Source organism: Carassius carassius, chromosome 31, assembly GCF_963082965.1.
Source record: "Carassius carassius chromosome 31, fCarCar2.1, whole genome shotgun sequence".
NCBI lineage: Eukaryota > Metazoa > Chordata > Actinopteri > Cypriniformes > Cyprinidae > Carassius > Carassius carassius.
Genome location: NC_081785.1, coordinates 192,237 through 264,325, shown reverse-complemented (window position 1 = coordinate 264,325; position 72,089 = coordinate 192,237). Strand labels below are relative to the sequence as shown.

Sequence of the window (72,089 nt, the reverse complement as noted above, 5' to 3'; positions counted from 1 at the left end):
GGCGTACTTTGCTTATAAAATATTTCATAAATCAGAATCTAAATTTGGATTGGCCCCGTTCAAAACTGCTGTGAAATACTCCTGTTTTGATACTGACGTGTCGATGTTTCCTGACAGATGCTGGACGTCCCGACTGTTCTGAACTTGCTGCGGCAGCAACGCATGATGATGGTACAGACACTTTCACAGTACTCCTTCATTTACAAAAAATAGCGGACACAGTGTTTACTGAGATGAGAACTTCAGTCAATGGATGAATCTCATGAAAAGCCCAGATTTTGTGTCAAAATTTGCTTAATATTTGCCACTGTGGTCAATATTTTGCTGAAATGCAAAAAAGGTTTGCTTTTCTGTATGCAACATGTTTGAATGCTCATGAGATTCACTCATTTGCATCATGGGATGGATATAACAGGGAGTTTGAAGTATCATGTCCAGTGTTACGCGGCATGTTCAAGCAATATTTTACAGTTTAACCCTACGAACGGGGTTTCACCCGGCTAACGCATCTCAAGTTTGAATGCTGCCAAAGACGGGAGGGTTTCTTTTTTCTGATCGCAGACACAACCTATGGTTAATTTACAATATGTATTAAAATTGTATATGAAAACTGTATTCTAAATATAATAATCAGAAAGGCTTTCTCATTGCATTAGGGATGATTTTGTATTTTTGCAGCTCTTGTCACATTTCCACCTGCATTCGACAACCAGACACACCAAAGAGCATCACAGACTCGACTTTTGCATTGGAGTAAACAATAGTGTGGGTTTATTGTGAACGGTTAGTGACCTCATTATCTTAGAGAGAGATTTCAGCATATCGAGTTCTTTAAGTCTTAAAACACTGTGAAACTGCATAACCCATTCTGTTTGCAGAGGAACAGAAGGAGCAGAATGTGTCGAAGCAAATCATTAGGGCCTTTGTGTTTTAATTTGAATTGCATGCTGGTTATTTACAATAAAGCAGTACAGACAGATGCTACATTCCACCATAATGGTGCTGTTGCATGTTCTGAAAGAAAGAGTTTGGCCAAAAATTTACATTCACTGAAAATGTACCGAATTTGGAGAAAACCATCACTTGCTCAGCAGTGGAACCAAAAGCTGTTTAGACTCTCATTCTGACGGCACCCATTCACTGGGTGTGCAAGTGACGCAATGCTACATTGCTCTAAATCTGATGAAGAAACAAACTCCTCAATATCTTGGATGACCTGAGGGTGAGCACATTCCGGCTAATTTTCATTTTTAGTAAACTATTGCTTTAAACCCAAACATATATGCAGCGTCCTGCCAAAATTTTCCATGGGCAAGTCAAAAATCAAAAGAAAAAAGCAGTGCAATTTAAATAAAAAAAATAATAAATACATTAGAAAAGTGGAACTGAAAGTATTTGTTGTACTGAATTTTATTTATTGTGTGCAGAAAGGACGATGTATTACTGAATGTTAGTAATGAGGATGAGATTTCTTTCACCTGACCATTGTGAGAATTTGAGGCAAAATGCTTAATTGTTCTGAAAAAAGGCAGAAAGGTTTAATTGTCTCAGAATCGGCTAAAATATAAAATTATATTATTATTATTACTTTTTTTTCTGTTGATTTCGGGCTGAAATATGGTAAAAAAAATGTTCTTGTTAAGAGTCACTCCCTCTACTCAGTTCTGACTTGTGCCTAAAACAATAGCAGTGTGTTCTTGTTGGGTTTTGGCTAAACTGTAAATTAAAATATTTTTTTGTTGCGAAGGGCAATCACTTTTTCACATGATACTGTGCATCTGAATATCATGAAACATTCATTTAAAAAACTGAACATATCCACAGGTTGAGCTCCTTCAACACAATGGTTTAATCAGCATTTATCCGTCATTACTATGAGGTAAAAGTCATTTAAGTGTTTAGGAGTAAACGGTTGTAAAAGCACAATGTCGGTCTTAAACCTTTTCATAATTCATGTTGAGTTTTGTTGGGTTAGCTTTAGACGAACTGCTGCAGTGTTTGAGGTTTGCTGATGTGAGTGGACAATGATCAGTGTTCATCTGAACTGGAAAAACAAACTTAAAGACAATTAATGAACAAAGCTGAAAACTGGACTGTAAAAGCCCTTCTCAGAGCTGCTTTTTGGAAAACATGTATATTAATTAGCAGATACTGTTTATATTGATGATTTTAAATGTTAGTAACTTTTTTAACCAGATTACATTTGAAGCTAATAAAACTTCTGTTCACCCCGGATTCTCATCTGTTTTGGTTGTGTAGAGTGAGATCTCAGCCTCCGCCGTTGCCATCATCATCATGAGTGATTTACAGCTGTCAGAAGAGCTAAATTATATCCCATTGTAAACAACTATATTTTTCATTCAGAAAATAAATGTTCTAAATTGTTAAAGTAATGATTTGTGACTATACTTTTGAAAGTTTTAAAGTTTTACACAGTACAGATATGCATTGACAAACTTACAGTAAAAATGTTTTTGTAGTATTATGCTATTATATTTACATTTACATTTAATCATTTAGCAGACGCTTTTATCCAAAGCGACTTACAAATGAGAACAATAGAAGCAGTCAGGTCAACAAGAGAACAACTACAGTATACAAGTGCCATGACAAGTCTCAATTAGTCTAGTATAGAACACATAGTCAGGTTTTTTTATAAATGAAAAGTTCTAGTGTTAGTTGGTTAAGTGCAGGCAAAAAAGATGAGTCTTTAGATGTTTCTTGAAAATGAGTAAAGACTCAGCTGTTCGAATTGAGATTGGGAGGTCATTCCACCAGCTGGGCAAAGTCGAGGAAAAGGTCCGTGAGAGTGATTTTGAACTTCTTTGGGATGGCACCACAAGGCGTCGTTCACTTGCATTGCACATAAGATTTAACCAGTGAGTTTAGGTAAGTTGGTGCCGTGCCAGTGGTTGTCTTGTAGGCAAGCATCAGTACCTTGAATTTGATGCGAGCGGCTACTGGTAGCCAGTGTAACCTGATGAGGAGAGGAGTAACGTGAGCTTTTTTCGGCTCATTGAAGACAACCCTCGCTGCTGCATTCTGGATCAACTGCAGAGGCTTGACAGTACATGCAGGAAGCCCTGCCAGGAGAGCATTACAAAAGTCCAGTCTGGAGAGAACAAGAGCTTGGACAAGAAGTTGGGTGGCTTGCTCTGACAGGAAGGGTCTAATCTTCCTAATGTTGTATAAGGCAAGCCTGCAGGACCGGGTCGTTGTAGCAATGTGGTCTGTGAAGCTTAACTGATGATCCATCACAACTCCTATGTTTCTGGCTGTCCAAGAAAGGAGTAATGGTTGATGAGCCCAGCTGTATAGAGAAGTTGTGATGAAGCAATGGGTTAGCTGGAATCACCAGGAGTTCTGTCTTCGTAAGGTTAAGCTGAAGGTGATGGTCATTCATCCAGCTAGAAATGTCACTCAGACAGGCTGAAATGCGAGCAGCTACCGTCGGGTCATCTGGCTGGAATGAGAAGTAGAGTTGGGTGTCATCAGCGTAGCAGTGATAAGAAAAGCCATGATTCTGAATGACAGATCCTAATGATGTCATGTAGATGGAGAAGAGAAGTGGTCCAAGTACTGAGCCTTGAGGAACCCCAGTAGCAAGGTGGTGTGACTTTGAAACATCACCCCTCCAAGACACACTGAAGGATCTGTCAGAGAGGTAGGACTCCCACAGGAGTGCAGTTCCAGAGATGCCCATCTTTCTGAGGGTGGACAGGAGAATCTGGTGATTAACAGTGTCAAAAGCAGCAGACAGGTCCAGTAAGATGAGTACCGAGGATTTTGAAGCTGCTCTTGCTAGTCGCAGGGCTTCAGTAACCAAGAGCAGAGCAGTCTCAGTTGAGTGGCCACTTTTGAAGCCAGATTGGTTGCTGTCCAGGAGGTTGTTCTGTACAAGGAACATAGAAAGCTGGTTGAACACAGCTCGCTCAAGTGTCTTTGCAATGAATGGAAGAAGGGATACCGGTCTGTAGTTTTCAAGAAGCGCTGGATTTAGAGATGGTTTCTTGAGCAGTGGGCTTACCCGAGCCTGCTTGAATGTTGAGGGAAATGTTCCAGAGTGAAGAGAGGAGTTGATAATGTGAGTAAGCGAAGGTATGACTGAAGAAGAGATCGCTTGAAGGAGGTGAGTGGGGATGGGATCAAGTGGACAGTAGGATGATTGGACAGGAGAAGTTTTGAGACGTCCATCTCTGAGAGTGGGGAGAAGGAGGAGAAAGAGTGTGCGTCGGTCATTGTGAAGTTGTCCTCAGTCTGCGGTGTGGAGAATTGGTCACTGATGGATCTTGTCTTATTTGTGAAGAAAGCTGCAAAGTCGTCCGCTGTAAGAGTCGATGGAGGAGGTGGTGGCAAAGGATTAAGAAGAGAAGAGAAAGTCTTGAAGAGTGTCCGAGTGTCACAATAGTTGTTAAATTTGTTGTGGTAGTAGGATGTTTTAGCCATGAAGACATTTGCAGAGAAGGAAGAGAGGAGAGACTGATACACACTGAGGTTGGTAGAGTTTCTTGATTTCTGCCATTTCCTCTCTGCAGCCCTGAGTTTAGAGCGATGTTCACGGAGAACCTCGGACAGCCAGGGAGCAGATGGGGCGGTGCGTGCTGGTCTAGACAACAGTGGGCACAAGTTGTCCAAGGAAGATGTTAAAGTGGAGCAAAGAGTGTCCGTAGCGCTGTTCGTGTCCAGAGCAGAAAACTGAGAGAGTGCAGGAAGTGAGGATGAAACCACAGAAGTTAGGCGAGATGGAGAGAGTGAGCGTAGGTTCCGTCTAAAGGTGACCTGCGTTGGAGTGTGAGGAACTTCAGGAGTAAGTGCTAGGTTAGCAGTAATGAGGAAGTGGTCTGAGGTGTGCAGTGGAGCAACTGAAGAGTTGTCCACAGAGCAACAGCGCGTGTAGATGAGGTAAAGTTGGTTGCCTTATTTGTGAGTCGCTGTAGTAGACACTAGCTTGAGATCAAATGAGGCGAGCAGAGTTTTGAAGTCAGCAGCCTGGGGCTTATCTAGGTGGATGTTGAAGTCACCAAGCAGTACCAGAGGAGTACCATCTTCAGGAAAGTTTAATAGCAGGACATCCAACTCCTCCAAGAAGTTTCCCAATTGACCTGGGGGACGATAAATGACCACAAAGTGGATTTTAACAGGGTGGGTTACAGTAATGTCATGTGATTCAAGTGAACCAGTACCTGTAGGTGATGGCTGAAGATCAAATTTCCATTCTTTTGATATAAGGAGACCCGTACCTCCACCCCTCCCAGTGGTACGAGGAGTGTGGGAACAAGTGAAATTAGTGGAGAGGGCCGCAGGGGTGGCAGTATCTTCAGGTTTGATCCAAGTCTCTGTCAGTGCCATGAGGTTGAGACCGGAATGAGTAGCAATAGAAGAAATGAAGTCTGCTTTGTTAACTGCAGACTGGCAGTTCCAGAGACCAACTGGAATAGAGAGCATAGTAGTAGAGGTCAGAGGGACAGGCCATAGGTTTGTCAGACAGGCCTTCCTGCGACATACATAGCGTGCTCTCCGAGTGTTAGTAGTGATAGTAGAGATCTGAAAGCACGTAGTGATTACAAGTGTAAGAGATATTTGAGAACGAGGTATACAAAAAGTAAAGAAAGAGGAGAAAAGCAATACTCAAGTGCCCTGTCGGTGTCCTTGCTCGGTGGAGTCGCGCAGGTAGAGTCGATTGTCTTTACACTCGTCGGTCTTCACACGAGGAGGGCTCATACGAGGAGTGCCGCGGTGAAACCTAACGCTTTTGTATTTGCCTTATTACCTGTGATTGAAGTCAGCTGGCCATGCCTCACTATTTAGCAGATCGGAACAGGCAAACGCAAAACCAAGTGCCACTTTCAGAACGTATATGTAATACTATTATAGTATTAATTTGAAATATTTATTTATAAATATTTAAATTTATAATACTGATTTTTAATTAACTTTAAAATGTATATTTTCAGTTTGTTTTCTTTTCAATTTTAGTATTTTCTATTGCTTTAATTTATTTTCAAGCATTTATTTTTAGTTTAGTTTTAGTTGTTTTAGTATTAAACAAGTTTTGACAATTGTTTTTAAAAAAAAGTGACTACATGTATCTGTTTATGTTTCTTTAAAGTGTTAACAATTCAACTAATTCTGCAAATCAACCCATTTTATTGTTCTAAATGTATAATTTGTTAGGTAAATAATTCATTTATTTCACTTACATCTCCAATGTATCCCAGCAGTCACAAGAGAGCGACATGTTTCATGTGATTGTTTTGTGGATGCATCAAAATGTATTTCTGGAATAATCTTAAAGATGGATGGATTTTAAGAGAATCACAGTGTTGTCTCAGAACATCTAAAAAGTTTCAGTCACTGTTAGATGTGGGGACTTAATACATCTAAAATATGCATAGTTCCATAATCTTTCTAAAAAAAAAAAAATGAATAAATGTTGGCAATATACTGATGAATATCTTTCACTATGAAATCTCCAAACATTACAAGGATTGACATGCACTGAAGTAAAAATAGAAAAAAAAAAGAATAATTATGTTCCGGACTGCTTAGTCCCTCCCATTTTGCCAATTTACTAATATTTTCCTTTCTACTCATTTATATGAGTATTTAGGTATACATGATGTTACCATTATACATAGTGACTACACTAAAAACTAAACCAAAGATTATTAATTAATATTTATGATTATTAATCAATAATTTATGAATTCTTTAGATGCCATTAACTACCTATAATGGACAAAATGTTGTGTCTCTTATAAAATAATGAGCAAATGAAGATTAAAATCTCAGATTCACATGTAGCTTTCTAATGGTTAGTGATGTTCTTGACTTTTCTCATTTGGGGATGAATAAACTCTACAAGCCCAGAGGAGAATCAAAGTTAATCAATTAAGCTGAAAGGGGAGGAGCCACCTTAATTCAAAGCTCTACTAAATAGCAAAGCCAATAGTGATGTGCATTGGAGCATTGTGACAAGGTTTGTTAGAATGGGCTTCTTGCAAGGTGTGTTAGTGTTGGTTGTGATTGTGGCTTTTGATCTGAAGAGTGCATTGGGAAGTTTGAAACACCGCCAAAGTCCAAGCAGCACAAAGCCGCAATCAGCTCCAGCTTCCAGAGGTCCTGCTCTTTCTTCTCAAGGGTTATTGAATCCTTTCCAAAAGGCTTCTCAGTTTCAGAGTCTTGACTCCAGAAAATTTGCGCAGGACCCTCTTGGTCTTCAGGAGAAGCAGCTGTTGCAGGGTCCAGTCAAGCCTTTGGACTGGAAGTTTCCCATCGTTCCAGAGGTGCAACGTGAGTTGGCGGCAAACTTCCAGTTGAGGCAACCTGTGACTCCCAGAAGTGTGGCTGTGCAATGCAGTGAGAGCCGGGTTCATGTGGAGGTGAAGAAGGATCTGTTCAGTAATGGTCAACTGATCCAGCCATCTGGTTTGTCTATGGGAGGCTGTCCTGTTGTTGGTGAGGACTCTGCCTCTGGGGTGCTCATCTTTGAATATGAACTACAGGACTGCAATAGTGTGCTAATGGTAAGAACCGTTATGTCTTACTGGATTAACCAATAAAAACAATGGCTCTTCATGAGTGTTAGTTGAATGTTAAACATCCACAGAACCTTTCAGTTTCTGAAAGCTGCTTTGGGGAACTGATGTTCTATGGCTGCTAGAAACACCCTTGAATCTTATTTTTAAGTGTAGTTGAACAGAACCCACTTGGTAAATCCCGTCTCTTGCGGATGACTGGGGATGAGCTCGTCTACACCTTTGCTCTTACCTACACCCCTGTGGCATTTGCTGGCACGCCAATTACCCGTACTGAGGGTGCAGTTGTTGGCATTCAATGCCACTATCAAAGGTAAGCGACTGACTGGATGTGTTAAGCAGGGTTCCTTGTGGTGTTGTAACTGGAAGACTGTTTATTTGGTATCTCCTTGAACTACAGGCTCCATAATGTGAGCAGTAATGCTTTGAGGCCAACTTGGGTTCCTTATGCTTCAATGGAGGTTGCAGAGGACGTCTTGGTGTTCTCCATGAACCTCATGATGGGTATGTGTAGTTTCTTTAGATCTTAAGCCTTGTGAAATGAGGCTGTGCCTAAACCGTTCTTTCCTTTTGCAGATGACTGGGTCAATCAGAGGCCTTCAAATGTGTACTACTTGGGTGACATTATTAATATTGAGGCATCTGTGAAGGTGTACAACCACGTCCCCCTGCGTGTGTTTGTGGACCGCTGTGTGGCCACCCAAGTTCCTGATGTGACTTCTGTTCCGAGATATTCCTTCATTGAGAATCATGGGTAAAGTCCTGTCACTTGATTCTCTAGAACGGTTTAAGCTCGTTCAGTGAGCACTCGATCCCTGAGAATTGGGTTGAGTCAAGTGACCATAGGTTCAGCTCTTCTTGGTAAGAGCTTTTGGCTTCGCTGAGAATGACTGATCGTCCCAATGTTCATCCTAAATGGTATGTGAGATTAAAATTTGTCTGATGGGTAGCTTGTTGAAAAGCGTCGGCCAGGGACTCCTGGTTTTTCCATTTTAGGTTGTTTGGACCTGTGCGCACTCTAATGGCGTATGTTGCCCACAATCTTTTGTGCTCTGGATAGAAATTGGTTCGCTCCAGGAACCTCTACTACAGCTTAAACCACAAACATTGACGCGGGCAACTGGCTGTAAACCCATTTTCACCCACTCTTTATCAGGTGCCTTGTGGATGCTACGGCTTCCAGCTCCCACTTCTTGCCTCGAACCCAGGAAGACAAGATCCGGTTCCAGCTGGAGGCTTTCATGTTCCAGGGAGGATCCAGTCCTTCTGTACGTACTATATTGACTGAATCTGAGTCCTCTTCCCATCTGCTCTGGTTTTGTGAACCCTTACCAGTGTCTCTTGCAGATCTACATAACGTGTACTGTGAAGGCCACTCTTGCTTCTGCACCCAGTGACGCTCTCCACAAATCCTGTTCCTTTTCCAATGGGTATGTTCACGCTGCTTAAGAACACTATGAAGCTGCCGTGTCTGATTTTCCTTTCTTGTTGCAGGTGGCTTGCTGCTGATGGGAACCACCAGGTTTGTGCTTGCTGTGACTCAACATGTGGTCCTGATGGGGGTAGTGATGCTCCTATTGGGGGTAGGTAGCTGCTTCAAGATTGCTTCTGACACTTCACGTGCTCTACTTGACTTGGGTATTTGCCTTTTTCAATAGGTGTTCAGTGGGAAGGCAAGGCCTCACTCGGTCCTGTGATGGTTCAAGGGCGACAGAAGACTCTAGCTGGACTTCAATAAATGGGGGGGTGGAAACCCTATTGCTGACTTTCAATAAATGCACAACCTTGTTCTTGCTTCTGCTCTTCTCGTCTAGTTTAAACACTCTGGGTTTGTGCTCTAAAGATGAGATTAATCTCATTGCTAGTTTTACTAGTTTCATCCTGTCTGAGATCATGATAGCTTGTGTGGAACATAATGAGGTACATGTGTCCTGTAATTACAGTGGCATGAACGCATGAGAGATTTAGTGCATTTAACCAGCTTTTCAGGGCAGAATGGTGACGGTTACCAGGGTAAAGGACATACACTGCTTACCACTGGCAGAAGTTTAATTGCTACACTTCTGCTTAAGCTTACAACCACACAGGTGTTAGTCTCTGCAGATGTGACTGACTGGAATGGTTTATACTGCTTTTAGACCTAGTTTACACATTTAATATGGCAACATCACAGCCGAGAGGCATGGAAGGACAGAAATTGGTGCCGTTATGCAACTCTGGCACAACCATTGGTCTTAAAATTGTGAAATGGCATTTTCAGTGTTTCTTAATGTCTAGACACATTAAACCCGACTGTACCTAAATGCCTCATTTACATCAAAATTAAATCTGGTGTATGGGGTTGCTTAATTCGTTTCACTGGAAGTACAATAGAAAAATGTTTTAAAAAGAACGGTTTTAATGTTTGTTTCTTAATCTACTGAAAGAAATTAAACTTACAAATGCAATAAAACATTTATTACATTTAATAATTGATTAATGATTTAATTAAATCTTAATTTGAAACCTGATTAACATGAAGAAAAAAAATTGTAATTTGTATGAATTACTAAAAGATCTGTGTTATGAAACGCTTCAAACCTAACTTCAAACACCTCTTTTTCCATTATTTTAATTTAATACATTTATTTTTTACATTTGTTTCTATTTTATGTACCTTAATACAACTTTTAAATTGTGAATGAATTAGTGTGAAAACAGCTTTACTAAAGACTTGAGCTCAAACTTAAAGATTAAAAATTATTGCATTTTAATCAATCTGATATCAGTGCAATAACAGCTTCATGTTATGGAACACTTGAGTTAAACTTAGACTCAATTAGTGGTCAACCGATATGTGTTTTTTGACAGCCGATGCCAATATCTTGGAAAGCAGGAGAGCCGATATAATTTTTAATTTAAGAAATTTGAAATTTGACAACGGCTTAAAAAAAATGTGTAACATAAACTTACTTTATATGACAGTATTTTTCACAAATATTTAATAAAAAATGTAATTTAAAAAAAGCAAATACTGTCATCAACAGGGCACTCAGTATTCTGGGAAGTCTGTGTGCATTGGGAATCATATTTTTCAAATACAGCCAGGGTAACACGAGAAAGTATTATAATGTTTGCCTCTCTATTACTAATAGGCTTAATATAATACTTTATGTACACTGTTAAAAAAAGTTCAGTTAAAAAACGGAAAAAGTGCTGGTAATTAATTACCAGCACTTTTTCCATTATTGTACGGGCACTTCCGTAAACCTTAAAACGGATATTTCCGTAGATTTACCTGACTTTTTCTTTACCATTTACGGACACTTCCATCAAACTTAAAATGGAATATTCCGTATTATTAAAGTACTCAATCCGTACCATTTGCGGACACTTCAGTCATCCTAAAATGTTTAATTCCGTACAGTTCTCTATACCGTTTATCATCAATAAAGCACAAATGTAGAATCACAAAAATTATTTATTTCCTTTAACAGCTGCGAGTGCTTTAAAGTGATTGCACTTTTTGTGGTGAATGAATTGCAATATTTACATTACAACCATTAAAACATTCAGAACATCACCTTCACATTCAGAGCAATTTTACATACATAAACCAGCTGTTCTCTCAAAGAACTACAGCCATGTCCTTTAACAGGGAGCTGCCAAATCTAGCAACTTGTTAGCACCCACAGGCTGACAGGCATTAATAACAAATGGATTTGTTAAAGACATTGACAAAATAAGACAATAAAACTGCCAGCATTGCTGTTGCCGTCTCACCTGTCAGTGCAAAATGAGGAGCCCCCTCCAGGAGGATGCAGAAACCTACACCTCCAACTCCACATATCACACCGACAGGCAGAGCTCTGCAACCAGTGTCTGACCTTTCTACAAAAAACAAATAGAACATTAGAAGTATTACATTATACAAATTTTCTATAAAACATCAGTGCAGCAATAACAACCATGACCTTAGAAGGATGATTCTGTGCAACATGCCATAAAGAGATTTCTGCAAAAAATAAAACTTAAAACTTACACCTCCAACTCCACATTGACAGGCAAAGCTCTACCTGGAATGACAAATATCGCCCACCTTCCCTCCCCCTTAACATGGGGGATTTGAAACTGCAGCATGTGTGTTGTGGGCATCTAGTTAAAACATCTGAACTCACATAATACTGTAAAAATCTGTATTTCTACTCCCAAGCCCCATGTTTTTGGATTTGCCTGTGTGTGTGTGTACATTCAGTCCAAAAAGGTATTTTCTGAGCTTTGAGAACAGCTCAAATGGCCCACTCAGATTCCTTCTGCTTGCATTCAAATTCCTTCAGCTGAGAAACTAGCTTGCACACCTGTGGAGGAATGAAGTGCCGTTTCTTCCCCTTCTTCTCTGCCTTGGAGCCTCGATCAGGATTGATCCCAAAGAAAACTCTGAGAAAAAAATAATAATAATAGTGAGATGCAGACAAAGTTTGCACATGTAGTGTGGCTTGACAGGAGTGGAGCAGTTCAATAAAATCATACATTTGTTTTCTTCAATATGCCCCTATGTATGAACCTCTCTATCATTCTAGTTGACCATATGTCTAGTACCCAATGTTGTTGTGGTGCTGGTGCCAGTGGCTAAGCTTATCAAGACACATGCATTAAGACTGCGCATATACAGAATTGTTTGCAAGTGCGAGAAGTCTGCTTATCACCAACACATGACAGCATGCATCCTCAACATGTGTGCAGGGATATTATAAATGCACAGAACACAGAAGGGGATAGAAAACACAGTTGACATCGTACTATCAAAAGGTGAAACAGCACATTTAAACATGGACTGTCCTGGGGGTTCCTCAAACATGGAGTGGAGCAACTGTGACATACAGTGCATGTTACACATCAAAGTATTAACATTTGGGCATGAATCCAGCATGTATTATTTTTTAAATTAATATGTTTAGTCTTTGCTTCTGGAGGGGGTCCCTGGAACAACATATTTTGAGGTTGGAGTCTGCAGCCAAATACATTTCAGTTTGTGTGTCTTTGACATGAAAAGGTTTGACCACCACTGACATAATCTGGTCTCAGGTGCTAATGGTTTTAAAGAGATAGTTCAAACGAATTTTGTTTCAAGTAACCATTCTAAGAAAAATATGTTTTTGCTCCATTTCCCAACTAGAATCATGTTATGTTTGTTTTGTTTTTGATTGACTTGGGACACTATGTAAAGCAAAAAGCATGTTACCTGCCATTTTAAAAAATATGACACATTTATTCCAACAATAATCTTCAACAGGGAGCTACGAAATCTGCGAACAAATCCATATTCAGGGGGATCATAAGCCAATAACAGCTGATCTAAAAGCTCACAGCATGTGACGACACATTTTGAGCTTGTACATCTCAGACAAAGGGGTTTGGTGTAGATTGACAAAAAGCAGGTCGGGTGCAGAAAGGCATGGCAAAGTCACATTTACAAAGTATTTCCAAACAATGAGTGCTTACCTTTGCATGAATTCGAGAGTAAAAGCCATCTCCGGTGGGTATTGGATGTTGCAGACATAAAACATGGAGAAGACGTAGCTCAAGGCCACAATGGGAGAGGTGATGTGGTCATTGACAAGTAACCCATCAAGAGCAATCTTGAATTGCTTGTCACCTTAAACACAGATAAAAAAAAAAGATAAAGAAAAAAAAATAATTCTGAGCATCATGTACAAAAAAAAATAATCCTATATTTTAAGGCAAGCAAAACATTTCTTTAATAAGACAAAACAACAGCTTATAAAACAGCTCGCTGAGATACAAAAAATATTTAACTACAAACCTCTGACTAGGATGCATGGGGTCACTGGGAGTTCGACTTCAGGATCTGCAGAGATCTGTTTTGGTGACAGACATGACACATGAATTAATGTTTCCAGTGCACACAAACCTGCTGGCAAATTGACTATCTGCTAGTGTCTTCATCAGACAGAGGTAGCCATTAAGCACAGACATTAATGTAAATAGTTTATAGAGAGAGAGTTTATAGAGAATATCAGCAGCTCAATTAGGGGAATCTATACTTCATACTGTGATTGGTTACTTGGTTCACCACTGGATGGAAATAATTATCATGCACACAGTTTAAAATTTACAACATCTACCTCTTTTTTGTCGAAGAGTTTATAAGAGTCTTCCTTGAAGTATTTTGCAATGCCACAGATGAGCTGTATTGGACCTTCGCCCGTCTTCATCCCTTTGGAGTCAAGGAAGTCATTGATCCCCTTTTCTTTTTTGGAAAGTTCCTGTTCAAGGTTCAAGGTGTTAATTTTGTACAGGTACCTAAGACTAACACTCATTTTCGTTTGGCCTCCAAAAAATGCAGCTATGGAGAGAATTTTGAAAAAAAAAAAATTCTAATCATTTCATTTTCATTTGCAACCTGTTCTGTTTTGATCTCAAATGTTCTGCTTTTTTGGTTGCCACTTCCTGATTTTTGGTCTCAAATCTATTCTATTTGATTGTTCATCCAATTTATTCTATTTGATTGGTTGCCAGTTTATCTTTTTTGGTCTCAACTCTCTTTTTGGTTGCAATTCTTTTTTTGATTGATTAATAAAGACAAAATTCTCTCCATATGGAGCAGCACAGCACAATCATAATAATAACAGTAACAACACACCTGTGCCAGCTTGTTTTGTACAGAGAAGCCAAGGAGTTTAGATGAATGATCAAACAGGTGAGGAACTTCAAACAGGAACGGCCACTTGTCCTTTACAACGCCAATAGCGGTATCAGCATCGTTGAGGATTTCACGCTGAATGGGATATGTTTCAGTCATCAATTTTCGAACAGATGACTCCTAAAGATATGAGGCAGTTAGTCAAACAGTTGAACAGTTAGTCAAACTAACCAATTAAAATAATAAAACAGGGTATCAATTTCAATAGACTATGGGCGTAGTGATGTCAGACGATCTACAATTTCACAATGTGTCCTACAATTTCACGTGTCCTTACAACACAAGAAAATAATGGATGATTGCAGACCCACCTGAAGATCCCTGGTTTGAAAGGCACGTTTCAAGTCATCTCGTTTAGACAGCAGGTCTTCTCTACACACAGTCCCCTCAATGATTGGATCCCACGCCACACATCCATACAGATCTGAATTTCTGGGCCTTTTCTTTGTTGAATTTTCACCCCCTGCTCGCCTCTTCAGTGAGCTTTGTGCCTCTTCATATTTTCAATTCGGTGTTCCAGCTGACGAAAGAGTTTCAGAACCATCTTTTGCAAAAGGTTTGTTTCCAAACGGCTCAGTCAGCTTGAAGGAGGCAGGATATTGTCCTACAATCATACTGGCGAGTTCCCTCAGCTTTTGTCTACCAGGTCTTCCTGGGTGTTTGTGGAGGTAATCTTCAGCGACGATCCGAACCATCTCTCGTCTGTCTTTCCCCATTATGTACTTCTTTTCACGCAACTCATCCATGACTTTTGAGGGAAATTTGTGCCATGGTACAGAATATGTGTCTTGGGATGGGGAGTCGGTTGTCTCAGGTGGTGTTGAGGGCAGCTGAAACCTCTGTGGCTCAGGTGTTGATGAGGGGCCAGGCCTGGTGAACTGGGGTGGAGCTTGTGAATCTATGGATGACATGACACACATCTCCATAAATTAAACACATCACAATTGTTACGAATCAATTAATACATTGGTCCTCAATGTCCAGTTTGGGTCCACCAGGAATACAAATGGACCTAATTACGAAAACCAATTATAGAGTAGTTATTGCCATGTACAGCTGATGGCAACCTTTTTTTTTGCATTTTTTAATCAGCCTTTGTAGTCTCAGAAAACTTGCATTAAAACAGAGGGGAAAAAACTCACCTGCTTCCAATGCTTTGACAGCTCTGACGAATCTTTTGCACTGAATGAATGGCAGAGTGTCTTTAATGTCCTCCGGGTCCACAAGGCTCAGGTCATCTACAGAGAGAACTCCTAATTCCTCCAGTTTAGCCATGAGTGTATCCAATGAGTGGATACACTCAGTATCCAAAAAATTGGCATGAGTGTATCCAAAAAATTGGCTTTTGACGTACTTACGAAGCACAGGCGGCGGGCTAATGCTAGCGCAGCTAGCAGCAAACGTCCACTCACGCTTCAAAATTACGCGAAACGCACACATTCAGATGTCGACATGAAACACACACGACTATCAACTGCCTATCGAGACCAATTTAATGTACGAGGGGGAACAAAAAATGGGCTTTTGACGTACCCAGTACTTAGGAAGCGCAGCCGACATGCTAATGCTAACGCAGCTTGCAGCAAAGGTCCCGTGCTCAGCTGCGAGCCACACTACCCTGTATAGCTCCGGTTGGAATGCTGCTAAAAACCTAGAAACCTTCGAGATAAAATTAACCAACTAATAATTTGTCCTACATTTCATGGGGGAAAGGCGACTGTCTGGCGAGGGGTACCAGAACAGAACGCCCGCCATGCAGACGTAAATGAACAGAAAACGTGCTTATCATGTGTTTAACATGTTTAACTCAATATATTTTGTTTGAGAGGTGGCACTCCATTCCTATTCTCATTACACACAACCAACCTGTTTCCAACTTTCCATGTGTCTCGCAGAACTTCAGGCTGGCACTGACCGCACTGAATGTAATGGCGTCGGAAAATTCTGGCTGGGGGAGAAAATTCTACCCATACTGCCTTGCGCAACAGCAAACTTTCCGTATTTCACAAAACGGAGCGAATCCGTAGCAAATCCACGGTAAAGTGACCCCTAAATTTACGGATTTTTTTAACAGTGTATACATTAATTGTTCAACCGTTCTATTTGATTATTAGACAGACTTCTGTCTGTATTAGACAGAACTATTAGAGACGACAAACAAGAGTAAGATTTTTAAGCATTGTGTGCACTCAGACATTGCCGCTCTCAGCGCTGCCAAAATAAATTCCCGCCTCAAACACACTTGCCAAATAAAAAAACTTATCTGCCAATGCCGATATTTGAAAAATGCGAAATATCGGCCGATATATCGGCCTTGGCTATATATCGGTCGACCACTAGACTCAATTATTTAGTTATATTCTAATAGCCATTTACAATTTTGTAAAACTTTATCTCAAGCTCTTTGCATTATCGCTGTATGTAAAATCTGCTTTACAAATAAACATGGCGTACTTTGCTTATTAAATATTTCATAATTCAGAATCTAAATTTGGATTGGCCCCGTTCAAAACTGCTGTGAAATACTCCTGTTTTAATACTGACGTGTCGATGTTTCCTGACAGATGCTGGACGTCCCGACTGTTCTGAACTTGCTGCGGCAGCAACGCATGATGATGGTACAGACGCTTTCACAGTACTCCTTCATTTACAAAGTCCTCATTCAGTTCCTGAGAAACTCCAGACTGATCTGAGACCAGCACTGGCACAGAGGAGCCTCTCACAACCCCTCGGTCCCAGTCGGAGCTTCCTCACAGTGTTAGTGACGGGGCAGTAATGAAGGACGCTGCGGTGCGCTCTGCTTTACCAGTATTATTCACAGATTTCACTGTGGACTTGTACACGGATGTCAGTCCCAGCACTTTTATTTTGCTGCACATAGACGCAGCTCTGTTATTTAATAGGATACGCTGAACTGCAGTTGTTCTTTTATACCGGGTTCCTCGTGGATTTTATTAGTTTACGCATGAAGTTTTAGCAAGCAAAAATTAAAATAGCGGACACAGTGTTTACTGAGATGTGAACTTCAGTCGATGGATGAATCTCATGAAAAGCCCAGATTTTGTGTCAAAATTTGCTTAATATTTTGCTGAAATGCAAAAAAGGTTTGCTTTTCTGTATGCAACATGTTTGAATGCTCATGAGATTCACTCATTTGCATCATGGGATGGATATAACAGGGAGTTTGAAGTATCATGTCCAGTGATACGCGGCATGTTCAAGCAATATTTTACAGTTTAACCCTACGAACGGGGTTTCACCCGGCTAACGCATCTCAAGTTTAAATGCTGCCAAAGACGGGAGGGTTTCTATTCTGATCGCAGACACAACCTATGGTTAATTTACAATATGTATTAAAATTGTATATGAAAACTGTATTCTAAATATAATAATCAGAAAGGCTTTCTCATTGCATTAGGGATGATTTTGTATTTTTGCAGCTCTGGTCACATTTCCACCTGCATTCAGACACACCAAAGAGCATCACAGACTCGACTTTTGCATTGGAGTGAACAATAATGTGGGTTTATTGTGAACGGTTAGTGACCTCATTATCTTAGACACACCAGCTATGATGGTTTACCAAAGAGATTTCAGCATATCGAGTTCTTTAAGTCTTAAAACACTGTGAAACTGCATAACCCATTCTGTTTGCAGAGGAAGTGAAGGAGCAGAATGTGTCGAAGCAAATCATTAGGCCCTTTGTGTTTTAATTTGAATTGCATGCTGGTTATTTACAATAAAGCAGTACAGACAGATGCTACATTCCACCATAATGGTGCTGTTGCATGTTCTGAAAGAAATAGTTTGGCCAAAAATTTACATTCACTGAAAATGTACCGAATTTGGAGAAAACCATCACTTGCTCAGCAGTGGAACCAAAAGCTGTTTAGACTCTCATTCTGACGGCACCCATTCACTGGGTGTGCAAGTGACGCAATGCTACATTGCTCTAATTCTGATGAAGAAACAAACTCCTCAATATCTTGGATGACCTGAGGGTGAGCACATTCTGGCTAATTTTCATTTTTAGTAAACTATTGCTTTAAACCCAAACATATATGTAGCGTCCTGCCAAAATTTTCCATGGGTGAGTCAAAAATCAAAAGAATAAAGCAGTGCAATTTAAGTTAAAAAAAAAAAATACATTAGTAAAGTGGAACTGAAAGTATTTGTTGTGCTGAATTTTATTTATTGTATGCAGAAAGGACGATGTATTACTGAATGTTAGTAATGAGGATGAGATTTCTTTCACCTGACCATTGTGAGAATTTGAGGCAAAATGCTTAATTGTTATTAAAAAAGGCAAAAAGGTTTAATTGTCCCAGAATCGGCTAAAATATAAAATTATATTATTATTATTACTTTTTCCTTTTTTTCTGTTGATTTTGGGCAGAAATATGATCAAAAATGTTCTTGTTAAGAGTCACTCCCTCTACTCAGTTCTGTCTTGTGCCTAAAACAATAGCAGTGTGTTCTTGTTGGGTTTTGGCTAAACTGGAAAATAAAATATTTTTTTGTTGCGAAGGACAATCACTTTTTCACATGATACTGTGCATCTGAATATCATGAAACATTCATTTAAAAACTGAACATATCCACAGGTTGAGCTCCTTCGACACAATGGTTTAATCAGCATTTATCCGTCATTACTATGAGGTAAAAGTCATTTAAGTGTTTTGGAGTAACTGGTTGTAAAAGCACAATGTCGGTCTTAAACCTTTTCATAATTCATGTTGAGTTTTGTTGGGTTAGCTTTAGACGAACTGCTGCGGTGTTTGAGGTTTGCTGATGTGAGTGGACAATGATCAGTGTTCATCTGAACTGGAAAAACAAACTTAAAGACAATTAAATGAACAAAGCTGAAAACTGGACTATAAAAGCCCTTCTTAGAGCTGCTTTTTGGAAAACATGTATATTAATTAGCAGATACTGTTTATATTGGTGATTTTAAATGTTAGTAACTTTTTTAACCACATTACATTTGAAGCTAATAAAACTTCTGTTCACCCCGGATTCTCATCTGTTTTGGTTGTGTAAAGTGAGATCTCCGCCTCCGCCGTTGCCATCATCATCATGAGTGATTTACAGCTGGCAGAAGAGCCAAATTATATCCCATTGTAAACAACTATATTTTTCATTCAGAAAATAAATGTTCTAAATTGTTAAAGTAATGATTTGTGACTATACTTTTGCAAGTTTTAAAGTTTTAACACAGTACAAATATGCACTGACAAACTTACAGTAAAAATGTTTTTGTAGTATTATGCTAATATATTTACATTTACATTTAATCATTTAGCAGACGCTTTTATCCAAAGCGACTTACAAATGAGAACAATAGAAGCAGTCAGGTCAACAAGAGAACAACTACAGTATACAAGTGCCATGACAAGTCTCAATTAGTCTAGTATAGAACACATAGCCAGGTTTTTTTTTTTTTTTATAAATGAAAAGACAAGAAAAGGAAAAGTGCTAGTGTTAGTTGGTTAAGTGCAGGCAAAAAAGATGAGTCTTTAGATGTTTCTTGAAAATGAGTAAAGACTCAGCTGTTCGAATTGAGATTGGGAGGTCATTCCACCAGCTGGGCACAGTCCAGAAAAAGGTCCGTGAGAGTGATTTTGAACTTCTTTGGGATGGCACCACAAGGCGTCGTTCACTTGCAGAACGCAAACTTCTGGAGGGCACATAAGATTTAACCAGTGAGTTTAGGTAAGTTGGTGCCGTGCCAGTGGTTGTCTTGTAGGCAAGCATCAGTACCTTGAATTTGATGCGAGCGGCTACTGGTAGCCAGTGTAACCTGATGAGGAGAGGAGTAACGTGAGCTTTTTTCGGCTCATTGAAGACAACCCTCGCTGCTGCATTCTGGATCAACTGCAGAGGCTTGACAGTACATGCAGGAAGGCCCGCCAGGAGAGCATTACAATAGTCCAGTCTGGAGAGAACAAGAGCTTGGACAAGAAGTTGGGTGGCTTGCTCTGACAGGAAGGGTCTAATCTTCCTAATGTTGTATAAAGCAAACCTGCAGGACCGGGTCGTTGTAGCAATGTGGTCTGTGAAGCTTAACTGATGATCCATCACAACTCCTAGGTTTCTGGCTGTCCTAGAAGGAGTAATGGTTGATGAGCCCAGCTGTATAGAGAAGTTGTGATGAAGCAATGGGTTAGCTGGAATCACCAGGAGTTCTTTCTTCGTAAGGTTAAGCTGAAGGTGATGGTCATTCATCCAGCTAGAAATGTCACTCAGACAGGCTAAAATGCGAGCAGCTACCATCGGGTCATCTGGCTGGTATGAGAAGTAGAGTTGGGTGTCATCAGCGTAGCAGTGATAAGAAAAGCCATGATTCTGAATGACAGATCCTAATGATGTCATGTAGATGGAGAAGAGAAGTGGTCCAGGTACTGAGCCTTGAGGAACCCCTTTAGCAAGGTGGTGTGACTTTGAAACATCAAGACACACTGAAGGATCTGTCAGAGAGGTCCTACCTCTGTCAGAGAGGTAGGACTTATCCCACAGGAGTGCAGTTCCAGAGATGCCCATCTTTCTGAGGGTGGACAGGAGAATCTGGTGATTAACAGTGTCAAAAGCAGCAGACAGGTCCAGTAAGAGGAGTACCGAGGATTTTGAAGCTGCTCTTGCTAGTCGCAGGGCTTCAGTAACCAAGAGCAGAGCAGTCTCAGTTGAGTGGCCACTTTTGAAGCCAGATTGGTTGCTGTCAAGGAGGTTGTTCTGTACAAGGAACATAGAAAGCTGGTTGAACACAGCTCGCTCAAGTATCTTTGCAATGAATGGAAGAAGGGATACCGGTCTGTAGTTTTCAAGAAGCGCTGGATTTAGAGATGGTTTCTTGAGCAGTGGGCTTACCCGAGCCTGCTTGAATGCTGAGGGAAATGTTCCAGAGTGAAGAGAGAAGTTGATAATGTGAGTAAGCGAAGGTATGACTGAAGAAGAGATCGCTTGAAGGAGGTGAGCGGGGATGGGATCAAGTGTACAGTAGGATGATTGGACAGGAGAAGTTTTGAGACGTCCATCTCTGAGAGTGGGGAGAAGGAGGAGAAAGAGTGTGCGTCGGTCATTGTGAAGTTGTCCTCAGTCTGCGGTGTGGAGAATTGGTCACTGATGGATCTTGTCTTATTTGTGAAGAAAGCTGCAAAGTCGTCCGCTGTAAGAGTCGATGGAGGAGGTGGTGGCGGCGGATTAAGAAGAGAAGAGAAAGTCTTGAAGAGTGTCCGAGTGTCACAATAGTTGTTAATTTTGTTGTGGTAGTAGGATGTTTTAGCCATGAAGACATTTGCAGAGAAGGAAGAGAGGAGAGACTGATACACACTGAGGTCGGTAGAGTTTCTTGATTTCTGCCATTTCCTCTCTGCAGCCCTGAGTTTAGAGCGATGTTCACGGAGAACCTCGGACAGCCAGGGGGCAGATGGGGCGGTGCATGCTGGTCTAGACAACAGTGGGCACAAGTTGTCCGAGGAAGATGTTAAAGTGGAGCAAAGAGTGTCCGTAGCGCTGTTCGTGTCCAGAGCAGAAAACTGAGAGAGTGCAGGAAGTGAGGATGAAACCACAGAAGATAGGCGAGATGGAGAGAGTGAGCATAGGTTCCGTCGAAAGGTGACCTGCGTTGGAGTGTGAGGAACTAAGTAAGTGCTAGGTTAGCAGTAATGAGGAAGTGGTCTGAGGTGTGCAGTGGAGCAACTGAAGTGTTGTCCACAGAGCAACAGCACGTGTAGATGAGGTCCAGTTGGTTGCCTGATTTGGGAGTCGCTGTAGTAGACACTAGCTTGAGATCAAATGAGGTGAGCAGAGTTTTGAAGTCAGCAGCCTGGGGCTTATCTAGGTGGATGTTGAAGTCACCAAGCAGTACCAGAGGAGTACCATCTTCAGGAAAGTTTGATAGCAGCACATCCAACTCCTCCAAGAAGTTTCCCAATTGACCTGGGGGACGATAAATGACCACAAAGTGGATTTTAACAGGGTGGGTTACAGTAATGGCATGTGATTCAAATGGACCAGTACCTGTAGGTGATGGCTGAAGATCAAATTTCCATTCTTTTGATATAAGGAGACCTGTACCTCCACCCCTCCCAGTGGTACGAGGAGTGTGGGAACAAGTGAAATTAGTGGAGAGGGCTGCAGGGGTGGCAGTATCTTCAGGTTTGATCCAAGTCTCTGTCAGTGCCATGAGGTTGAGACCGGAATGAGTAGCAATAGAAGAAATGAAGTCTGCTTTGTTAACTGCAGACTGGCGGATCCAGAGACCAACTGAAATAGAGAGCGTAGTAGTAGAGCTCTCCGAGTGTTAGTAGTGATAGTAGAGATCTGAAAGCATGTAGTGACTACAAGTGTAAGAGATATTTGAGTACAAGGTATACAAAAAGTAAAGAAAGAGGAGAAAAGCAATACTCAAGTTCCCTGTCGGTGTCCTTGCTCAGTGGAGTCGCGCAGGTAGAGTCGATTGTCTTTACACTCGTCGGTCTTCACACGAGGAGGGCTCACACGAGAGCTGCCACGGTGAAACCTAACGCTTTTGTATTTGGCTTATTACCTGTGATTGAAGTCAGCTGGCCACGCCTCACTATTTAGCAGATCGAGACTGGGCAGTCCCGCGATAGGCAAATGCAAAACCAAGTGCCACTTTCAGCACGTATATGTAATACTATTATATTATTAATTTGAAATATTTATTTATAAATATTTAAATTTATAATACTGATTTTTAATTAGCTTTAAAATTTATATTTTCAGTTTGTTTTCTTTTCAATTCTAGTATTTTCTATTGCTTTAATTTATTTTCAAGCATTTATTTTTAGTTTAGATTTAGTTGTTTTAGTATTAAACAAGTTTTGACAATTGTTTTTAAAAAAAGTGACTACATGTATCTGTTTATGTTTCTTTAAAGTGTTAACAATTCAACTAATTCTACAAATCAACCCATTTTATTGTTCTAAATGTATAATTTGTTAGGTAAATAATTCATTTATTTCACTTACATCTCCAATGTATCCCAGCAGCCACAAGAGAGCATCATGTTTCATGTGATTGTTTTGTGGATGCATCAAAATGTATTTCTGGAATAATCTTAAAGATGGATGGATTTTAAGAGAATCACAGTGTTGTCTCAGAACATCTAAAAAGTTTCAGTCACTGTTAGATGTGGGGACTTAATACATCTAAAATATGCATAGTTCCATAATCTTTCTAAAAAAAAAAATGAATAAATGTTGGCAATATACTGATGAATATCTTTCACTATGAAATCTCCAAACATTACAAGGATTGACATGCACTGAAGTAAAAATAGAAAAAAAAAAAGAATAATTATGTAATTATAATTATAATAATAATTATAATTAGGTGTTCAGTGGGAAGGCAAGGCCTCCCTCGGTCCTGTAATGGTTCAAGGGCGACAGAAGACTTTAGGTGGATTATAACAAATGGGGACAACCCTATTGCTGACTTTGAATAAATGGAAAACCGTGTTCTTGCTTCTGCTCTTGTCTAGTAACTATTTGGAGTTGTGCTCTAAAGATTAGATTAATCTCATTGCTAGTTTTACTTTATTTTAGTGCTGCATTTGACACCATAGATCATGACAATCCTAGATTGGCTACAAAACTATACAGGTATTCAAGGGCAGGCTCTAAGATGGTTTAGATCCTACTAGTCTGATTGCTACCATGGTTTATTTACATGGGCAGCGTCTCATTTCACCAGTAAAATATGGAGTGCCTCAAGGATCTGTCCTAGGTCCTCTTCTGTTTTCAGTATGTTGCCCTTCCATAATATTGGGGAAAATATGGGATTAGTTTCCGTTATGCTGATGATACTCCACTATATATGAGACTTCTAGACTATCTAAGCTAAGAGTGTTAATATAAAGGTTTGCATGACCAATAATTTTCTATTAAATTCAGGTAAGAATCTGGGTGGTATATTAGACAGCAATATTTTCTTTTGAAAACAGTTTTCCATCTTAAAAAAATTGCCAAGCTATGAAATGTTATTTGTTTCTGATGCAGAAAAGCTAGTTCATCCATTCATGACCTCTAGACTATTGTAATGCACTTCTGCAGTAGGTGGTTGTCCTGCCTCTTCAAAAAACAAGCCACAGGTAGTCCAAAATGCAGCGACTAGAGTCCTTACCAGGTCAAGGAAACATGATCATATTACCCCAATTTTACGGTCTCTGCCATGGCTACCTATTAAGTTCTGTTTGAGTTACAAATTATTCCTTGACTATGCCCCTGACTGGTTTAGCTGCTACGTACCTAACTTCGGTAGACACAAATGCTGGACTTCTGGTAGTTTCTAGGACCGTAAAGTCCAATAAAGGAGATCGAGCTTTTACGCATTTGGCTCCCAAACTCTGGAATAGCCTTCCTGATAGTGTTTGGGGTTCAGACACACTCTAATAATTGCTGTTAAGAGTGTTCATCATCTGGTTGACTACGTCTTGTATTAATTTTTCAGAAAATTCCAGTCAATTAGTTTTTTTTTTTTTTTTTTTAATACTATCAGCATGATAGACAAATAGGTGTACTATGAACATACTAGACAGCTTTATTGTGTAATAAGTGTATGTACACTATAAGCAGAACTATGAACACTTACATTAGTGCAATGGACATTTAAAAAAAAATCCAGTGTGCAAATGGAATGTCCTATATGAAAGAACAGACAGTAATGCAAGTAATAACGAGTGTACATTTTTTGTTGTTGTAAATCAGTGGGGCCTCAGTGGGCAGAATTCAGTAAGGAGACTGCTGTAGAGAAAAAGCTGTTCCTGAGTCTGCTGGTCGTTGTCCTTGTCCTGGTGAGCCTACTTGACCAGGCTGGAGATGTTTGTGATCCAGGACAGGTCCTCAGAGATGGTAGTTTCCAGGAAGTTGAAGCTGGAGACCCGTTCAACAACCATCCCGTTGATGTGGATGGGGTCGTGTGTGCTTCCTTTCTTTTTCCTTAAGTCCACAATGAGCTTCTATGTCTTACTGGTGTTAAGGAGCAGGTTGTTGTGAGCGCACCATGCAGCCAGGAGTTGTGTGGGGAAATTTGTAGTCATACTGTCCTTTTTCTCTTTCTAAAAGGACAAGCTCCCTTCTCAGTAGGGAAGTTAACTTCATCTTTAAAGAGACCTACTGTGAACTTGGTTTAAGCTCAGTTTAATGAGTTAAGTGGTCTGTTGCCTATGACGCTATAAATTCTTCTGCCAATCGGAGTCTCTGCCCCAAGAGTTCCACTTGAACACCCACTTCTCTGAAGCACTGCAGATATTTTGTATGCATCTTGTTGTGAACTAGATGTTGGGTAAATACAAATTAATGGGTTTTATTTCTCCTTGCATAAAAAAACTTTAGCATAAAAAAAAGTTATAATTTTAAATATTTCCCATTATGCTTCCCACTTGCTCAGCAATGGAACCACCAACTCCCATTCTGACGGCACCCGTTCACTACAGAGCAAGTGATGCCATGCTACTAAATTTGATGAAGAAACAAACTCCTTTACATCTTCAACCTGAGTCTGAGCACTTTATCAGCAAATTTTATTTTTTAGTAACTATTGCTTAAACCCATACATGCATTTCAAATGAAGGCTTTTTTTTTGGCTTTAGATGATTCATTGTGATGGTCATTTACAATTTATTGAAAGTATAAAATTTTTGTGGAGACATTTTTCCATGGGTGAGTCATATTTCACTATGAAAATCAAAAGAGAAAAGCAGTGAAATTTAAGTAAAAAAAAAAACACTTGTAAAGTGCAATTGAAAAGTTTAATTTAACACAAATTTAATTTATTGTGTGCAGAAAGTTGTCACCTTTATTTATATAGCACTTTTAACAATACAGATTGTAACAAAGCGACTGAATTGCATTAAATAAGAAAACAGTGTTGCGAAAAGGCAGTTCATCAATGAATTCAATAAAGTCATCATCCTGTTAATTTGAAATAGTATCTGTGCAATTTAGTTAACGAAATCGAGGCGGAGTTTAACTAAAAAAATTTGGTTATGCCAACATTCAGCAGAAACTCATGGCTGTATGCACGCTTAAAGACAGGTAGACATGATGAAGATGTACAAAAACACTGTGAATTACAAGACAAAAAACACAAAAACACCGTTCTGTTGGGAGCGAGACAAGCGGACGTGCCGCCATCTTGTTCCAGACTGCAGCAAAGTCACATTGTGACAGATTTCTGCTGACATTCAGGGCTGTAGGGGTCCTCTCTAGATGCTGATCCACCATCTGGTCTGGATACGTACTGGATCCGGGTGACTGCAGTGACCATCTAATCTGGATACAGACTGGATCTGGTGGCTATGGTGACCTCGGAATAAGAGACAAACAGACTAATATTAGCATAGATGCCATTCTTCTAACAATGTAGCAAGTACATTGTATATTGGGAAGTGTTCCTGGTCCCAGTTTTCCTAATTATTGCAGCCTAAAAATCCTTTAACAGATTTGAATAGTAGAAATGTATTAGTGTGTTATGTGTAAGACAGGTTAAAGAGATAGGTCTTTAATCTAGATTTAAACTGAGTGTGTCTGCCTCTCGAACAAATTTAGGTAGGTTATTCCAGAGTTTAGGAGCTAAATAGGAAAAGGATCTACCGCCCACAGTTGATTTTGATATTTTAATTTCAGTAAGAAATTACTTGTCATCCAGTTTTTTATATCGACTATGCATTTCTTTAGTTTTTCAAATTGGTATGGTTCACCGTGCCGTGAAGAAATATAGAGCTGAGTATCATCAGCATAACAGTGAAAGCTAACAACATGTTTCCTGATGATATCTCCCAACGGTAACATGTAAAGCTTGAAGAGTAATGGCCCTAGTACTGAGCCTTGAGGTACTCCATACTGCACTTGTGATCGATATGATACCTCTTCATTCACTGCTACAAATTGATGGCGGTCATATAAGTATGATTTAAACCATGCTAATTCACTTCCATTAATGCCAACAAAGTTTTCTAGTCTATGCAAAAGAATGTTGTGGACAATAGTGTCGAAAGCAGCGCTAAGATCCAATAGCACTAATAGAGAGATACAACCATGATCAGATCATAAGATCAGATAATTTGTAACTCTAAGCAGAGCAGTCTTAGTACTATGATATGGTCTAAATCCTGACCGTCTACAGCTGCGAGAGGGCGCTCTACGCTGCTCAGTGGTAGACTACAGGAGCACTGAGCAACATAGAGTGCCCTCTCGTGGCTGGAGAAGGTAATGTTTTCTCTTGGTTCATTTCTCTTGGTTCATGTCAAATTAATTTTGATAAATTCTTTGGGTATCAACAGCTCCTTTGAATCTCATTCAGTTACTGTTACCTACCCTTTTAAAATACATTTTGTAGTTGTCTATCGACCCCCAGGACCACTGGGTAACTTTTTGGATGAATTAGACTTCCTTTTCTGAGGATGGTACTCCCCTAGTTATGCTTGGAGATTTCAACATCCATCTAGATAAACCTCTGTTTGCTGATTTCCACACTCTGCTTGCCTCTTTTGATCTCAACCGAGTGTCAACTACTGCTACTCACAAATCAGGCAACCAACTGGACCTTATTTATACACGACACTGCTCTACTGATCATCTTCTGGTTACTCCACTGCACACGTCGGATCACTTCGACGTAACCTACGCACACTTTCACCCTCCCGGCTATCTGCAGTGGTTTCATCTTCACTTCCTTCCCCTAAACTGTTTGCATCTTTGGATGCTAACAGTGCTACTGATACTTTCTGCTCCACTCTTACATCTTGTTTAGACACTGTTTGTCCGTTATCTTCCAGGCCAGCCCGTAACACCCCTTCTGCCCCTTGGTTATCTGATGTTCTACGCGAACACCATTCTAAGCTTAGAGCTGCTGAGAGGGTGTGGCGCAAATCCAAAAATACTGCTGACCTTAATGTGTATCAGTCACTCCTATCTTCCTTCTCTGCTAATGTCTCCACTGCAAAAATGACATACTACCATAACAAAATTAACAATTCGTCTAACTCTTGCATGCTTTTTAAAACATTTTCCTCACTTCTTTGTCCTCCTCCTCCACCTCCTGCTTCATTTCTAATAGCTGACGGCTTTGCAATGTTTTTCATTAATAAAATTAAACACAATAGTGCACAATTTTCCACACCACAATCAGTCAAGCTCATATCACCATCAAACATACTATAACGGCTCCTGAATGTTTTTTCCAGAAAAATCAGAAAAATCACGCTTCAACTGATGCCTTCAAACTTTTAATGTCTTCCTTTCAGGAATCATGATATTCAATATCACAAAAATTGAATGGACACCGTGAAAAAACTGAAAAATAAACCAAAATTACAATCAAATTTGTTGAAGTGATTCTACCATGACATCACTCGAAACTGAAAACTGAAATCAATGTACACAGTACATCAAATTATAAATAAACAATAACCAAAATGCATACAAACATACCGTGTGCTTTCCAATCGGGACTCAGGAGACATTAGTAGACAATTTTGCTCGAACACTCTTTCTATTTTACCTCTTTCGATTTGTGTGCGACACCTCGTGTTTCTCTCTTATCTTTTTTCTTTTTCCTTTTCCGGTGAGCACGCAAAATATAAAATCACATGACCAATACGTCTTATATTACTCCTTTTCCCCCCTGGGGTGTCACTATTACCAAACTATCATGTAGATCAATACAATTTTCACACAAGTATTACCACAAAATTTATAAAACAAAACAAACAAACAAACCAAAAACCTTTCAAAGGTAAAAAATATCTGCGACATTTACACATACACTCATTTACATCCTTCTCTTCACTCTCTGAGGCAGAAGTCTCAAAACTCATCCTTTCTAATCACTCTACTACTTGCCCGCTTGATCCTATTCCATCTCATCTCCTTCAAGCCATTTCTCCTGCAGTTGTACCTGCACTCACTCACATCATCAACACATCCCTCCACACTGGTGTTTTTCCCTCATCATTTAGACAGGCACGTATAACTAATACTTAAGAAACCCAACCTCAACCCATCTCTTTTAGAGAACTACAGACCAGTTTCCCTTCTTCCTTTCATTGCAAAAACACTTGAACGAGCTGTGTTCAACCAAGTCTCTACATTTCTCACAAACAACAACCTCCTTGACAGCAACCAATCTGGCTTCAGAAGTGGACATTCAACTGAGACGGCCTTGCTCTCAGTTGTTGAAGCTCTAAGACTGGCAAGAGCAGAATCCAAATCTTCAGTACTTATCCTGCTTGATCTGTCCGCTGCTTTTGACACGGTTAACCACCAGATCCTCCTATCAACCCTACTGGCAAAAGGCATCTCAGGAACCGCACTTCAATGGTTTGAGTCTTACCTATCAGATAGGTCCTTCAAATTATCTTGGAGAGGTGAGGTGTCTAAGTCACAACATCTAACTACTGGGGTGCCTCAGGGCTCAGTTCTTGGACCACTTCTCTTCTCTACATGGCATCATTAGGTTCTGTCATTCAGAAACATGGCTTTTCATACCACTGCTATGCTGATGACACTCAACTCTACCTCTCATTCCATCCTGATGATCCGACGGTTGGTATTCGCTTCTCAGCTTGTCTAACAGACATTTCTTCCTGGATGATGGACCATCACCTTCAACTCAACCTTGCCAAGACAGAACTGCTTGTGATTCCAGCAAACCCATCGTTTCATCACAATTTCACCATCAAGTTAGGCACATCAACCATAACTCCTTCAAAAACAGCTAGAAGCCTTGGAGTTATGATTGATGACTTTCTCAGACCACATTGCTAAAACTGTCCGATCCTGCAGATTTGCTTTATTCAACATTAAGAAGATCAAGCCCTTTCTTTCGAAACATGCTGCACTACTCCTTGTTCAAGCTCTTGTTCTGTCCAGGCTGGACTATTGCAATGCCCTCTTGGCAGGTCTTCCAGCCAATTCTATCAAACCTTTACAATTAATTCAGAACGCGGCAGCAAGATTAATTTTTAATGAGCCAAATAGAATACACATCACACCTCTGTTTATCAATTTGCACTGGCTTCCAATAGCTGCTCGCATAAAATTCAAGGCATTAATGTTTGCCTACAAAACTACCACTGGCTCTGCACCCATTTACCTAAATTTGTTACTTCAGACTTATGTGCCCTTTAGAAGATTGCGTTCTGCAAGTGAACGTCGCTTGATTGTGCCATCCTAAAGAAGCACAAAGTCACTTTTACGGACTTTTAAATTAAATGTTCCCTCCTGGTGGAATGACTTCCCCAACTCAATCCGAGCAGCTGAGTCCTTAGCCATCTTCAAGAATCGGCTTAAAACACATCTCTTCCATCTTTATTTGACCCTCTAACTTTAACACTCACTATTCTAATTCTATTCTTTAAAAAAATCTAACTACCTTTTAGGGATGGGACGGTATGAAAATTTAATATCACGATTATAGTGACTAAAATTATCACGACTATCAATATTATCACGGTTTTGTTGAAACGAGATGAAAGTGTTCAAAAATAGTTGATGCTCACACTGAAAACATTTCAGCAAGTTTTATATTTAATAATCAACAAACAACTAATAAAACAAGCAACTCTATGCACTTAATTTAAAGAAAGATTAAATTCTGTGGCATTTCCTTCCTTACAATGAAAAGTGTAGAAGCATAGAAAAGTCACTGACTTTCGCCATTCCTTCTCGAAAAAAAACAAAAAAAACATTGTGCGCTGCGCTTGCGTCAGACTGTTGCTGGCTGGACATGATTTAATAGTGAGTTATTAAAACCGCGATAATCAAACACGGTTTTAATGATAATTCATTTTTAAACGATATTACTAACCTTCAGCACATTTTATCACGGTTATCAATAAAACCGGTTATCGTCCCATCCCTACTACCTTTCTAATCTTTTTGTATTCTATTTTCTTTTCATTTATTATGCAATTGTGTGTGTGTGTGTGTGTGTGTGTGTGTGTGTGAACTCTAACACTAGCTTGCTCTATTCTTTTTTTATTATATCAGTTTCTTTTTTTCTTTTTCTTTTTTATTATATTATTTAAAATCCCATGCTACGTGTACTGTGTTAACCTAACTGAGACTTGTTATGGCACTTGTTATTTGTTGTTTTTGTTTGCTTCCACTGTCCTCATCTGTAAGTCGCTTTGGATAAAAGCGTCTGCCAAATGAATAAATGTAAATGTAATGTAAATAAACAAGTCACACTTGACTATAAGTCGCAGGACCAGCCAAACTATGTAAAAAGTGCGACTTATAGTCCGGAAAATACGGTACTAAACATGAATATGAATCCTTAAGCTATCCAATAGTTATTTAAAGACATACACAGTAAGTGATTATAAACATGATAGTCAAATGTGTGGCTTACATATAAATGAATATGGAGTTAAGCAATGGACTGATATTCATTTAAAAGTCCTTTTGAGTTCATTTTGGTGCTACAAAAGACAGTTCCTGTGCCATTCTCTGACATAAAGATGTTCTGTGGAGACCAGAGGTTAAAAGGTCCCCTTAGGAATTTCAGTCTGGCTCTGCTAGGTGGGGGGGGGGGGACAATCCAAGGAGTAATAATTGTTCTAATGGTGTTAATGTTTAAAGCTATTCTGTGAAATAGTTGGTTGGTTATCTTGCTTCTTGTGGCACTAGGAATTTATTTATAACATCCTGTTGCCTTTTTGAGGAATTTGGCTAATGTTTCTACCAAGGTCCTGATCGACTCTTTAATTTGTCTGGTTCGGGTCTGATACGCTACAGGGGGCATATCCTAATGTCAATGAGGAATTGATAATAGTCAGAAGACTATAAAAAGTGCGATTGAAAGTATTTGTTGTACTGAATTTTATTTATTGTGTGCAGAATGGACAATGTATTACTGAATTTCAGTAATGAGGATGAGATTTCTTTCATCTGACCATAATGAGAATTTGAGGCCAAACAGTTGCTTAATTGTTATTAGAAAAGGCAGAAATGTTTAATTCTCCCAGAATCAGCTAAAATATAAAATAATTATATTATTATTATTATTATTTTATTTTATTTTATTTTTTTGGGCTGAAATATGATTTAAAAAAATGTTCTTGTTAAGAGTCACTCTCTTTATTCATTTCTGACTTGTGCCTAAAACAAAAGCAGTGTGTTCTTGTTGGGTTTTGGCTAAACTGTAAATTAAAAATAAAATTTTGTTGCGAAGGACAATCACTTTTTTCGCATGATACTGTGCATCTGAATATCATGAAACGTTCATTTAAAAACTGATCATATCCACAGGTTGAGCTCCTTCAACACAATGGTTTAATCAGCATTTATCCGTCATTACTATGATGTAAAAGTCATTTAAGTGTTTTGGAGTAAATGGTTGTAAAAGCACAATTAATTAATTTAATTGATTTATGTTATTTGATAGGGACAATGCTCATTGATCAACAGACAAGTTACTTGCTGTAAACAAGCCAGAGTTAGCTACAAGTGCTATTTTCCATCTGATGTCCCTAGCCAGATCTTAACAGGCACCCTAAAATACAAAAGTCAATAAAGATACACTAAAATACAGTAGCAATGTAATAAATACAGCAGAAATTTTAAAACAATATGGGCATACTCTCAAACAGACAATATGTTGTTCACATCATCAACCCTCAACTTAATTACAGTATAAAGTAGATACAGTATATGAACAAATAATAAAAAAATATACATACATACATACATACATACATACACATATACACACACATATATATATATATATACATATATATACATACACATACACATACACATACATATATGTTCATAAACCTAAACATTTGGTGTATGGTTACAATTATAATTATCCCTAATCCAAGATTTAAGCTGGTTTTTAAAAGAGGAGAGACTATTACACTCCCTTAACTCATTGGGTAGGCTATTCCAAAAAATTGTAGCTCTGACAGAAAAGGCTGTATTTCCAATCCTACTTTTTCTATATTGAACTATGCAGTCCCCTCTGGTTGTTGCTCTGGTTACTCTATTGACCCTATCTTTCTGTTTTATAAACTGGCACAGTGGTGGTGGAGCAAGCCCACGGAGTACCTTAAAGACAAGACATGCGTCAGCAAAGTGTCTGAAGTTTTCAAAGCTAAACATATTGTGTTTTTTGATTATGTGACAATGATGATAGCTATTAGCCTTACAGTCCAATGTCTTTAATGCCTGTTTATAGAGTGACTCCAATGGTTGCAATGTTGTTTTATTGGCTTGCGACCAGCTTGTTAAACAATAAGAAAAATGTGATAAGATCATCGCATGCAAGAAAAGCTTTGCAGCCTTCAATGGTAGATATGATCTCATATGCTTAAATTTTGCAAGATTAAATTTAACAATATTGGCAACCTTTTTTGTATGCTTTTTAAATGAGAGTTGTGAGTCTAGGATGATTCCCAGATATTTAAAGTCAGATACCACTCTAACCTTATCTTGGTTAACAATTACCTCAGGGTCATAAGTCACAGTAGTTTGTTTTGTAAAATACATACATACTGTTTTACTTATGTTCAGATGTAAGCATGAATTAGTTAGCCATATGGATACCTTGCTCATGGCCTCAGTCAGTTGGTGTGCAGCTTGTTGTTTATTTTTAGCATGCACGTAGAGGACTGTGTCATCTGCATACATTTGTAAATGTACAGATGGACAAACAGTGGGCAGGTCATTTATATAGAGACTGAACAAAAGGGGGCCCAGTATAGATCCTTGAGGGACACCTATTCTAGAGTTTAGATATGTGGATTGAGTGTTGTTAATGCGTGTGCTTTGTTTTCTGTCAGTTAAATATGATTTCATCCATTTAATTGCATTCCCACAGAAATTAAAGTAGGATAATTTTGACAAAAGAACGTCATGATCGACGGTGTCAAATGCTTTTTTGAAATCTAAAAATATTGCACCCACCACGCCTCCTTTATCTAGATTCATTTTGATGTTCTCGATAAAAAAGCAGTTGGCTGTTTCCGTGGAGTGAACGGCTGTTTTCCAGGAACTTGGGAAAATACCTTGTTTAATTGATAAATTGATTAAATGTGTAAGAGGTATAATTAAAGACTGTTTATGAGTTTTAAAAAATACAGAATCAAGACCAAAAGCATCTTTAGCTTTTGAGTTCCTTAGTGAATTTATGGTATTCTCTACCTCAAGTTCACTAATTTCCTCAATTCTAAAAACTGGTTTGTCATTATCAATAGGAATGCTCACTATATTACTAGTAATGCACTTCTGTGCCAGTTCCTCAACTGATTGGATAAAAAATTTGTTAAAAGTGCTTGCTATAATATCTTCTTCTCTGGTTATGATTCCATTTAATTTCAGTTCAAGTGCTGGTGCGCAGTGCTGAGTATCTTTACCAATTAATTTATTAAGACTGTTCCAGATTAATTTCCCATCTCCCTTTGCATCATCAATTACTTTTATATAGAAATCTGCTTTGGCTTTCCTTATGTTCCTTACTACTCTATTTCTGAGGGATGTATAGCTATACCAGTCACTTCTGAGTCCTGACTTAAGTGCAATCTTTAGTGAGGAGTCTCTGTCCCTCATCTGTTTCCAGAGAGCCTCATTGAGCCAAGGTTGAGAATTTTTCTGTCTTGGTCTGTGTGACATTCTTCTGTTATATAAGGATATTATAGTATTAATAGTGCTTGAAAACATATTGCAACTGTTCTCTATATCTTCAATAACCAGAAGATCAGTCCAGTCGATATCATTTAAGGCAGATTTGAATTTGTCCATATCATTTTTAGGAATACTCAATTGATGTTGTTTCACTATGATTGTTTTCTTAAAACTTTTTTTGGTGAGTTTCCTTCCTAATAGTGTTATATTATGGTCAGATAAACCTGTTAATAAATTGTATGATTTTGTTATCCTTTCCGGTCTGTTTGTAAACATTAAGTCAATTTGCGTCTGAGAGGAGTGAGTGATGCGGGTGGGACCAAGAACTAACTGGGTGAGATCAAATTTGTCTGTTATATCTTTAAGTTTTTTCCGATCAGTTTTATTTTCCCAGTTTATATTAAAATCACCCATTAAAATTAACTCCTTTCTTTCTTGACATTGTTTTAACAGTTTGTGTAAATTATCATAAAAAGCAATGGTAGATGAAGGAGGACGATAAAGACAAATTAAAATAAATGACATTTCAGGGGATAGCCAAACGTTCAGTCCAAGGCATTCAATATCTAATCCAGGCGACCATTCAATCAGATTACATTTGATTGTGTCTTTCACATAGATTAACACGCCTCCCCCTCGCCCTTTGTCTCTGTCCTTTCTGAAAACATTGTATCCAGATACATTAACAGCAGCCTCTGGGGAATATTTACTTAACCACGTTTCCGAGACACCAAGAAAATCCAGGTTGGAATTATTTAGTAGATGTTCCATTTGATCGCTCTTTGAGACCATACTACGGACATTAATATGTCCGCCTAATAATCCCCTTGGTTTGGAGCGTGGGTCCCATAGAATTTTTGCCTGGTTTAAAGTTTTAAAAAATTTAAACTTACGATGTTTCCTGATAGCTGGATTGAGATCAGTAAGTTTTCGTTTATCATGAATAGGCCGCATTACCGGTGTAGAGATCCCCAGCATCGGAGACATGAATGATGAAAGCTTACCACTGGCATGCGTCAAAGTTGTGAAGTGTTCCTCACGTGTTGCTCCGTGTAAGGTGGAATCCAAACCGGAGGCCACACATGGATTCAGCGCATCCAGGGAAGACCGCAGCATGCCGTCCACCTGTGCCATCCACGAGCACCCGCGTGATCCTCGGCTTCCTCCCACGTTCAGACTCCGACTGCGGCCGTTGTCCCACCGGTAATACAGGGCAGGTCCCAGGCGACAGCCGTGCGCGTCCATGGAGAGGACGTCACCAATACCGGCTCCGTGCGGACCAGGGTTAGGCTCTACATCTCCAGCCAAGAGAAGGATAGTCAACAGCAAAAGAATATCCTGGTAGGGCCGTCTTGATTTTATTTTCCTTCGGGAACCTGTATGATTTGGCAGGGTAGCTTGGCCTTTGTTTAGCAGAGCTTCGTAAATAGTATGTTGGCTCGATGTGTTTGGACTGATGCCGTGCTGAGACTTTCCAAGCCCAGCTGAACCGGCACAACAACATCGCACAGACAGTAGGAGTAGCACAACGACTAAACTTGCTACAAACAGACTTTTTGTGATCGTAGCACTTTGCCTTGATTGTATGAGATAGCGTGAGCCAGTTTTATACGAAAAATAGTGTTTTGCGTGGTTGGTAGCATTGTTTGCGTATACGGCGACAGCAGCACCTGTCCGCATGCGTCCTGCCATGATCTTCCTCTCGGTGTCGGCCTCAAACCTTTTCATAATTCATGTTGAGTTTTGTTGGGTTAGCTTTAGACGAACTGCTGCGGTGTTTGAGGTTTGCTGATGTGAGTGGACAATGATCAGTGTTCATCTGAACTGGAAAAACAAACTTAAAGACAATTAATGAACAAAGCTGAAAACTGGATTGTAAAAGCCCTTCTCAGAGCTGCTTTTTGGAGTACATGTATATTAATAAACAGATACTGTTTATATTGGTGATTTTAAGTGTTACTAACTTTTAACCTCATTACATTTGAGGCTAGTAAAACTGCTGTTTACCCCGGATGGATATTGTTAAAGTAATGATTTGTGACTCAATCTTTTTGCAAGATTTAAAGTTTTTACACAGTACAGATATGACAGCACTGACAAACTTACATTAACATTTTTATTTTAGTATTATATGGTGTTATAGAATAAATTTGATATATTTATGTTTATATTTAGAAATTATATATATATATATATATATATATATATATATATATATATATATATATATATATATATATATATATAGTATTGATTTTAAATCATCTTTTAAATGTATATTTTCAGTTTGTTTTCATAAAAATTTGTACTGATCAATATCTTTCACTATGAAATCTCCAGACATTACAGGGATTGACATGTATTGAAGTAAAAATTCACAATGAAGAGTAAAAAAATGCTAATAATGTTTAATCTCACTTATTGTGCTTTAAGGAAGTCGTGGGAAGTCGTGGCCTAATGGTTAGAGAGTTGGACTCCCAATCGAAAGGTTGTGAGTTCGAGTCCCGGGCTGGCAGGAATTGTGGGTGGGGGGAGTGCATGTACAGTTCTCTCTCCACCCTCAATACCACGACTTAGGTGCCCTTGAGCAAGGCATTGAACCCCCAACTGCTCCCTGGGTGCTGCAGCATAAATGGCTGCCCACTGCTCCGGGTGTGTGCTCACAGTGTGTGTGTGTGTGTTCACTGCTCTGTGTGTGTGCATTTCGGATGGGTTAAATGCAGAGCACAAATTCTGAGTATGGGTCACTATATTTGGCTGAATGTCACTTCACTCACTTTTTTTTTTCACTTCACTTTAACATTTGGTGACTTCTGAGCTTCTTAGTCCCTCCCATTTTGCCAATTTACTAATATTTTCCTTTCTACTCATTTATATTAGTATTTAGGTATATATGAAATTACTATTAAACCATAGTGAATACACTAAAATCTAAACAAAAATGATTAATGAATATTTATGATTATTGAATACTTTTTTATAAACACAGATGCTTTTTAGATGCTATTTACTATCTATAATAGGCAAAATGTTGTGTTTTTTTCTAAAATAGTGAGCAAATGAAGATTCAAATCTCAGATTCACATGTTATTGACTTTTCTGAATTGGGGATGAATAAACTCTACAAGCCTAGAGGAGAATCAAAGTTAATCAATTAAGCTGAAAGGGGAGGAGCCACCTTAATTCATAGCTCTACTAAAATAGCAAATAGCAAAGCCAATACTGATGTGCATTGGAGCATTGTGCCACAGTTTGTTAGAATGGGCTTCTTGCAAGGTGTGTTAGTGTTGGTTGTGATTGTGGCTTTTGACCTGAAGAGTGCATCGGGAAGTTTGAAACACCGTCAAAGTCCGAGCATTGTGAAGCCACAATCAGCTCCAGCTTCCAGAGATCCTACTCTTTCTTCTCAAGGGTTCTTGAATCCTTTCCAAAAGGCTTCTCAGTTTCCAAGTCTTGACTCAAGAAGACTTGCACAAGAGCCTCTTGGTCTTCAGGAGAAGCAGCTGTTGCAGGGTCCAGTCAAGCCTTTGGACTGGAATTTTCCCATCGTTCCAGAGGTGCAACCTGAGTTAGCTGTGAACTTCCAGTTGAGGCAACCTGTGACTCTCAGTAATGTGGCTGTTCAATGCAGTGAGAACCGGGTTCTTGTGGAGGTGAAGAAAGATATGTTCAACAATGGTCAGCTGATCCAGCCATCTGGTTTGTCTATGGGAGGCTGTCCTGTTGTTGGTGAGGACTCTGCCTCTGGGGTGCTCATCTTTGAATATGAACTACAGGACTGCAATAGTGTGCTGATGGTAAGAACCGTTATGTCTTACTGGATTAACCAATAAAAAACAAAGGTTCTTTGGTGTCAGTTGTTACTTCAGTGTTTAACATCCACAGAGCCTTTCAGTTTCTAAGATATGATAACTGAAAGCTGCTTTGGGGAGCCAAAAGTAGTTCTATGGCATCGCTGCAAAAAAATTTTTTAACCTATTATTTTTAAGTGTAGTTGAACAGAACCCACTTGCTAACCTCTTCCATCTCTTACAGATGACTGGGGATGAGCTCGTCTACACCTTTGCTCTTAACTACACCCCTGTGGCATTTGTTGGCACTCCGATTACCCGTACTGAGGGTGCAGTTGTTGGTGTTCAATGCCACTATCAAAGGTAAGTGAGTGAATGTCACTTTCAGCATGGCTTCTTGTGGCGTTGCAACTAGAAGCCTTTATTTGGTACCTTCTTGAACTGCAGATTGTGTAATGTGAGCAGTAATGCTTTGAGGCCAACTTGGGTTCCTTATGCTTCAACGGAGGTTGGCGAGGACGTCTTGGTGTTCTCCATGAACCTCATGATGGGTTTGTGTAGTTTCTTTAGATCTTAAGCCTTGTGAAATGAGGATGTGCCTAAACCGTTCTTTCCTCTTGCAGATGACTGGTCCAATCAGAGGCCTTCAAATGTGTACTACTTGGGTGACATTATTAATATTGAGGCATCTGTGAAGGCGTACAACCACGTCCCCCTTCGTGTGTTTGTGGACCACTGTGTGGCCACCCAAGTACCTGATGTGACTTCTGTTCCAAGATATTCCTTCATTGAGAATCATGGGTAAAGTCCTGTCACTTGATTCTCTAGAACGAAGTTTGTTCAGTGAGCACTTGGTCCATGAGAATTGGGTTGACTCTAGGTTTAGCTCCTCTTTGCAAGTGCTTCCCGTTGCTGAGAACGACTGTCCTAATGTTCATACTATCATCCTAAATAGTATGTGAGATTAAATGCGTCTGGAAGCATAGGTTGTTGAAAAATTGATTCCAAAAGTCCCTGGATGTTCTCTGTTTTTTGAAGCGTAGACCTGTGTGCACTAATTGCTAATGTTGCGCACAATCTTTTGTGCTCTGGCTAGGAATTGGTTTGATCTATGAACCCCTACTACAGTGTTATAACCACAAACATTGTTGATGTGGGCCACTGGTTCTAAACCTCTTCTAGTATTTACCCTTAAATGCATGCAAAAATTGGCGGAGTTGATCACATGAAGACCGCGGCTGTCAGACTTAAATTGTACACAAATCTTAAATTGTGTATGGTGACCGGCCAGTTTGCATTACCTGGGTGCATGTAACTGTGACCGCAGTCTGTAAAAGACTCAATTGTGAGGTGACCATTTGTCCCAAAGTAGCAAGATTAGGATGCAGCATGGGTCATGGCACTTGATGCATGAAGCTGGTGTTCTTGAGCTGCTCTTTGTCCCTTAGAATTAGGGTAAGGTCTGGTGACTTAATGCTCTAGATGCACTGAGTTGTCACCACTCTTTATCAGGTGCCTTGTGGATGCCAAGGCTACGGCTTCCAGCTCCCACTTCTTGCCTCGAACCCAGGAAGACCAGATCCGGTTCCAGCTGGAGGCTTTCATGTTCCAGGGAGGATCCAGTCATTCTGTATGTACTACATTGACTGAATTTAAGTCCTCATCCCATCTGCTCTGGTTTTGTGAACCTTTACCGGTGTCTCTTGCAGATCTACATAACGTGTACTGTGAAGGCCACTCTTGCTTCTGCACCCAGTGACGCTCTCCACAAATCCTGTTCCTTTTCCAACGGGTATGTTCATGCTGCTTAAGAACACTATGAAGCTGCCGTGTCTGATTTTCCTTGTTGCAGGTGGCTTGCTGCTGATGGGAACCACCAGGCTTGTGCTTGCTGTGAATCAACGTGTGGTTCTGATGGGGGAAGTGATGCTCCTATTGGGGGTAGGTAGCTGCTTTAAGATTGATTCTGACACTTCATGTGCTCTACTTGACTTTGGTATTTGCCTTTCTCTAGGTGTTCAGTGGGAAGGCAAGGCCTTACTCGGTCCTGTAATGGTTCAAGGGCGACAGAAGACTTTAGGTGGACTTCAATAAATTGCTGACTTTAAATAAATGAGGAAAACCTTGTTTTCTTGTTTAGTTTAATAAACTTGGATTTGTGCAGTAAATGTGGGGAAATTGGTAGTCCTACCTGTCCCCTCTTTTTCTAGAAGGAAAAGCGGTCCTCTGTAGGAAAGTCAACTTAACCTTCAAAGAGACCTACTGTGAACTTGGTTTAAGCTCAGTTTAAAGAATTAAGTTGACTCTGTTGCCCATGATGCTATAACTCGTTCTGCCAGTTGGAGTCTCCACCCCAAGAGTTCTACTTAAACATCCACTTTCCCTGAAGCACGGATGCGTCAAAGTCCTATTTCCCTTCTAAAATCAAAGGGGAAAAGCAGTGCAATTTACATTAAAAAAAAAATTAAATTTAAAGTGTTGGTTGTACTGAATTTCATTGTGTGCAGAAAGGATGTATTACTGAATTTCAATTAGGGGATGAGATTTCTTTCTCCTGACCGTAATGAAAATTTGAGGCCGAATAGTTGTTTAATTGTGAAACAAGGCAGAAAGGTTTAATTTGTCCCGGAATCAGCTAAAATTTTTCTTTTGATTCTGGGCTGAAATGTTCTTAATCTCTATTCAGTTCTGACTTATAACTAGTGTGCCTTTTGGGTTTCAGCAAACCGTAACTAATTTTTTTTTTTTCTTTTGCGAAGGACAATCTTTTTTTTTTTTTTTCACAGTATACTGTGCATCTGAATATCCAGTGTTGGGAAGGTTACTTTGGAAATGTAATAGGTTACAGATTACAAGTTACCCTGTTTAAAATGTAATAGTGTAACTTTTTCAATTACTTTAAAGTAATGTAATTTGAGTACTTTTCTAAATTTGTGAAAATTAACGAATAATAAAAGCATATACATCAACTTAAATACAGTTATAATAAGCATGTGACATTCTGTGTAATAAACTCCTGGGCCCGTATTCATAAAGAATCTTAATGCAAAAAGTAGCTCCTAGGGACAAAATTCTAAGAAAATTCTTAGAAAGCTTGGCGTTAACTGTTAAAGAAAATCCTAGTAAAGAAAAGTAATTCAGAAAGCATCTTAACCCTTAATAGAGGTCTTAAGATCAAACTTGTTAGGAGCACAGACGAGGACTTTTAAGAGGCTTAAGAATTTCTTTAGCAGAGGAGAAAATGGCAGAAAGATGAAGAGGCAGAAGAAATGTGTTGCAGACAATGGATGACAGTGAGTTAATAAGACACTATAGATTAGATCGTGCTGGGATCATGTTTGTGACTGGTCTTATTAGAGACGTGCTAACATCTCCGACACAGTGCAGAAATGCCATAGCGCCAGAAATTAAAGTAATCACTACATTACGATATTTGGCAACTGGGAAAATGCAACAATGCAATCGTGATGATTTGGGTCTGTCACAACCTTCTGTAAGCAAAGTGATCACACAAACAATTACAGCACTTTCAGAACATCTTATTGTGTCGCAGTTCATTTAGTTTCCACTGGACATTCCCACCTTGCAAGCTCAAAAAAACTGCATTTATGAATATAGCAGGCTTATATGTGCGCACAAGCAGGGGAAATGAACCGTTAATATTTTGTGCTATACGCTCCCATGTCTGCTTCTTGTCCCTTGCTGTGACATCCGGCCCAAATTTTCTCAAATGGCTTTGTGTTCATCCACTAACTGGGCTAACACTGTTCCTCTGTCCAGTTTGGCTTTCTCGCACTTCTTGGTTTTGATTCCATGTTTGATACATTAAAACCAACATTCAAACCGCCACTTAAATAGGACAGCAATCACTGTAATTGGAAAGAGTGGAACAATGTTTATCATTCTAAGCCAATAAAATACCTTATAGGAAATTAAAAGCATGATAAATAAAAAAAGGATTTATATACACACATATAATGTGTGTGTGTGTGTGTGTGTGTGAGAGAGAGAGAGAGAGAACGGTCAAATAGGAAAAAATTACGCATGTAAATTCAAAGTGAGAATTAAAATAGACCCTTTACTTAAAATCACTCTTTTTTTCCTTCTTGGACAACCAACCAATCACAGTCTTCAAAAGATTGTGTCATACATAGCAACAGGGTCAACCCCACCTCCTCACTAAGATGAAAGTTTTTGTCTTTTCCTTACTCAGAGTTGCTCTCAGATCGGTCCCGAATCGCTCTTAAGCTAAGACTCCTACATAAAAGTTTTTAAGCTAAATTAAGTTTTCTGAGAGGATTCTTAGAATCTTTATGAATACGGGCCCTGGCCTTTAATTTAAAAAATTTAATTTATTCTGCAAGTCAACCCATTTTATTTTTCTAAATTTATGATTTGTTAGGTAAATAATTCATTTCACTTACATCTCCAATGTATCCCAGCAGCCACAAAAGAGCGTCATGTTACAAGTGATGGGTTTGTAGATGCATCTAAATGTATTGCTGGAATAATCTTAAAGATGGATGGATATTAAGAGAATCACAGTGTTGTCTCAGAACATCTAAAAAGTTTCAGTCACTGTTAGATGTGAAGACTTAATGCATCTAAAATATTTCTAGTTCCTTAATCTTTCAAAATAAAAAATTTTGCAATATACTGACGAATATCTTTCACAATGAAATCTCCAGACATTACAGGGATTGACATCCATTGAAGAAAAAATTACAATAAAGAGTAAAAAAAAAAAAAATAATAATGTTTAATCCCACTTATTGTACCTGCCAATTTACTAATACAGGTGCATCTAAAAACATTTGAATATCATGAAAAAGGTCTTTGTTTTTTGTAATTTAATTTAAAAAAGCAAACTTTCTTATATTCTAGATTCATTGCACTCAAACTGAAACATTTGAAGAGTTTTTTTTTTCTTCTTCAGTCTGCTGCCATCATGGAGGAGACTGCGGAGTCTCCAGGCCAGGACCAGCAGGCCGAAGGATAGCTCCATGGAAGCTGAACCCCCTCCCAACCTTACCCCTCCCCTCCCCTCTTTTGCCCCAGACATCACTGAACTCTGAACCCCCTCCCTCTTGTTTGCCCCCCCCCCCAGCTCCCACATCCCCAGGTCCTTCCACTCCACACTCCCACTAACAAACTGTGACCTGCACCAGACACTTTGTGAAGCATTGGTCTGCTCACTACATCATTCAACTACCTCTTCAATCAGTTTAAATAAAGAAATGCTCTCTGAGGTTTTTGTCACTTTAAGTCTGATTAAGCTCTTTTGCACTACAATCATTTTATACACTCTGCCTTGTGCTGCTTTATTTAACTGTATTTTTATTTTATTTTTTACATGCCCCTTTTTGTATAGTTTTATTTTATATTTAATCTATATCTATCTGTATTTTTATGCTCTACTGTAAGTGTTATCTGTATGCACCAAGAGTAACGCATTTTCAATTCTCTGTATGTATGTGCTGTACATGTGGAAGAACTGACAATAAAACAGACTTGACTTGACTTGACTTTCTAAGATCTGATAACTGAAAATTGCTTTGGGGAGCCAAAAGTAGTTCTATGGCATGGCTGCTAAAACACCATTTTGAACATCTTATTTTTAAGAGTGTAGTTGAACAGAAACCACTTGGTAACAACTTCCTTCTGTTAAATGTAGGGAAACTTGTAATTTAGCTCTTCTTATTCAGATTCAGGAAGAAAAAAAGCTATTTTCTCAGTAGGGAAATATCAACTTGACATTTTAAAAATTTACCTCCTGTGAACTCAGGGTTTAGAGAAATCCCCAAGTGGGAAAACTACACTAGCCCATGAAGCTCTAAAGAGCTGCACCAATCTGAATGGTCAAACTCTACAGAGAATGTTAATTTCCTTTTAAGCACTACAAATTTTTTTGCATATTCCAAGCAGTTAACTTAGGATATTTGTTGTTCTCCTCTGGAAAAGTGTTGGGTACTGATGCATTTCTTCAGTTATTGGACTAAGTTCTTATCCCTATTTAAAGTTGGGTTCCCAATATGTTTTTTCTTTTTTTTAGACCAGGGTGGAGACTTATTTGTTGAATAAGAATGCTGAATGAAGCACACTCCCAGATTTCAACCTTTAAGCACCAACTTTGGTACAACATTTCCCACTTTTGGAGCTCTCCACCTTCATTTGGGTTGTTTGTAGGTCTTAAGCATTTTAATATGGATGGCATGCATCTACTTTAAAGTTCAGTTTAACATTTAGGGTGCCAAACTTGCAGAACCTGTACTGATATAATTGGTTGTGTCCAGTAGCAGGAGATCAGTTACAGTTCCTTAAAAATCATTGGTTGCATAACAATGAACCTTAATGTATTTTAATCGAAGATTAAAATTCTGACCTTTAAGACCTTTTAAATTCTGTTGGTTGGCACTATTCATGCAACATCTCAGGCATTTTCTTTCATGTTTCAGTATGTCAGTATCTGAGTGTTGTTTAGACACCATTTTAATGCTTCACAACATAACTACTTAATATCCATTAAACAGACACAGGCTCAGTAAAAGACAGACACTACTCGCTTAAGAGTGTTTTAATTTAATTTATTTTTTTGGATGCAAAATGGAGTTGAAACAAGTTTTGTTGTGTAATTCATGAGGACATAAATGGACTGCCCAGGCCTCAGGCTATGAGCTCATTACTTTTTTCCTTTTTGTTGGTCACCTCCTTTTTTCCCATGTTCACCTCCTTTCCCATGTTCACCTCCTTTCCCATGTTCACCTCCTTTCCCATGTTCACCTCCTTTCCCATGTTCACCTCCTTTTCCATGTTCACCTCCTTTCCCATGTTCACCTCCTTTACCGTGTCCATGTCCTTTCCCTTTCCCTTTGCCCTTTCCGTGCTTCTTTAAGTAGAAGTAAAATCAGACTTGCAGTATATCATGTAATGGTTATGTAATGCAGGATATGTAATGCAATAAGTGCATTATTATTATTATTTTCACCATTAGAGATGGTTTTTACCTTTCCACCTTCCTCTCCTGAGCTCTGTGAGACAGAAAATAGGATAATATGATTACCATACAACAGAGAATTACTAACTATAACTATTTGTGTAAAATTGTAATTGATGTGTAGAAATGTACAGAGGGTTATACCTCAGAGCCAGAACCAGAATCTGCACCCTCCTGCAATACAATATGGTCAGTGTATTATTTGTTAAAACCGGCCTTTAATGTATTTGTATAATTGATATGCATACTTAAAATGCACATTTGTATATTTAAGCAGAATTAGAAATATCTTACCTGCTTTTGTTCTGCAGGAGAAATTTGGAAAACAAATATATGCATAAATAATTGTTCTGGTAACATTTATTCAAATGCTATCACAAAAAGTGTAAACATTTTAAACTTAATAAATTGTCTTCCGATGCCACAAATAGAAAGACGTCAGTATAGCAGAAATATCACTTACTTGGATCACTCATGTTGAGATTTTCAGATATTCAACACGTCCGTAACACTAAACAATGAAAAAGACCTGTAAGCAAGAATCTCTTTGCATGCATGCTCATGTTATATTTATTTTGATGCTTCGTAAGATAAAATCCTTGCGAATGAATTTTCTGAATGGACAGTGAGCGAATTCAGTAACTGAATCAATCTGTTTTGTTAGTTGCCATCAAGTGCTCACATGAATCATGCATTTGACAAGTATCTGTCGCAGTTAATAAATGAGGAATGTCTTACCTTTTGTCTCGTCTTGCTCTCCAGTGTGGAAATGCCGTTTTCTTGCTTGTATTTATACTTTAGATCCGCCCTCAGGTTACACATATACCTATTCATCTGCACCCAAGGGTGGATAAACGAGTCTGTGGGCTCACATTAAAACATTAGACTAAGAATCGTTAGTTAACTAAAGAATATTTTAGACATCCACTGTATTTGCTGAATGTGTGTGTCTTAAATGATCACTATTTGTCTGATTTATTTATTTGATTGGCTGATGCACTGAATACTGAATAAAAACTGTAATTTCCTCTAAAATAAAAACTGACACAATCCAAAAGACATTTGATCAGTGCATGAGTTTCAACATAAATGTTCTGATTATGGTACTGTATAAAATGGTGAAGTTGTTTTTTTTCATGGTGATAGGAATGTTATCACCCCATTGATGCAGTCCGGATGAAGGAACGCCCAAAACATTTTGGCAGGTACACAGAAACAGACAGTTGAAGGAATCATAATTATGGCCTGTGTTTCCACTTCACTTCTCAAACCAGAAAGTCTACAAAAGTCTGTAAGATCTTCCGAGATGTCAGCCCAGTTGAACTAAACAGTCTGTTTTAATGAGAAATTTGAGAAGATGCATTTAAAACATTTCTTTTAGAAGATGCAAGCAAAACTAACAAATTTAAATTAATAGTTTTTTCATAATGCAATTAACTTTTTCATTAAATTGAATTATATTAAGCATAAAAATTAAGCATCAAGGCATGAAAAAATAAAAACAGAAACAGTGGCTTAAAAAAATATATTTGGACAGTAGAACTATTAAAGAAATAGCAGATGATGCTTGTGGATGAAGTTTGCTTCAATATGTATTTTTTTGTGTGCGTGTGTGCTTTAAAGTGCTCTCTTTAAGGTCTCTGAAATACTAAGACAACAAATATCTGTTATCTTGTCCAAAAGAGAAATCACAAATAAATGGAGTAGTACAAATGGAGACTGTTGTGTCTCAAACTGGAAAGACGTAAAAAATGAAGCAAGGTGATAAAGTTTGAGTGCTTGTAAACCAACACTATGCTGAGCTCTAACTGAACATTGAATGGTTTGTATGTCTAATCTTCTTCTGGAACATAAAGCATTGGGTGTTTGCTCTGTTAATCTGGAGTAACTGTTAAAGGGTGAATGAAGAGCCACATAAAGGTTTGTACAACCATCATCTCTAAACGGTTTAATAAAGGATGTTATGACCAGATAATGAACATTACAAATTTATCATGTTTATCATCACAGATTATTGACACACAGATTGATGCAATATTATATGTGGTTGCTAGGGTGCTCTGGGTGGTTGATTAAAGCACACACTGCAAAATAGATTTTCTTAGCCAGTATATAAATAAGCTATAAGGATTCAGTTCAGAACTACAGCACAAACTCAAATAAAATGTTAAAACTACAAATATGGTGGATGTGTGCGACCAATGGTTAGGTAGAGATGTTTAGATAAAGGGGGGTGAGATTCTAAAAAAAATATAAATTTATTTTTTTTACTATTTTACAAATGTACTTCCTGAACTTACAACATAAGCAAGCATATTCTAGTTATGACTAGTGAAAGATGGGTTGAGCACTATTACCAGCATTAATAACAACAAATGTCGAGTCACTCCTTAAACTCCTCTCACTCCTCTGATTGGTCACTCATGGGGGCTTGTCAGGTTTATTTTTAAAAGTTCTCGATGTTTCCAAAAGCCTCACAGTGCAGCATACTTGCTCTCTCATTTTATCACATTCGATGTATGCCTATAAATGTTTTAGATACTCATTCAGTAGCTCAAATTTATCAGCAATTTTTAAATACTTGTTTACAATTTTTTGTGCATTATTTTCTGATGTCAAACATTTTGAAACTACAGTTCACAGCATACAAGTATAAAACATTATTATATATATATATTGTTTTGTGTAGCACAACTAATTAAATAGGTATGGATTCTAAATGTAAGATAATAATAGAAAACAATCAACTACTGAATAAACTACTTTTATTTCATATCATTTCATCATTTAATTTCATATGCATGTTGTTCAGTGTTGTGAGATACCTGTGTGTTTTGCATTGCATTTTTATGAGAAATCACAAATATATAACAGTGTTTGATATGCACAAAGAGCAGGGATCTCATTGCACTGTAATAGAAAGCGACAGTATCATCTGAATCTCTTGTAAAAGCTTGCATACACATGCTTAGTGTTTATGAGATGACCGGTCATGCAGCAAAACACTATAGTTTCCCCTCGAGCTAGGGTGTGGTTTACGCTGAATTTTTCAGGTGTGGCTGTACAAACACAGACATAATTTGCTGCATATTAATGCAACCCAGAATCACACATTGACATTCTATATGCTGAACTAAACCACATATACAGTAGAAACATGTTCCTCCCACAGGCGTAATCGCTTTCATCATTTGCACTTTGGCCTCATTACTCACGCTCTTTATTGTGATGCTCTGTTGTTGTATATATACATTGCCAACCCAGACAGCACACGAACGTTTGCGAGATGTCTGTTAAAGATCGCTTCATCTGGAAAGCATCTGCTGCGTACGAACATCTGATAGATGTTTTTAAAATGCAGAGGTGTGAAGTATTTGAGTAAATGTAATTAATTACTGTACTTTAGTTTGACTGAGCATCAAATGTATAAGCAACCCTTACTCTCTACTTCACTTTTGAATAAGCATCTGCACACTTTACTCCAATACATTTGAGTTACACATGACATTTTGCATGGCACCTAGCTTTTCCTGAAGTACTTCATTTCTGCTACAAAAGAAGGGATATCGCCAACTACAGGGCACTGAAAGTACTGTATCTTGTGTGTTTTTTCCTTCCTCATCCAAGCTTGTCAACAAGGCTACTTTACACTGATATGAGCTCCTTAGCAAGTAGCTGTGAATCACAGGTGTTTTATACTCGAGATGAACACATGACCTCAGCCGACAATCAAGCCCTGCACATCCAGTGCAAGAAGGCTTTGACTGTTTCATTTTACTAAACATTAGTTTATTTATCCTTTGCTGAAATTACTTTTCGAAGGATGTTGTTGTTTATATATATATATATTTTTTTTTTTTCAATTTTGAGGTTTTCACTTTTATTTTGGTTTTAGAACATGTGATTGCTCTCTTCACAAATGAACTCTTTCTTGTTTTTATTACATGTTCTTTGTGCCTCGTCTTGGACTTTTATGTCACTTCCTGTCTCCCTATTTGTAGTCCGTTGCAATCCTCGATTCGTCTCCCCAGGTTTTTGTCTTGTTATCCCCCTGTGTATATATATCTTTAGTGTTTCTTTTGGTTCATGAAAGTTGTTGAATTAAATGTTTGTTTATTTGCCTGTCATGCTCTTCTTTGTTCCCTTTTGGTTTACTAAAACTAGTTAGTTCTAGTTTTCCATCAAATAATACCTGCACATAGATCTTTGCCTCAGCCTGTTTTCCCCAGCTTCTCCACAACATTACAGATTGTTTTAGTGATGTCGAAGTAAAGCATTCTGAACTAATAGCTTTCTTCACTATTGTATCAGAAAAAGGTTCATGACAGGAAGCTTTTTAAAACAGTTTATGCTGTGGCCATCTAGTGGTCATAAAAACAAATAACACCTTCCAAAATATCATGTTCCATTACAGCCAGTGGTTTCTACAACTGAGTACTGCACTAAAATAAGTCAAATAAATAAAACATAAATTCAAAAATTAATCTAAGCTGTGTTTGTTTTAACTCTGCCTCGGTCTTTGATATTTCAGATATTTTCTGATATCACTGATATGTAATGGCCAAAAGTAATTTTTGAGTTCAATATATAAATTACGATTAAAAAAATGCTAACACATTGCAATGTAATAATGTAACATTAAAGGAAATGCTGATACAGTGCTTTAATGTGAAATGTGTTGTTGTTGTTTTTATACAAGCTTCGAAGCTTCAGTGTTGAACATGCCAAAATAAAATTTGGCGTGTCACTTTAACAAATGCATAAACAGAGTCTATAATTAATACAAGTAAAATACTTAAGTAGCCGATACTGGGCAAATCAGATACTCTAAGAGTTGTTTTGGAAATGGTGACTTTTAACCATTATCTAATTTTCATTGTAGCTATCTATCCTTTTACTCAAGTATGTTTTTTAGGTCCTCTTCACACCTACCATCTTAAAGACATTTTCTAAACGTCTATTTGACATCTGATAGGAAACGTCCTCTAGAATGCACTTGTAGATGTAAATGCATGATATCAAATCGACGTCGAAGAGATATAATGGTGTTGCTCAGAAGACTAAATGAAGGGCTTTATTTCCAATTGGATGTTAAAATTCCTTAGAAGAAATAAAAATAAACTAACTTTGAAACGTGGAAGTAAGCTATATTCTGTTAACATGCGTGACTTCCGGTGCATTTGATGCTGTGTAAATAGAAGGATAACAAAGTGCAGTAAATGTTAAAACTATTAGCGTGTTTAGAACTACAACAATACATTAATGCAACAATAGGTTGCTGTAAATTTTACAGTAACTTACTAGCAGCTGAATGCGAGTAAAATACTGTAAAAATGTTTACATTGTTATTACTGTAATTGCATTTACAGTATTATTACCGTATTTTCATTTATAGTATCAGTACTGTACACATACTACAGTGAAATGCTGTTCACATTACAAAAATCCATAACAGTGAATGTTTTCATGTAAATATCAGTTTGGGATATCAAGCAGCATAATGGACAGAGAACAGAAAAATAAATGTTCAATATCTTCAACTGACGTGTTACAAACACATTCACTATGAATATATCTGCTATTTTTTATAGAATAAAACTTGTGAATTTTGTTCTTTTACTCTATTAGAAATAACATATTTGTATGGTAATGTCCAAATGCTATGCCAATAAGATATACAAGGCATTTGGATTTACATGGATTATTGTTATTAAAACGTTTGTCAAAAAAGGAGAGGCCATTTACAAAAAGTTTTGGATTTTGTACGATTGTATTATTAATAATAATAAGAATTTGGTTAAGAATCAAAATTATTATGACACTTGAACAGCATTAATTTCTTTGTTACGTTATTTTTGGTTTACAGAAAAAAAAAACAACAACAACAAAAAAACATATTACGTAAGAAAATTGGTGAGTGTATATTGTCAATTAATATGTTAAGCCAAATCCTATTTTTATTCTTTCTAGTAATTATGAGTGATATCACCACTGTGCCATATAAAACACCAGTAACACATTAGATTAAGGTTCATATTTTAGCATTACTTTAGTTAACATTAACTAAGTGTGAACAATACTTATACGTCTTCTAACTATCATTTTGCATTATTGACACTGTTTTCCTAATGAATGTTGTTCAGTTGCTTAGACGCAATGTATTTTGTTTAAAGCGCTATATAAATAAAGGTGACTTTGATGTCATTTATTAATCTTCGTACATTTAGGCTACTAATGCATTATTAAAATCCAACGCTGTGCTTGCTAACATTAGTTAATATACTGTGGATTAACATGAATGAATGACTGTACTTTCCTTAACCAACATTAACAAAGATTAATAAACAATGTAATAAATGTATTGTTTGTACATGTTAATACATTAACATTAAGTAATGGAACCTGTGTTTTTATAAAAGTGACCAAGTAATGCTAGTTTTTATTTTTGGCCAAAGCATTTACTAGTTATATAAGGACACTGGAACAAAAATAAATAAATAAATAAATAAATTCCCCCCAAGTTTTTCAAATAAATAACATGGGACCATATTAAAAAAGTATGTTTATTAGAAATATATTTTTTATATTCAATATTTATTTATTTATTTATTTATTCTTACATTTTGTTGAAAGTCGTAAAATTTAGAACATTTATCCCACCATAAGATTGAGTTTATTAACATGAACACAAAAGGTTTTTTTTTTTTAGGTTAAGACGGCTTTTGTACAGCTAAACGGGAAGCCTTGCACGTTTTAAGCGACTCTCTTCTCTTTTTGATAGTTGAATAGTTGTCATAATATATATTTTTATTATTATTTATATAAAACTGCACCGCAGAAATGCGCGGCAGCGCGGGTCACGTGGTTTTACGCTTTGTGGCGTCAATTCCAGCACAGTGACGTCACGTCAGTCGCTCAGGCCTCAGTTCATTCTGCTAGTCAGGAACTGTTTTTACCTGTTTAGCAGGTAAGCAGATCGAGCCACATTCCACCAGCACTGGTTTATCTGCTTCATTTGATCTCGTTTGATCATACTTTCTGTCTTCTAATGTCAGAACTGCCATAAAAAATGTTGACTGATTACATTCGTGTTTGTGAAGCTACAACAAACGAGCAGGGCAAAGCAGATTCACTTGATTTAAGGTTATAAGAAATCAAACCACGTCTCAGATTAAGCGTTTCAGATATTTAAAAAAACAATGACATTTTTTTTTAGCAAGTTTAAATGTTTTAATCGTTCACGTGTAAGTGAAATACTTCAAAACCCTGCTGATGAGATTAATGTGGTTCGTTTATTGCTGGTTTGATTGCTAGTCTAGTTGATGGATTTCCTAGTTATTAGTATGAAAAACAAATATGATATTACAGGTTTAGAATGATAAACAGTCAGGAAAAAACACCTAATACTGGAGTATCGCAGCTTTACCGTGGTATTTTGATATAATCATATTTAAAATTCTAATTAAAACTGGTCATTTTAAATACAGTTGATTTGTCATGGTATGTTTACAAAATACAAGCTTTACATGTATGAATACACTGTGTTTGTCTGCTCAGTTGTTTTTTTTTTGCTTGTAAACAAGTTTGATGTGCAACAAAAACAAGTTTTGCCAGTCTATATATATAGGCTAGATTTTTACTGTTTTTTTTTTTTGTTTGTTTTTTTTGTTTTTTTAAATAAGTGTCTTCTGTTCATCATGACTGACTGCATTTATTTGACCAAAAAATAGAAAAGAAAAACGATAATATTGTGAACTATTATTACCATTTAAAATACTGGTTTTCTATTTTAATATACTTTAAAATATAATTTATTTCTGTGATCAAATCTGTATTTTCAGTGCATTACGCCAGTTTTCAGTGCCACATGATTCTTCAGATTTATTATCGATATTGGAAACAGATTTGTTGCTTAACATTTTTTATTTATTTATTTGATATATATATTCTTTGTTTATTTATTTTACATTTTATGATTTGATCAATTCCTCATTTTTAGAAAGTGTTTAATTTAGAATTGTTTTGTATTCATTCTTTATTTATTTATATAGCATTTTTATCATTTAATTAATTGTTATTTAGTTGTATGATTAATTTATTTACTATTTATCATTTTTATCATTTAATTAATCTTTTTAGAAATATTTTATTTTATTATCATTTCTAATTTTCATTTATTTAGCTTTTTTTATGATGCGATTATCTTTCCAACCCTTGTTTTAACCCTTTCCTATTAAGCAACAGCACGAGCGTGAGTGCATTTTGGATTAACTGTTCCTTTAAATTTTTTCAAAAAGAGACAAATGCACCAATAGTTGAAAAAAACACCCTTGATTTCAAAATTTTATTCATGAAAAATCACTTGTGCAATAATAAAAATGTACTGAGATGAGATTTGTGGAGTTCTTCACAGCAGATGTGGGTGGGGTGGGCGAGTGAGGGGTAATTTTAACTATGAGTGAGAGCTTAGAGAGAGAGAGAGACTGCGCCGTACGGGCGAGCAGCAGTAGGGCTTTTCTTTGCATTCAGGGATCTTGGCTCGCAGCCCAGCTGGTGTTTTTGTAATCAAGGCATGATCCAGGACTCCATGCACTTCTTCCCTGAGCCGCGTCGGCTGCCTGCCGTTTGGAAGGATCCCAGATTTCCCTGCTGACATGAACAGAGCTGTGAGTGCCACTGGTTCTCATTCCTCCACTTGCTTTTTCTCACTCTTTTGTACACATCTTTCCTTTTCCAGCAGTCTGGAGGAGGGTGGGCGCTGGATCTAAGCTGAAGAACGAGGCCTCGGTTTAGACACGAGAGCGTCCGTCAGCTGATCGTGTGTTGGCCTTTTTGACATGTGATCCGTACGGATGAGTGGGAAGCGGCCGCTGGAATGTTCTCTGTCCTTTTGCAGCACTGATGATTCACGCTGGCTCGTATTGCGCTGGATTTTCCTCCGCGTGTTTGTTTTGGTCCCCTGACAACCGAAGTGTCTGTGAGTTCTCTGCGCACTTCCCTTCAAAACGCTGAAAATGTTCCTTGAAGGAGTCGTTTCGTTACATTCTGTGCGCTCCTTTATCTTGCGTTGAACACAGAAAGAGATTTTGTTGAAGTTCACATGAAAATGGAAATTTGCTGACTCACCTTCAGACCATCTGAGATCAGGATGAGTTTGTTTCTTCATCAGATTTAGAGAAATGTAGCATTGCATTCGGTATCTTAGCAGTGAATGGGTGCCGTCAGAATGAGAGTCTGATAAAAAACATCACAATAATCCACAGCACTCCAGTCCAACAGTGAACATCTGGAGAAGACAAAACCTGAAACAAATCCAGCATTACACAGCAACACATAGAGTCTACAATCCATAATAACACTTCCTCCAGTGAAAAAGTGTTCTGGTCTGAATCAGGAGAGAAATCTGCACAGATCAAGCAGCGTTCAAACAGCTCTAAACAAATATGATGCTGGATTTTGATGTGAGAGACAACAAGAGATGCACTTTCTCACTGGAGGAAGTGTTATTATGGATTATAGACTCATATTTAGAGACGTTCCAGTTTGCAGAGATATTAATAATAGTGCATTTTTTGTCTTTTAAAAATGCATATTTAACAGTAGTAACTTAAGTTACTTTTAATTTATGTGCATTATCAAAAACAAGAACATCTGTAAAAAAAAAATATATATATATATATATATATATATATATATAGAAACAACCTCATTTTTATATGGTGAAATTGAATTATTCTGACTGTTTGAGGCTTATTTAAATGAACCATTGGTCTTCCATAGTAGCATGCATTTAGATCATGAAAACCACAGTTAAAACCTCAATACCATGGTAAAAATGTAACTGTATGGTTTCTAGGTATTTGAATGAAAAACAGTAGTCTGTTTTCTTTAAATGCACAAATGCTTTAGCTTAATCACAGAATACTGTAATTATACTCTTTTAATACATGTCTACATTAATAACATGATCACATTTCTTCCACTATACCATGATGTAACAGTAAATGCATGGTAAATGATGTGATTTGTAGATGGAAAAGGCTTCTGATTGTATTGTTGCACACATATCTCGATGATTATGGTTATGTTTTATCGCCCAGCCGTAGTTTGCAGGGATGAAAGCATCCTTGGACCTGAGCTGACTCTGTTCTCTCTCAGATCCAGATTTACTCTGTGTGGGAGTATCACTGGCCTGGAGTCAGTCGGGTTATCGCACCGCTTTCATTTTCTCCGAAACATCCACAGATTCTGCTTTTACTGACGTGTAGTGAATAGGATGCTGTGCTAAACGTTTCTCTTCAGCTGTGTAGGGATGTGTTCGTTTTCTCTCTTTAGCCAACTCTGCCAAATCTATATATATAAATATAAAACACAACCACCCCCCCAAAATGGAATCCAGAAAAAACTGGAGAAAAAAAAAGTTTGGGGATTTTTTTTTTTTTTTTTTTGCCCTGTCAATTTGTAGACATTTATGTAAAATAAAAGTGCCCTTTTTAATTTTTTTTTTTTTTTAATTATTGATTACATTTTTTCCCAGTTTTAATTTAGCTGGATTCAAGAGTTTTTTATTTTTTATTTATTTTTTATTTTTTTGCTTTTGCTTTTTTTTCTGGATTCTATTTCCCCCCCAGTTTATTTGATTTTATGGATTCCCTTTCAGTTTAATTTTCTTTTCTTCTTTTTTATTTTTCTTTTCTTTTTTTCCTGTTTCATTCTCTATTTTATTCTGGATTATTTTTTAATGGTCAAAATACTTTTTTTATATAAAAAAGCATGTCTAATTAATTTAAATCATGAACACCATACAATTTAACAGTTTTACAAAAATAAAAATGTAAAACACAAGATCCTGGGGTTATTGGATGTGTTTGGCAACCTTTGAAACTGTGAACGTCTTGAAACAGCTGATAGCAAGAAGAGTTTTAATGCGCTGAGCTTCGTAGCAGCTGATGCTAATAATGGCACGTCCATGCGTGCGATGTTAAAGAAAGAAACATCCAAACATTCTGCTCATAGTGTATTTGAGTTTCATTCCTGAACGTTTTCTTCTGGGTCTCTAACATTTTATGTAACATAAATGCAGCAATATTTTGTTAGATTTGGATTATGTAATTCTCCTTTTTTTGTGATCTTGACATGTTCATAAACTGTTTTTTTTGTCCCACAGAAATGATGATGATGATGATGATGATGATGAAGGAACACAAGGACGCAGAGCTGGATAAAAAGATCGAGGCCTTACGGAAGAAAAACGAAGCACTTATGAAACGCTACCAGGTGAAAACCTTGTACTCTTACATTTAAAATCTGCCAGAAAACACGCTCGATTAATTTAAATTTGCAAACAAAAACATTTAAAGTCACGGAACGTCATTCAGAAATCATTTTATGTATTTATTGTGAAAAAAATAAAATGGTAAGAGGTCAGCGATCCCGTAAAAAAGCACTTTTTGTGTATGGGCCTTGCTGAGTTTTATGATGTTCTGCAGGAAGTGGAGGAGGATAAAAAGCGGGCGGAACAGGAAGTGATGCCACTCCACAGCAGGAAGGGGAAGCCTGATGATCTGACTATCACCATCAACAAATCCTCCAACGTGAGCTGCTTTAAAACACAAACACGCTTTTTAAAGTACAGGAATTTATCTTTGCAACAATTACATGTTATTGAACTGAACTGAATCAACATTGAACTGAATTGAGCTGAAAAATATTTTCCTGATTATTGCTGCTTTGAAACAATCTCTGTTTTATAAAGTGAACATTTATTTATTTATTCAAATAAATTCGACTCGACATCTGAAACCTCTAGATATATAATAAAAACGTTTAAAATAAGACAAAACAACCAGAATTTTTTTTATTTTTTTATTATTATTTTTATTTTTATTTATTCATTAAAAAACATTTTTTTGGAATGACCAGGATTCCCAAACCTACGTATATTTAAATAAAAAAATTAAACAAATCATGAATCCTTATCCATTAAATCATAAACAAATGGAAAAGTCACAGGGCCTTCAAATGTTTTTGTGGACAGCAGATTTATAACAAGTTCACTAAAACTAGTCTAGAACCATCAAAAACTCTTACTTTGAACGGAAATGATTAAAAAGTTATTTTATTGTCATTGCTAGAAAAATCAATCTTCCTCTTCTCCACTGACTGTAAAGTTGACCAAACTAAAGTTATTAGAGACTCCATTCAGACCTTGCATGTGAAGTCAAACTGTTAATGAGAAGCGATTATAAACTAGCTCAACATAACCATTTTTTTTCTCAAAATTGAGATTTCTAAATCATCTGAAAGCTGAATAAATCATCTCTCCGTTGATGTGTGGTTTGTTATTATCGGGTAATATTTGTCTGAGATACAACTATTTGAGAATCTGAGGGTGCAAAAAAATCTAAATATTGAGAAAATCATCTTTAAAGTTGTTCAAATTAATTCTTAGCAATGCATATTACTGATCAGAAATTAAGTTTTGATATATTTACGGTAGGAGCTTTATTAAATATCTTCATGGAACATGATCTTTAATTAATCTCCTAATGATTTTTTGCATAAAAGAAAAATCGATAATTTTGACCCATACAATGTATTGTTGTCTATTGCTACAAATATCCCCCAGAGACTCAAGAGTTTTAATTTAGCATTAAAAAAAGGAAAAAAATTAATTAATTGGACCATAAATATTAGTATTGTCATTTTACAGTTGTATTGTAAAATAAAATTATTTTTACATTATTTTTCTTAAGTAGTGTTTTTATAGCGATTATTTTAGCATCAGGGACACTTTTTTTAGTTTTTATTAGTATTTTTAATTTAAATATTTGTTATTTACATTTTTTTGTTTTAATTTAAATTTAAGTACGTTTTTTAAAAAAAAGTGTTTTATTAGTTTTTGTTTTATAAAAATCTGTCTTTATAGTTATTTTTGAAAAATATATGGGAAAAATATGGAACATTTTAATTTATTTCTGTTAAAGTTTATTTTTATTTTTTAAAAAAATCCTTACTTAAAATCAAATGTAAGTAATAAAAAATATTAAACTTATTAAATTTAGTTTTTTTAAATTAAATTTTTTTTTATTGTTTTAACTAGTTGCACATTTTCATTTAGTTTTTTCTTGATTTACAAAAACAACTATATAGACACAATATATAATTGAACAATTACTAATTATTATTATTACTATTAAGTAATTATTTCTTATTTTGTTTAATATTTTTATTTAGTACTAATAACCATCATAATAAAATGAATAACCGTTATTATTGTTATAGTTATACTGGCATATAATCACACTATTTTTGTCCAAATTGTGCAGCCTCACAAGCATGCACAGAAAATCTGGAGGTGTAAAAGAAAATCACATTTTTACGCACAATCATCATTTTATAATAAAAATAACTGTTCAATATCTGTGCAGCCCAACTTTGAACGCATCCAGAAACATTAAAGCATGAATTTGAGTGCTGTTTAATCATGTTGTTTCAGGGGAAGAGGGTGTTCGGTGAACGAAAGGACAGAAACCTGAAGTCTTGTGCTGAAGAAGAGCCGGAGTCCAACAACACTCGAGAAAACCAGTCAATAAAGAGAGTCACGCAGGTGAGCAGAGGTGATCAAAAATACTGTAAAAAAAGTAGTGAATAAAAGTAGTATTTGTTTAAAAATAAATAAATAAAAACTGAAATAAAACTAAACTAAAAATGTTTAAAAAAAAAATGTTTTCTTTTTTTTTACATTATACATGTATACATTTACTAATGTGTCCTTGCTGAATAATTTTTTTTTATAAAAAAAAAAAAAAAAAATAACTTGAAATATTAAAAACATTTTATTTAAACACTAAATCTGTAATAAAAAATTTCGTCCCGATCCCAGAAGTTTAGCATCAAGTCTGTGAGAAAGTCAGGGTGTGCACAGATGCTGAACTGTCTGCGAGGCAGCTACTTCTGTATAATGCAGTGCATTGTGTGTCCGAGCACACAGACTCTTACACAGACTGAATGTGAATGAATGTGGATTCTCAGCAGAGTCTCGATAATAAATTAACGATCCTGAACTGTGAATGGACAGAGCTACAGATGCACATGTCACAGGGAGTTAAACATGCTTTTCTCTAATTAAAGCATCCTGATTCCTGACTGTTTGATCTGATTGAATTCTTTTCCTGATTGACAGTGCCGATCCTGACCTCCCTGGGGCCCTAAGCAAAATTCTGCTAAGGGGCCCTCTAACTGACCCGTGACGCCGTGAGCTATGTAAACCATTTGCCATTGCCACACAGTCACACCTGACACTTCAGTGATCCCAATACAATCCTCCCTCCTTTAAACAAAACAGTCGACAATATAGAACAACAATATAGAACAGAATGAGGTTCAAACAAACAATATTTATTGAATAGAGTATTTCCTATAGAATATTAAGATAACAAGTGAATATTATTAAGTAAGTGAATATTAACGTAAACATAAATAAGAAAACTAAATTGGAAAAATCATATATCTATATCTATATAACTATATATCTATATCTATATCTATATATATCTATATATATATATATTTATATATATATAAATTTATATAATTAATATTACTATTGTTGTGGTTGTTGATGATAATAATAACTATATAATAATAAAATACTCAAAATATATAAAGTCATTTATTATAAATTACATAATCTTACAGAAACAGGAGAGATAAAACTCAGTCCTCATAAAGTCTGTTAAGACGGGGGGCCAATCTGCTGAGTCATTTGGTGGAGCGGCAACTGTTCTATTTGGGTCTGAGCTGCTTGTATCTGCTGCTGGCTGTACACCTCTGGTTGTGCTAGTACTGACTGTGGCTGCCTGTACTTCACCTGGGTCTGTCACTGTGTTCGTACTTTCTGAAGCTGGCTGTTCTGGGTCTGTGCTAGTACTGGCTGAGGCTGGATGTGTATCAACTGAGTCTGTGCTTGTACTGGCTGATGGTCCAGCATCTCCTCTACTGACAAACTTAAGCATAGCACCTGCAAATTTTAGATAACTCGTTTTATAAGCTGCATCAGACCCATTCAAACTGGCTCCCAATTTTCTTTTATACATTTTCAAATATAAAATACTATTTATACTATGGCTTGGCTCTTGTAATATTTAACTAGTGAACTAGTTATGCAGATATCAATAATCCCTGTGAGTGATGACATCATTGATATCAAGAATGAACTTTTGTACAAGTTAACATGTAATTCCTGATATCAAAAATAGACATTGGTAGATAAAAATGAAACTAAGTATTACTATTAGCTATTAGTATTAATATTATTAGTATTAGCTATTATTGACTAACTATTAGTAAAAATAATCAAGAATTCACATTGCAAATAGTAAAAAAATGTCCAGCTAATCAACATTTTAAATTCAATATAGCCTATAAATCAAGTCAATCACTGTCAAATTATCAATACATTGCTTTCCATCTTGCATAATTAGTGCAGTGCAGTGTAGAGTTTTTAACTACACATTGACTGAGACTAGATAATCAGTGTCTTGTTTTAAAAGTATGTATGTATAATGTGCACTTTTGATGAGGAGTGCCATCATTCACGCCCATATATTGTACAGTCTGTCTGGTCTCCACATATATTTCTGCTTGAAAAATGCGCATTTCATTTCGTGCATGCGCATATGAACGCATGATAACACGCGACGCGGTTATCTTTTCCGAGCTGCAGTAAACAAACACCGTTGCACTTTGTCGTTTATCAAAAACAAACGTAATAAATAATTGTATTTTACTCTCACTTTTGTCAGGCGCAAAGTGATGCAAGAGATGCACTGCCTGCCTGCCCAGCTAGGTTAGGAAGACCGAAAAAACACAACAGAAATGCACATAAACCCAAGTATAAACTTTACTTTGCTGACCTCAAACTTAGAGAGGAGAGAAGACAAGTTTACCTGATTGTTGTTCCCGCAGTTCACTTTCATGGGTTTTTTTTTCCTCTTTTCGTGACCAGAGGATAGTTTCGCTTCATTTTGTCATGGATGTTGTAAACATTAATTGACGGTGACGTGACGCGCTATGACACGAGGAGGAGGCGGGGCCTTGAGTAATTTGCGGGGCCCTACGCAGCTTGCGTAGTGAGCGTATAGGGCTGATCGGCTCTGCTGATTGACGTTTTTTTTTTTTTGTTTGTTTTTTTTTTTTTTTTTTTTTTTGATCATTTTTTTTTTTTTTTTTTTTTATTAAACTTCAATATACAAGTACAGATTTTGTGTACAAACAGTAACAATCACGCCAGGGGAGAAGACAACTAAGATAACATACAATAAAAGAAGAAAAAAATAAATAAAAAAACAAATCATACAAATGCATTGTAAAGCAGAAACATTGTTTGCTGATTGACGTTTTCTAGGCACCAGCTGCGATCATGACGTCACTACAGAAGGTGTACTGCTTACGTTTGTCCACACGAGGGCAGTGTGTCTGTACAGAAATGATCAAAGCAGATTGTTTACAGCAACATCCAAAATATTAACCTTTGTACTGAAATATAGATGGAGCATTAAACCCTTTTACCTGCCATGTAGAAAATGCATTTTTGCTGTTAAAAAAAAAAAACAAGTGGTTTTAATAATAATAAATGCAAATTATTTAATGTGCATTTCTCTTTCTAGTGTATGTTATGTGCTTATGCGATATCCCATTTTGGTTTCATTCTCAAAAATTATTTAATGTACACTAACACTTTTTTTTTATGTAAAGTTTTTTATGTTTTTCTTTTAAGAAGTTTCTTCTGCTCAACAGGCCTGCATTTATTTGATCAGAAATATAGCAAAAGCCATAATATTGTGAAATAATTTTACTATTTAAAATAACTGCTTTATATTTGAATATCTGTTAAACTATCATTTATTTCTGTGATGCTCCGCTGTATTTTCAGCATCATTCCTCCAGTCTTCAGTGTCACATGATCTTCAGAAATCATTCTCATGTACTGATTTGCCGATCAAAAACATGTTATATTCAAATGTTATATTTCACAATATTACTGCCTTTTCTGTATTTCAGATGAAATAAATGCAGGGTTGATGAGCAGAAGAGACTTCTTAAAAAAACATTAAAAATCATACTGTTCAAAAACGCTTGACTGGTAGTGTACATAGAAAGCATATTAAATACAAGTAAAGTGTCTACTTTATTGTTTCAAATAACGTTTGTGCAAATATAAGATGTCCCATCGTCATTTAGTGTTATGCAAAAATTAAAAAACATGCTTATTCCGACCCGTACTTATTAAAATATATAAAAGAATTCGAATTTTTATCATATTTTAAATGATATCTTTTTGAAAAAAGACCAAATTGAAAGCTGCATTCAACGTCTTGATGCTTGATGCCTGAAATCAGAGGGTTGTGATTTCTGATCACTAATATGCATTGCTAAGATTTCATTCGAACACCTTTAAAGATGATTTTCTCAATATTTAGATTTTTTTGCACCCTCAGGTTCCAGATTTTCACATAGTTGTATCTCAGACAGATATTGTCAGATCCTAACAAACCACACATCAATGGAAAGATGATTTATTCAGCTTAATTCCTGACCATCATGACTGGTTTTGTGGTCCAGGGACACATCTCTAAATGCTCTTCACGGACAGACACGCTCTGTATTTGACTCTCTCGTAGGTCACGGAGGCCATCGCTGACCTGAACCTCGTCTCATCCCAAGAAGAGCAGCTGGAGTATCTGCGATGGAAGAAGGAGCGCGAGGAGATCGACCGAGAGCGTGTGGCTCGACACAAGAACGCTGAAGGCCAGTGGAGGAGAGCCTGGGACATGGAGAAGACCGATCTGATGTAAACCAGATTTCTGTTCTGACGTGAGAGAGCGAAACTAACCTTGCACCTTGATTTAAGTAACCCTAAGCCAAATCCTATTTCTAACCATAAAGTAAATAAATGGTGTTAATTAATATTACTCAGTGCTTATTTGTTTAGTTACACAGTAGCAAGGACACCTTAAAATAAAGTGCAATCAATAATTATTCAAAAGCATTTTTGGTTTTCGGCCAAGATTTTACATTTAGGTGAAAATGAAGATTTACACCTTAATAAAGTTATTAATTAAGTCATTTGTTATATTTCCATCCATGCATTTTTTATGCAAAATTTAGGATATTACATTTTTTTTTAAAAAAGTTGAGATGTGCATCAAATCTTAAAATTCACATAAAAAAAAAGATTTGCTTAATTTGAAGCGGTCGTCATTTGTAACGTAGGAAAAAAGCCACAGATTTAAAATATTTAGGCCTTAATTTAAGATCAATGTATTAGAATTGCCTATAAAATTCCCTCCAGTTTTTATTAAATGGTATTAACATTAAACAAAAGAAAACTTGTCAAATAAAAACAGATTAGATTTCTGCACTAAAAAAAAATGCTATCGTTTAAATCAGGGGTTTTCAAACTGTGGGTCGCGACCCACTTGTGGGTCACAGAATGGAACAAGGTGGGTCGCACAAAGTCACTTGGCTGCAGCTAAATTTGCGTTTCAATGACACACACACACACAGTTCAGTCTAGGGCTGCACGAAAGTGACGAGTGGGAACGGTGCGAGGCCGGTGGAGTGATTGGAATTGAGCGACACCTGCTCGACTCACCAGTCTCGAGAACCACGGAGGAGATCGGAAGGATACAAAAGAGGAGCGTCCGTCTCCCCGGCAACTCACTCCAGCCCACCGCCTCGAGCATCCTCCTTCGCCCTACTCGATGGCACTGCGGATTCACCTCAGTGCCGAGGGATCTTCGGCAGCGCGTCCCTCCTTCCTCCCAGGCTTCGGCACCAGTCTAACACATTAAAAACTTCTCAATCACGGGAAGGAGGAGGCGGGAACCGGGAACCCACTCGTCACAATGATATAGCCCACCAACATTAATAAGGACTGCAATATCCTTAGTGTGATTTTCGAATTGCAATTAAGTCCGCGTGCTTTGCGTGTTTTGAAGCGCGGGCGCGCACGAGTTGTAATAACAGTGAAGGTCTCAGAGCAATGTCATTAAAAGGTTCAATCGGTCCGCATTATTAAAAGAGAAAAACTTGCTCACTTCAATACACTATATTCCGCATGAGATTGCATACACCAGAAAACAAATGTTACGAAAACGGTTTCAGGTAGGCCATGTTCATTCATTTCTATCGTCCGTTTGAGCTCTGTGCACTTTTTTCGTTCGGGAAACGGTTTGTAAAAAGCATTTCACATGTACAGGGTGAGCAGTGCACAAACGCAGGGTTAATTGTAACACTACAAGATTTAAACATTTCCACATAACAAAATGCACAAAAAAATAATGCAATACTCCTTGACGTATCATCTCTTTTTAGAGAAAAATTTGCCAAAGTTCAGAAATCTTTTGAAGATATTGCTGAACATTAATTTAACCATTGCTAAAATAAATTTCTGCCTGAACTTAATGTCATCCAGTTTGTTTTTTTTTTGTTTATTTAAAACGAGACACATGTTTATTATTATTTTTTACCTATTTCACAATTATTTTAATCTCCAAACAGTTTTAGATAGTTCTGCTTTGCTTCTTATGCTTTTTCTAAAAAAAGTGTTGGATTGTGCTCCGTTCTCACCGACACACACGGAAGGATCGTGAATGCATTTTCTGCAACAAAACACAGCAGCGCAGATTACAGTTCACTGGAGTGAGCCTGTTTAACGTTTTTATGGACACTACATATTCTAAAGTCTGTAAACAAAAATTAAAACTTAAATATTAATAGTGATTTTTTTCAGGTGTAGGCCTACTCTAAAATAAAAAGTTTTTTTTTCTTAAATACTTCATTTCTGTCATCAAACTTTTAAGTAAGATTAGGCTTAAAGTAATATCAACCTTTTTTTTCCTCAAATATTGTGGTGGGTCATGAAATAGATTACACTTGTCTAGGTGGGTCGTGGAATGGAAAAGTTTGGGAACCACTGGTTTAAATTATTGGTTTTTTTTTTAAATAAAACAGATGAAAATAGTTAATTTATTTGATTTTATTTAAATAATCCTATTTCTGAACTGTGTTTATTCAAATTGCTTAAAACTAGCATAAATCTGTTCACAGTGACAATAATTACTTTAATTAAAAAGCATGAAAATGGTTAAATATGATTAGCTGTGGGGCAAGCAATATTCAGTTAGTTAAAAAAAACACTGAAACTACTTGGATTTATTGATGATAAATATAAAAACACAGTTATTGTGTTTATTAATTAACACACAATTTTACATGCAATTCAAAAATATATAATATTTTTTATAGCAATTTCTATTTTTATTGATAATTTGTGGGCGTTTTCCCAGGAAGCGATGATTTTGTTCTCTTGTGATGGAAATGTCGCAACTTTTTTATGCAATATTCCCATTTTTGCCAATGTTTCTACCTAATAAGGAGCCTGAAACAATATCAAAATAGATACTGGAGATATACAGTAGTAATTTTCTGTAATTGTCTAAATTTGCAGCAGTAATATCACATTATGATAATAATGCAAAAGAAGCATGGCCATTGGGAAAACGTGGGCGATGCACAATTCAGATCTTAGTTTAATATCTCACTCTGACAAATGTTTTGGGAGCAGGATGCAGCAGGATTCGTAAATGACTCCTGTTTAATGTCACAGAGGTGATAAAAGCTCCGTGTTTACGCTCTGATGACTGTTAAAGCTTCGTAGATGTCAAACTTCTCCAATAAACACGAGCTGATACAGAAGAACTTGAAAAACCTCTTATAGACATGTTTGGATCTGGTGCTTCTGTTCTGGGAATGTTTATGAATCACGTCTCTTGTGAAAGCGAGTGCTATTTAGGGTCAGATGCTCATGAGACATGATGACTTTAATTTAAGGAATAGAATCTAACTTTAATTAGAATTAAAGGTCATCCTGGAAAAGCCACATAGTCTTTGTCATGTGTTTGTGGCAGACATTCAGTACAATGTTTTTGACTTGATTTTATTTGTAAATATTTTTTTGTAAGTCAGCATGAAATTAAAATGAATTTGATTTATTTTAATCATTTGTGTTCCCAATCTGATATAGTGGTTTAACTTGAAGAAATTATGACAGAAATATATCACTATTGTACAGTATTCACTTCTTCAATAATAATAGGGTCATTATTATAATTATTAATGATTAATAATAATAATACAGTTTATTAAACACAATTTTAAAGGACTATCAGTTTTTCATGAACATTTAATTAATTGAATTAATTATTGTTTTCCCAAAAAATGTAAGCAATTTTATTAAATTTAATTTTAATTTGTTTTTAAAAGATTAATTAAATTGTTCATTTTGTCTGTTCATATGATGACCACCATTTTTGATAATAAATTCGCATTAAATCATAAAACACATAATGCTAAATAATAATAATAATAATAATAATAAAATAAAATGCAACATATCATAAGGCAGTTTTACTAAAACATTTGTAATTATTATATTGCTTATGCTTTTTTAAATCAATTGATTAGACATCTTTTTTGCTTATTAACATTTAATTCAATCATCAACAGATCAGAAAAGTTTAAAACTGAAAACACAGATATAAAAAAAAGATTTCACCTCTTTAAATAACATTTGCTGACTTTTACCAACCATGCTTATTTTTACTAAATATTTTAAATACTCAGAAATTACATTCTGAAAGTAAAATGGGTTTTGAATGCTGTTTGTGTGTTTTACTCTATAATTTTATATCTAATATCTTCTCTAAGATTACCACCTAATGGATTTGCATAATAATATGTAGCTCCGCCCCAAACTCACATGATTGGTTGAGCCAGAGGTTGACATGTCAGGCCTCTCGTCAGCAGCTTACCTGAACTGAGACGTCAAAAATGAAAAGAATTAAGCATTGAAAGTCTTTAGTGGTAATTAGTTTATAGTTATATCGAAGGGTTTTCCTAGAGTAAGGCTTCTGTGGATCTCTGTGCACATTGAAAGTGCATCACTTGTGTTTTCTGTGTGTAATGATGTCATCATCATCAAACAAACAAACTTCAGGCCAAGTGTCAACAAATGTCTGGAAGTCTCCAGTGTCTCAAATGGGTTTCTCCCCTGTGAGCACTATTGAGAGGACGGGAAAGGGGGTTATTTTTAGGGTGCTTTGAATGCCTTGCCTTATTTGGGACGGTTTGAAGGACCAGAGATCGTTCAGAGCCGCGAGACGCTTCAGGGACGATCGTTTTGTGTGAGGTTGAAGATAGAAAAACACTTGAGAGCACAAGAGAGCAGAACAATCACGTCACAGTCGAATATCGACCCTGTACTGAAGTGGGTTAGTCTCACAAACAAATGTTCAGATCATGTTGTACTCCAAAATCAAGAAAGAAAAATTATTATTAACAAAAAGTATATATATTAAAAAAAATTATATTTTATAAATATATATTATATATTATAAAAATTTATATTATAAATTAAAAAATAATATTATAATAATTTTATATCTATATATTTAAGTTAAAAATATAAATGAGAAATAATATAAATACATTATATTTAATTTAAAAAAATAAAATTTTACTTAAAATATAAGTTGTTTATTATTAAATATATATACAAAACATCTAATATTAATAATAATATTAATAATATAAACACTAATATTGATATTAACAATGTTAATAATCTAATATTATTCAAGTTAAATATATTTAATAGTATAAATATACTAAATTATATTTAAAAAATGAAAATTACTAAATTACTATATATATTAAAAAAAAAATCTTTTTTTTTTTTTTGTCTTTAAGAAAGCACTACAAAGAAATCTTATTGGTCCCAAAATAAGCTCAATTTTCTTTATCCAGATTGTTATTTATTAATTTTTTATTTATCTGTAGGTTCTCTGAAAAGGAACATGAAGGAGCATCGAACCGAGGTGAGCAAATTAACTCATTTATAGCTCAGATGGTATATTTATATTTATGTTGTGCTTTCTGTGTGGCTTGTATTTTGTATCTGAATTAATTATGTTTGATTTATAGGAGGTCGAAACACTAGGAGAGGAAATTCGAGAGTAGAAGGATCCAGAGGTGCGTAAGACTTAAAACTTGTGATTATTCAGACTAAAAAATAAAGCATGGACCGTCCAAATCTTCATTAGCAGGTCATTTAATGCTTGGATGTTCAAATTTGCATTAAAATTGTGAATGGATATTAGAAAATAAACACTTAAAAAGAAGATATGAACAAATAAAACATTCATTCATTCATAGTATATGTGTGTGTGTGTTTTGCCATATTTTTATTATTCTTTTTTTATGTACATATATTTTTCATTCATTTTAATTTCAGTTTTACTTTCAATTTAATTCAAACTATTTTTAAATAAAAAATGTTGCCAGGTGACAAAAGATTTAAAATTTTCAATATTCTAAGTTAAGATTAAAAAATAATATTACATTTAAACTTATTAGATATTTAACAAAAAAAAATGAAATGTGAAAATATTAAGTTAAGTAAAATTTAAGCTAAATTAATATTGGAAACTTATATAAAATATATTAAATTATATATAAATATAATTAAATATAAAATGCTTAATTTAAAAATATTTAATTTAAAACAAATTACTTATTTACTTTTTTAAATTTACTCACAGCTTATATAAAATATTACATTGTACATTAATTAAAGATAAAACATATTGCATTTAAACATATTCAATATAAAAAAATGTATATGAAAATATTAAGTACAAATTTAAGCTAAATTAATATTGGGAACTTACATAAAAATAGTTGATTATTTACAAATATAAATTAATTAAATTAACAAATATTTAATATAAAAAAATGTATTTACTTTATGAAAATTACTTAATTGGAAGCTTATATAAAATATTACAATATATTTAGAAAAAAAATAAAAATATTAAATTAACAATATAGAACATAAAAATATTAAATTAAAATTTGAGTAGAATTTTCTTTGAAAGCTTGTATATAAACATTTTAAATTATATATAAATTAATTAACATTAAACAATATTATATTAAATTATATATACATTTTATTTTATTAAATATAAAATGCTAAATGTATATAAAAATGTATACTTGTTTACTTTATAAAATTTACTTAATTGGAACTTATATAAAATATTGTACATAAAAATAAATATAAAAATACTAAATTACAAATATTGAACAAAAATATTAAATTAAAATTTGAGCTCATTTTTTTTAAAGCTTATATATAAAAATATTAAATTATCAATAAATAAATTAACATTAAATAATATTATATTAAATTATATATAAATAGAATTTAATTAAATATAAAATGATAAATGTAAAAATATTTAATATATTAAAAAATTACTTGTTTACTTCATTCAATTTACTTCATGATATAAAAAATAAAATGTAAAATATAGAACATCAAAATGCAAAAACATTAAAAGCTTATATATAAAATATTAAATTATATATAAATTAAATTAAACAATATTATATAAAATTATTATATCAACAATATATAATTATAATTTTGGTAGTTTACAGTACAGTATATAAAAATCTGAAATGATCTCCTGCAGTCACAGTGAGTTCATGAAATCATATTCTGTGTTGTGTGTTGATGAGCTAATGTTGTTCTTTAGGTGGACAGCAAGCGTCGGACAGGAAGAGGAAGTGTGTTCCAGTGGTGGGCAGTAAAGCCAAGGGTAAAGAGCGTCTGACGGGGCGAGCGAGGAGGTAAACTGACCTCAAACTGCTCACAAAGCCATTATTGCATACATTTAGCCCCATTTAGAGGACGATGGGAAATGCTTTCAGAGCAGTTTACGGTTTTGTGCATTTCCCATTAACGCTCTTGATCACATGACCTCGTATTATCCGAATTATTATGAGCTCCTAATTATACAGTTAATGCATGTTCATTTACTCATTACACAAAGAGACCGATGCTATTATAGAAGATATTAAGTATTCAATTGAGATATTTTATTAAAGACTTTATTAATAATGGCATCTAAGATCACCAACTGAAAGTAACACATTCTTTCACTAAATTATATAACAATATATATTTTTTAAATAAATTAATATATCTAATTACTGTATGCTAATTAAGAGCTAATTGCAAATAATGTCTTGGTTTTGTCCTGATAGGTGGGATGCGAAAGAGCAGGAAGAGCATCTGCAGGTGATTCATTATTATTACATTCATTAGAATTTGTGCTTAATTTTCATGAAAGTAGTTATGTAATAAAATATAATAATAGTTTTAAATATAGACTTTAAATTCAGTCTTATTTAGATTTTTTATTTAGGTTTTTGGGGTCACGTCTGCACATGTTTTCACGAAATTTACTCAGGTTTGGGACGAAAATGTGCTTGTTTTTTATAATAATAATATAATAATAGTCATAAATATAGATTTCTAATTATGTCTTATTTTTAACTTCTAACTTCTGGACAAATGTAATCAAATTCACTCATATATATATATATATAAATAAAATCACAATAAAATGTATTAATATAGCTAAATATAAGCTTCGAATTCTTCCCTATCTATATTTTTATATTTTTATTTTCAGGATAATTTCTAGACACGTTTTCATGAAATTCGCTCAAAAATAATAAAGTTTGGGATGAAAATTTGCTTTATTTTTCTGAAAATAATTTCACAATAAATTATCGTAATAGTCTTAAATATAGATTTCTAATTCTGTTTTATTCATAATTTTTTATTCTTATTTTAGGGTATTAATAGTGGAGATAATCTGATATTCTCTGGAGGTTTATATGAAATTGACTCAAAACCGTTCAAGTTTGAGGTTATATATATATATAAATATATAGCTGTTGGTTGGCTGGTTTCTACCAGGTGCATCCAGAGAGCAGTTTGCAGGAGTTTTTAGAGGAACTGGACGCTCTTTGTGCTCCTGAAGTGGAGCACATCAATCCAGAGACTGATGATGAAAACACAAAGCCACGTGCATCTGAAGACCACAGCAGAAGTGTTTCTACAGACGAGGCTCATCACGAGCCGTCCGTTCTCAAGGTCAGCTTCTCAGAGATCAGTGATACGGATGGCACAGAAACACCTTCACAGCTCAAGGAAGAAGGCCGACTGAATCCGCTCCCTGAAGGAAGTGAAGCGTCGTGTCCCAAACCCGGAGAGGTTCGTATATCAGCAGGAGCGGATGAGAAGCAACCTGTCGAACACACCGAAAGCTGCTCTAACAGAGGAAACGGTGCGTGAACATCGCTTGCGTGTTATGTTCCTCATGCATCCCTGACCAAAGAGCGCGATAGTTGTAAAACCTCCATGCATTTTATTTTTAACATTAACAGAATTACTGTGCACTCCAAGTATATGCTTTTGTCAGACTG

General features: G+C 36.4%; 4 protein-coding genes and 1 long non-coding RNA gene across 10 annotated transcripts in view; 4 read left to right on the top strand and 1 right to left on the bottom strand.

Moving 5' to 3' along the window:
* The window catches only part of LOC132111268 (zona pellucida sperm-binding protein 3-like), a 33,680-nt gene extending 9,960 nt beyond the window's left edge, over window positions 1-23,720 (top strand). The window contains exon 8 of the mRNA XM_059518423.1: window positions 23,596-23,720. Coding sequence (XP_059374406.1) covers window positions 23,596-23,672 — 77 coding nt within the window. The 3' untranslated portion in view covers window positions 23,673-23,720. The remainder of the gene's footprint in view (window positions 1-23,595) is intronic.
* LOC132111276 (zona pellucida sperm-binding protein 3-like) lies at window positions 6,948-9,312 on the top strand. Its single transcript, XM_059518433.1, has 8 exons — window positions 6,948-7,525; window positions 7,732-7,851; window positions 7,939-8,042; window positions 8,115-8,292; window positions 8,695-8,806; window positions 8,886-8,968; window positions 9,033-9,121; window positions 9,197-9,312. The coding sequence occupies exons 1-8, from the start codon at window positions 6,990-6,992 to the stop codon at window positions 9,274-9,276; spliced, it is 1,302 nt and encodes a 433-aa protein (XP_059374416.1). The 5' UTR covers window positions 6,948-6,989; the 3' UTR covers window positions 9,277-9,312.
* A 14,417-nt stretch (window positions 23,721-38,137) lies between the features above and the next one.
* On the top strand, window positions 38,138-40,780 carry LOC132111272 (zona pellucida sperm-binding protein 3-like). The gene is made up of 8 exons (XM_059518428.1): window positions 38,138-38,692; window positions 38,931-39,049; window positions 39,134-39,237; window positions 39,310-39,487; window positions 40,199-40,316; window positions 40,396-40,478; window positions 40,539-40,627; window positions 40,701-40,780. The coding sequence occupies exons 1-8, from the start codon at window positions 38,156-38,158 to the stop codon at window positions 40,778-40,780; spliced, it is 1,308 nt and encodes a 435-aa protein (XP_059374411.1). The 5' UTR covers window positions 38,138-38,155.
* Window positions 40,781-45,255: 4,475 nt separating this feature from the next.
* Window positions 45,256-47,167, bottom strand: LOC132111278 (uncharacterized). Of its 6 annotated transcripts, XR_009424783.1 has the most exons (4): window positions 45,975-47,056; window positions 45,825-45,854; window positions 45,521-45,714; window positions 45,256-45,466 (listed from the first exon to the last, which is right to left on the bottom strand). It is a non-coding gene; the product is annotated as an uncharacterized LOC132111278 (long non-coding RNA). The 6 variants fall into 6 exon arrangements; XR_009424779.1 differs by having other exon boundaries at window positions 45,521-46,191; window positions 46,419-47,147; XR_009424781.1 differs by having other exon boundaries at window positions 45,521-45,985; window positions 46,144-47,120.
* A 9,688-nt stretch (window positions 47,168-56,855) lies between these two features.
* LOC132111865 (coiled-coil domain-containing protein 9B-like) lies at window positions 56,856-70,446 on the top strand. Its single transcript, XM_059519504.1, has 7 exons — window positions 56,856-56,957; window positions 57,170-57,274; window positions 59,179-59,289; window positions 63,365-63,534; window positions 68,586-68,623; window positions 68,730-68,777; window positions 70,349-70,446. The coding sequence occupies exons 1-7, from the start codon at window positions 56,856-56,858 to the stop codon at window positions 70,444-70,446; spliced, it is 672 nt and encodes a 223-aa protein (XP_059375487.1).
* The last annotated feature ends 1,643 nt before the right edge of the window (window positions 70,447-72,089 follow it).

Coding starts and splice junctions, on each gene's coding strand:
- LOC132111865 (XM_059519504.1), top strand. CDS start 56,856: ATGATGATGATGATGATGATGAAGGAACACAAGGACGCAGAGCTGGAT. Junction 56,958..57,169: donor CACTTATGAAACGCTACCAG/GTGAAAACCTTG, acceptor GATGTTCTGCAG/GAAGTGGAGGAGGATAAAAA. Junction 57,275..59,178: donor CCATCAACAAATCCTCCAAC/GTGAGCTGCTTT, acceptor ATGTTGTTTCAG/GGGAAGAGGGTGTTCGGTGA.
- LOC132111272 (XM_059518428.1), top strand. CDS start 38,156: ATGGGCTTCTTGCAAGGTGTGTTAGTGTTGGTTGTGATTGTGGCTTTT. Junction 40,317..40,395: donor AGGGAGGATCCAGTCATTCT/GTATGTACTACA, acceptor TGTCTCTTGCAG/ATCTACATAACGTGTACTGT. Junction 40,628..40,700: donor AAGTGATGCTCCTATTGGGG/GTAGGTAGCTGC, acceptor GCCTTTCTCTAG/GTGTTCAGTGGGAAGGCAAG.
- LOC132111276 (XM_059518433.1), top strand. CDS start 6,990: ATGGGCTTCTTGCAAGGTGTGTTAGTGTTGGTTGTGATTGTGGCTTTT. Junction 8,043..8,114: donor CTCCATGAACCTCATGATGG/GTATGTGTAGTT, acceptor TTCCTTTTGCAG/ATGACTGGGTCAATCAGAGG. Junction 9,122..9,196: donor TAGTGATGCTCCTATTGGGG/GTAGGTAGCTGC, acceptor CTTTTTCAATAG/GTGTTCAGTGGGAAGGCAAG.